The 72,089-nt window shown below is 39.6% G+C and overlaps 2 protein-coding genes across 7 annotated transcripts; both read left to right on the top strand.

Annotated features, from left to right (window-relative positions):
• Positions 1-4,398: 4,398 nt before the first annotated feature.
• On the top strand, positions 4,399-11,605 carry LOC5572486 (PP2C-like domain-containing protein CG9801). The gene is made up of 5 exons (XM_001660385.2): positions 4,399-4,735; positions 4,799-4,905; positions 6,869-7,599; positions 7,660-7,878; positions 10,579-11,605. The coding sequence occupies exons 1-5, from the start codon at positions 4,715-4,717 to the stop codon at positions 11,439-11,441; spliced, it is 1,941 nt and encodes a 646-aa protein (XP_001660435.1). The 5' UTR covers positions 4,399-4,714; the 3' UTR covers positions 11,442-11,605.
• A 21,318-nt stretch (positions 11,606-32,923) lies between these two features.
• On the top strand, positions 32,924-67,459 carry LOC5572487. 6 transcript variants are annotated; one of them, XM_021851242.1, is made up of 6 exons: positions 32,924-33,130; positions 33,736-34,178; positions 47,809-48,012; positions 49,636-49,755; positions 49,813-52,892; positions 66,647-67,459. In XM_021851242.1, the coding sequence occupies exons 2-6, from the start codon at positions 34,026-34,028 to the stop codon at positions 66,723-66,725; spliced, it is 3,636 nt and encodes a 1,211-aa protein (XP_021706934.1). In that variant the 5' UTR covers positions 32,924-33,130; positions 33,736-34,025; the 3' UTR covers positions 66,726-67,459. The 6 variants fall into 6 exon arrangements, with proteins under 6 accessions (XP_021706934.1, XP_021706933.1, XP_021706932.1 ...); XM_021851241.1 differs by having other exon boundaries at positions 32,925-33,130; positions 33,917-34,178; positions 49,615-49,755; XM_021851240.1 differs by having other exon boundaries at positions 32,925-33,130; positions 33,914-34,178; positions 49,615-49,755.
• The last annotated feature ends 4,630 nt before the right edge of the window (positions 67,460-72,089 follow it).

Below are 72,089 nucleotides of genomic sequence, written 5' to 3'. Positions count from 1 at the left end.
GCAAGAGCATCTATGGACTTAAGCAGTCGGCACGCTGTTGGAATCGTGCTCTACATGCAACGTTGCTGAAGCTGAACTTCGAACAGTGTGAATCGGATCCATGCTTGTATGTGCGGCGTGAAGGTGCGAAGACGGTGTATCTTCTCGTATATGTCGACGACATTTTAGTGGCGTATAATTTGGTCGAGAAGTTCGGTTTGAAGGATTGTAATCCAGCAAAATAACCAATGGATCCGAGCTACATCAAGTCGGACAATAATAGCAAGCCGTTCGAAGACACAACAAAGTACCGCAGTTTAGTTGGTGCTCTCCTGTATGTGGCTGTGAACGCTAGACCAGATGTGGCGGTTAGTGTATCCCTACTTGGAAGAAAAGTGAGTGCTCCGACAGAAATGGATTGGGTAGCAGCAAAACGGGTGGTGAGGTACCTGAAAGGCACCCGAGAATACAGAGTAGAATTCGGAGCCGGGAAAGGGTGGTCTCTCGGAGGCTACTCAGATGCAGACTGGGCAGGCGATCAAGTGAGTCGGAAGTCTACAAGTGGATACATTTTCTTCTTCGGAGCAGGACCTGTTGCATGGGTTAGTCACAAACAATCATGCGTCAGCCTATCCTCCATGGAAGCGGAGTATGTGGCGTTAAGTGAGGTGTGCCAGGAACTCCTCTGGCTACGTCGATTGATGGAAGACCTTGGACAAGTTCAGCAGTGTACAACAATCTACGAAGACAACCAAAGCTGTCTCAGTTTCATCAACGCGGAAAGAACAAGTAAGAGATCGAAGCATATTGATACGAAGCGGCATTTCATCAAAGATTTGGTCGATCAACGTGTGGTGTGTCTGAAGTTCTGTCCATCAGAAAGGATGATAGCTGATATACTAACAAAACCGTTGGGTACCATTATGTTTCGGAAGATGTTGGAAAGTACCGGCCTCACCGGTTAGTGATCATTGAGGAGGAGTGTGGGAAACTAACAATGACCACCTCCCATATATATGTACCTTGACTGGGTAATTTATACACCTAATACTGTGAACTTTGTTTAGAGTGTAAGCAAGCTTCCGCGAGAACAGCGGAAGACATTTTGTTATTCTTTCATTCGTTATTGCTCTTCGTTCGATACAGATGTGAATAAAAGCTAAGTTGTGTCGTATTCGGATGTGCGCGTTTCTTTTATTCGAAGTTCCTTTTTCCTCTTTCTCCGCGAGTGATACTTCCTGCTGCCTGGTGATTCTGTCCACAAATACTACGAACAAGCGAGCAATATAACGCCTTGAGAGCATAGATGTCCTTGAAGCAGCTAGCATTTCGTCGAACAAATCCTAAGGCTGCAAACGCCTTCGCAGTTGTAGCATTGACGTGTTCATTAAACCGCAGTTTATTGTCGCACCTCCACCAAACCGGATCGCGCCAGTGAGACTCGCGACGCGCCTCAACTCGCCGCATTTTGAAATCAGTTTTTTAGTACGGCGCTGCATTCTTACGATTTTTATGAACACAGCGCACTATTCACATATTAGCTGCGACGCACGGGGCCCGAGAAAACAATAATTATAAATAAATGTTGGTCTTGATTTCTACCGGATACATAATACTGTCCAGAATAACACCTAAGTCTCGGATTGACTCAACGCGTTCCAATGGTTCTGATCCAATCGAATATCCAAATTCGATGCACGATTGTCGACGGGAAAATACAACGGACTTACACTTTTTGATGTTCAACTCCATGCCGTTTTCCATGCACCACAGCTCGAGTTCCTTTATATCTGCTTGTAGCGCACAGCAGTCCAGATGAGATGCTATAGTTCTGTATATTTTTAAATCGTCAGCGTAGAACAGCTTTCCCGATTTCAGTCGGAAGCACAGGTCGTTTATAAACAATATGAAAATCAGTGGCCCCAGATTGCTTCCCTGAGGAACACCAGAAGCAATAGAGAAAACGCTAGAGCACAGAGAAACAGACGTAACACTTAGAACAAATCGCGACCAAAATCATAGTCGCGAAAACTTGTGCGCCCAATGCTAAAAACACTGTAGTTGGCCGATGGACCAACAGGTGGCGGTAGTTTGTAAACGTCAAACACGAACAAAAACGACGCGAGCGCTGCGGGTGGTCGATTGACCAAATAGAAATAATAAACCATAGAAGAATAATGTCGCTGGTGTTCCCTTTGTTCTCGCTCAGAAACATGTTGGGTACATAAGTGTCAAACTGCATACATTTTCGCGTTGACATTTATAGCCCCGCCTATCTCCGCCAGCAAAAGATGTTCCTACTGCGACGCCAGCGACATTCTTCTTCTATGGTTTATTACTTCTATTATTGACCACCTACCAGATATTCGAATCGATCGTTAAAAAGTTGGTCGATGGACAGCGATGAGAGTGTGACGTCTGTTTGTCTGTGGCTAGAGTGTGTGCACTATTGTGAAAAATCAACCCGGTGCTAGGCAGCCATGTTTTCGTGGTCAGCATCAAACTCAAGAGCAACAACGTACATTGGCCTAATCATATTAGGGAATTTTTCCTCCAATAGTAAAATGTGTTTTTAGCTAATCACATCAACCCAAATTGAATTGCTGTACTGCAATACAATAGTTTGCAACCGTTTGTTTGTTCGAATAACTGTTGTTATGCGAGGAAAGAAATTTTTCGGAGAACAAGATTTCGCCATCATCGATTGTTATTCCGCAAACGGTTATTTGTTTACAAACATTAAGCTGTCAGTGGGAACCACTTCCCAGTGGGAACCAGAGATGTTTGCTCGTTATTTTTCAATGGGGTTGTATGGGCGGTGTCAGGAGGCTGTGAAAAATATATTCAGATGGTAGAAAATTCTGAAGTAACCTGAACAGAGCTTACCAGAGTAAACTGAATATTGCCGAAGTTTGCTAGAAATTCCCGAGTCAATCTAAAAATGTTCAGTAGATATTAAAAATTCTTGAAAAATGAATCAAAACTTCATTTGAAAATCGTGCAGGTATTTCAAAATATACCTAAAATTTTGTTATAATTCCGTAAACATTCAAGTGCTTCTTATTAATACGAATTGTTTTACAAATTCTTTAAGTTATTCCCTATAATTTACAACTAATCATGACACAAAATAAATAAATACAATCAAATTATTCTCCAGAAATAAGGAAACAAAACATAAATTTTCTACGAAGCTCGTTCATGTATGTTCTGCAGAAATGGTTCAGTTCAATGTGCTTGTTTTTCATTTCCAAAATGTAAATCATGAAAAATGGGAGAGGGAGGGATTAGCTTCAGAATTATAGATGTAGACCATTGGTTCAACGAAGTTGTATACTAATTACATACTGAAATTCATCTTGATTTGAAAAAAAAAATCTCAGAGAAACAATGTATTAAGCCATAAACCTGAACTTCTTGCTTCGAACATTGGATTAGTTCTATTAAATTTTAAAAGAATTTCATCGTGCACGTCGATCCGTATTTACGAGGATTCTATTAGGAGCAATTTTCAAAACCGTTGAAATTCAATTTAGGGCAAGTTAGCACGGCTGGGGTTACATGAAATGTAAAATTTCGTAATAATGTAAAATTTTACTACAAACATTGTGCTAATAAATGAAACAAACTTTAAGGAACGAAAAGCAGGTATTTCCGACTTCCGAACACTTATTGTCATCATGCTTAAAACTTAGTATTTTATTTTGCCCCACCCGTTTTAGCTTACTCCGGGGTACCTTATAGCAGTAATATCTCAAACTTAAAAAAAAATGTCGATTAATTCGATTAATCGAAAAATACAAGTCGATTAATCGTTATCGATAATCGGCATTCATGGACAGTAATCGATTACCAACTAATCGATTAATTTTGATTTTGAGACAACCCTAAATGGGATTTTTTGTCTGTTGTTTTCATAGGGAAACGGTTTCCGTATGAAAACAATCCATAAGCGTGCGTGTGCAGGAAAGAGAAAGGTGATTGAACATCAGATTGCCTTATGAATATAATGTATTCATGTAAGTGTGTTGAAAACAGCGTTCTCTCTCGTTTCAGCATCAAAGAATGGACGTTTAAAGGGGAATGGTGATTAAACGTCATAAAGCATATTTCTTATTGGCGAAATATAATCAGGGCTGCCAGATGTACAGATTTCTCTGTATTACACAGATATTTTTATTCTGACACAGATTCAATTTGTATGGAACACAGATTTTCTTTCAACAATTTTTGTATGGACACAGATTTTTTTGTATGGGACACAGATTTTTTAACCTCGTGGATACAGATTTTCTATCAAATCATCTGGCAGCTCTGAATATAATGTTAAAGAAGAACGCAATCATTGAAAATCAAGAAAGGAACTCTTATTGTATGTGTGAAAAAGTAAAACATATTTCTTTCCTTGTTGTTCTCAAACAAAACCCAAGAAAACATCAGCAACTTTGAAGTCTGGAATAGAGCTTTACAAATGAAAACAAAAAATATATGAAACATCAGTATCTTGTTTCCACTCCTGTCTTGTGCTTGTTGTGATCGTCGCCACCATTTTCGTACACTTGTTTCATGCCATCCATGGTGGTTTATGCACTTTCAATCCAGTGTTCAGGTATTGAGTGTCTGGCTTAAAGATGACCTCCGTTAATTATCATTGAAGATACAATTTAAAAAAGTTTGCATTGAATCGCAGAAATTGCAAATCGACGAATCTCTAGTATTCAATCTCATCTCAAAAATGCCTTCACTGAGGCAAAAGGTAAGTAAATAGATCGATAGTTCTGAAAAGGCTGTGAAATTTTCTATGGGATATGTATTACAGGTTACTACATACTTCAGGCAATTTAGTTTCATTGCTGATCGAGAAGAACGAATTACATCCGAGAGCAAAGTGTCGGATGGATCCTTCATAACACGATACCTAGACGGGTGAGTTCATTGTGTCTATAAGAGCATGAAAATCTATATATCTACATAACGTCGAGAATGATTCCTAATTTATTGATGATACAAACTTTTTCAGAGCCAAAGGAAGGCAATGCTTAATTGAAAAAATGAATTAGATAGTATATAATATTACACGGGAAAAAATTCTGTAGTAAAAATTACTATTTTAGCTGACTACGCCCATTCTTGAAACTACCATGGAATTTCAGACCAATTTACTATGTTTACGGTACATCCCACCACATTACTGGTACATTTGAAAGAAATAATTTACAACAATCTGATTTCGACAACAGACATGGTAAAATCAAGCGCATTTATGGTCTGCTGAAAATTGCCGGTGCGAGCGCTTAAGTTAACCCCCTAAAATGGTAGTTTCTACCGCACAATTTTTTTGCGTGTAGTGTTAAAGAATTTTGAGTTTTAGTACTTTACTTAGGGGAGATTTCTTCACCTGTGTTTTAGTTGTAAACCACGTTTACCCATATAGTTAAACTGGATTTAATGCCTAAGCGGTGAAGAAACAGCTTATTATTTGTTCAATTAGAGCTCAAAAGTTAAACATGTCTTCCAAAAACTTCAAGGCTTTTAAAGGTACATTCCATAGATAAACATAGTCCACAAATAATTGTCTTTGAAATATCTCATGAATTGTGCCCGAACAAGTTGAAGGTAATTGTGGAAGGTCTCTTCCTGAAGCAAAATCCAACGACGAATAAAGAGAAATGTATCCAGAGCAAAGACTTGATGTACGAGTCAGGATGCAGGACAGAAGTCAATGCAAGTATCAACGGGCTCCATTCTGGGTCCAACTCTTTGGAATGTAATGTATGATAACGGTGATGGGCGAGAAGTTAAAAGAAGTGGGAATGTTGGATGAGCGGAAGCAAACTGCAGACAGCCCACCACAAACAAAGGTACGTGCACTAAAATTGTGCTACTTTTCCCCGAATGTCGTTTCCCCGAATGTCGGTTCCCCAAACGCCAGTTCCCCGAATGACCCGTTTCCCCGAATGCCATTTCCCCGAATGACCCGTTTCCCCGAAAAGAGTAGCAGTTCAAATAGGTGCTATAATAGCTTTCAGTGGTAGGATGGTGAATTAGAAACAACGATAAGCAATCAAAAGAAGGAGATATTTAGTCGTTTTCGACTAGATACATGTTGCCAAAAATTCTGAGGGTGGTAAAACTAGTAAGAACCGCCAATCAAATAAAGAAGGGTGCATATCAGATGACCAATACGTTCACCCTCCTGAAATGTATGAAGTTATGACAAATATGAGTGCCAAAAACTTTTCGGGGAAGTGGGCTATTCGGGGAAACGGGATATTCGGGGAACTGGTATTCGGGGAACTGGCGTTCGGGGAAACGACATTCGGGGAACTGACATTCGGGGAAAAGTAGCACAACCGTGCACTAAAGTGTCTCGTCATCAATACTGTAGTATGTGGCTCCTGCTGAGGACACGGCGTTGGAAATCAAGCGAAATCGCGAAAAGCGGAACAATACAACAGATATCACTGGACTGACATCTGCATCCAAGTAGTTGGCTTGGAGAGTCCGAGAAACAGTTGATCGGCAAGAGAGGGAGATGTATGTGAGTCACACGCAGCAAGAAGTAGAAGAAGCGGGAACAGTAAAGTCCGACATTCTGGCGCACTATGGATGATTTCGATAAAACAGCCTATAACAATACCGCATTGTTGCGTTGATAACTTTTGTCTTGAAGGTAAAGCTGTTGTATCAAGAGCTTAGGCTTCATCAGTTTTAATCATTTGGCAGATGCTGCCCAAGCACCTATTGAGATTTTGGTTCTGAGGAAACCAACAATGCAAAAGTTTTCCTAAAATTACACATTTCACAAAACGTTAAACGTGAATTTTCTGATGACTCCCGCAACATGAAATATTGTAAATTCAATACTTTGTTTTTCTTTTCTTTTCAGGACGTGGAAGCCCCCAGATTTTATACCTAAGATCAAGTCAGGAAAGGAACCTAATGAGTTACCAGAACATAGCATTGACAAGTATAAAACTGGAACCGATTCCGTAACGGCGGCCTACACGGGTCCTGACAAAGGGTTGACTGGTATTCGTAGAACACGCATTCATCTGAGTGCAGGCCCTGAAATAGATTTCATAGATACTCATTTGGAGCAAGAAATTCAAAGTGACTCCGCATTCGGGAAGAAAACACACAACTCCATCAAATCGAACGTAAAAGCAGACACTAATGCAAATAGGAGAACTGTTACCGCTAATAAAGAAAGTTCGAAGTTATTACAGATGCAGAAATCTGCAACCAAAGACCCACATCCGGAAAGCGTGATCTCACTCGTGGCCGAAACAATAGATAATGTAAATGACAACACAGTTATTAAGAGTACTTTGGACGCTACGGATACGACTGACCCCATAGCGAACATAACGAATTGGAATCTCCCAGATGACGATGCGTATGGAATATCGGTTTCCTTGTATGAGAAGAATTTTATTACTGGCGAAAATATCGGAAATCCTGTGGCAGATTGCTTTGGAATAATTGCAAGAGAAAATACTTGCATAATGGCGCTGGCAGATGGAGTGAACTGGGGCGATGGGGCACAGCTCGCAGCAAGATGTGCTGTTCAAGGTGCAATCGATTACTTGAATTCGGCTATATTTGGAATTCATCAGAGTAAGTTCAACATTGGAATCAATTGTTGAGCCCTTGTAATATTTTAAATCATGCTTTCAGCTTCGTCAACGAAAGAAATTTTTGTAAGTTTGGTGCGAAGTTTTTGGGAAGCACATGCTTACATAATGGAAGCAGGTGGAGCATTGACTACGTTGACTGTTCTGGTAGTTCTACCGCTGTCTGAAGATCCAGGCAAATATGTTGCATGTTCCTGCAATGTCGGCGATTCTCTTGGATACGTTTATTCTAAAGTTCACGGTGTGCGAGAAATCACTGAAGGTAAGAAATTGATTTAATAGATACAGTTTACTCTCTCTTTAATCAATAAGTGACCCACATAAATCTCTTTAATAACCTTTTTTGTTTGAAACGCAGGCCAAGGACGTTGTCTTTCAATCTTTAGTGGAAACTCCATAAAAGCTTAAGTATTACACTGTTACAATCGAAAGAGAGCGAGATAGGAGAGAATCTCTTATTATTTCATAGGTCCTTAAGCTAAGTTCAGCGAGAAGTACTTGCGGAAGCGGATGGTCGAAGGAAAAACTAACGGTTCGTTAAAATATGATGAGAATCATGGGCATATATCATTCAAATAGCCAGAATGGCCGCTATAAAAAGCATAGATAGCGCCACCGTAGTCTTGTGTGTTTGACTGAACAGCAATGCCAGGTGCCTTCAGGATACTGGGTTCGCCGTAGAGTTGAGCGAACTAGTAGTTCATCCTTCGCCGCCACACGCCTTCTCCTAGCACTCGGCGTTCGAAAACCCCAAGAGCTTGCAAGTCGTCCTCGAGCATAGTCCACGTCTTATTCACGTAGAGGACTACCTGTATTATGCGCGTTTTGTACATCGTGCATTTGGTGCGGAGGTGAATCTTTCTTGACCGCAGTTTCTTCTGGAGCCCATTGTAGGCACTTCCACACTTCCACTGATGATGCGCTTCGAATTTCCCGACTAACATTGTTGTCAGCCATCAGCAAGGATCCGAGGTAGACGAACTCGTCCACCATCTCGAAGATATCTTTGTATATCGTGACACTGCTTCCTAGGCGGGTCCTGTCGTGCTTCCGCCTACCAGCATGTACTTTGTTTTCGACGCACCGTTTCAATTTTTCTCCCAATAATATCCATGTCCGCGAAGCAAACAAAATGTTCGGAAACAATTGCAAACAAATTGTCGTGAAAATCGTGCCTCGACTGTTAAGTCCGAGTCTTCGCATGACACCTTCAAGAGTAATATTGAACAACAGGCACGAGAGCCCATCGCCCTGTCGTAGTCCCCGCCTAGACTCGAAGGAACCGAAGTGATCGCCCGAGATCGTCACGCAGTTTTGCACACCGTCCATCGTTACTCTAATCAATCTTGTGAGTTTCCCGGGAAAGCTGTTCTTGTCCATGATCTTCCATATCTCTACATGGTCAATATTGTCGTATGCCGCCTTGAAATGGACGAACAGATGGTGCGTAGGGACCTGGTAATCACGGTATTTCTGGAGAATTTGCCGCACGGAAAAGATCTGGTCCGTTGTCGAACGACCGTCGATGAAACCTGCTTGATAACTTTCCACGAACTCGTATAGGTTAAAGACGACGGAAGAGATAGCACTTTGTAGGCGGCGTTTAGGATAGTGATTGCACGATAATTTTCACATTCGTCGCCCTTTTTGTAGAAAGGCATATAAACCCCTGCTTCCACTCCTCCAGTAGCTGATCCGATTCACAGATTCTGACTATCAGCCGATGCAGACAAGCGGCCAACCTGTCCGGACCCATTTTGATGAGTTTGGCTCCTATACCATCCTTGCCAGCGGCCTTGTTTTTGGGCTATTGAATGGCATCCTTAACTTCCCTCATCGTAAGAGCAGGTAAGTTTCCACTGTTCGCTGTGCAAACGTAGCCATCACCTTCGATGTCCTGATCTTCTGTGCCTGTGTTTTCTGCGCCATTCAGGTGTTCATAGTAGTGCTGCTTCCATCTCTCGATCACCTCGCGTCTGTTAGTGAAGATACTCCCATCCTCATCCCGGCACATTTTAGCTCGCGGCACGAAGCCATTGCGGGATGTGTGGAGCTTCTAATAGAACATCCGCGTTTCTTGAGAATGGTACAGCAACTACATTTCTTGGCATTCCATATCTTCCAGGCGGCGCTTTTTGTCCCGGAATAGGCGGGTTTGTTGTATCCGCTTCAGTCTGTATCGTTCCACGTTTTGACGCTACCATGCTGCAGCATTGCAGCCCGCGCTGCCTTCTTCTCCTGTTAAACCTCCTGGCACTCCCCGCCGAACCAATCGTTTCTTGAGCTTCGTTCCACATATCCGACAATGCTTTCGGCAGCGTCGTTAATGTCTGCTTTGACTGTCTTCCAGCAGTCTTCAAGACGGCCCCTATCGAGCTCGTCCTCATTCGGCAACGTTACCTCAAGATGCTGCGCGTACGCATTGACGACATCCGGTTGTTTCAGCCGCGCTTGATTGTACCGAGGCGGTACCGTACATCGTTGATGACGAATAATTCTGGGCGCAGTTTTACCATCACCATGTAGTAGTCGGAGTCAATGTTGGCGCCACGATAGGCTCTGACGTCGGTTATGTCGGAGAAGTGCCGTCCATTGATCAAAACGTGGGCGTTGTGCGATTCTGTCTGCTGAGGTGATCTCCAGGTGTACCGATACGGCTGTGCTGGAAATAGGTGCTACAAATGGCCATATTCTTGGAGGCGGCAAAATCTATCAGTCGTAGGCCGTTTTCGTTCGTCAGCTGGTAGGCGCTGCACTTTCCAATCGTCGGTCTGAACTCCTCCTTCTGGCTAACATCTATGTATCTGTGATCTATGTTTTCTTTGTTTCTCGGTACAATTCTACTCTTTGTTGTTCAACAACAAATTGTGCTGTACAAATTTAAATAATAAACCAATTGTTACATAAGCTACACCTGTTATTACTTACTTTTATGCTCATGCACACACATCTTCGTTTTCAGGTTCCCATGATGTCAACTCCATGCGTGATATGCGCGATGCTCTGGGAGCCCTTGGGCCGGTTAACGGCGATAGACCGGAAATGACGAACCTCACGCTTGCATCAACAGTCTTGGAAAAAGACGATATTGTGTTCCTCACGTCCGATGGTATTAGTGACAATTTTGATCCCGTGGTGGGCAAATTTGCTGAACCATTGATGCATAAGGTTCAACCAGTGGTTCCTTCTCAAACTAATCAAACTCGCTTAGCCCCCAAAAGACAAAACAAAAGTGCATCCAGTATTATGCCTAAGCAGAAAGAAGTAGATACGAATGCTAAAGTAGGACCATCTTCAAGACCACCGGTGTCACACGCGCCAACGACACATAAAAGACCAGTATCTACAGGTTCTTCTATAGAGGGAGCAAGAAGAACTTACACCAGATCTAAAACATTCATCGAACCTAGATTACGTATAGCTAACCATCCAACCAGAACTCCAGCATTGCCATTAGTGACAGGTGCACAAAGGCATCAGTTAACGTTGTTACGGATGGCTGACTTGCTAACATACGGAATCAATGGAACTCTAAGACCCTGTACAACTGCCAAGCAGCTATGCCAGCTATTGATTGATTTTGCGACCTGCATCACGTCAGCAAAAAGAAAAATGTTAGAGCAACGTGAGCTTTATTACAGAATTGTAACAGACAAGGATGGACGCCGAAAAGAAGTAGAATACACTAAAAACCAACAGAAGATGGCCCGAAAGAGAATGGTGGAAGGAAGCACCTTTTCGTCACTTCCTGGAAAGTTGGATCATGCATCGATTGTTGCGTACACAGTTGGTGTGGGACATGCATATACTGAAACAAACCTCTAGTAAAGAGAGCAGTTAAGTGAAGTTATAATACGGCTCCGTAATGCCTGATGGCAAAAGAGCCTAATAATAAATGCAATTTTGATAGATCTACAATATAAGCAGACTGGTCTCGCTTTTTCACATAAAACTATGAATAAACTTGAATAATAATAACTATAATCATATATTAACAAGTATTTATTTATTAATTCGTTGTGTGTTGTGACAGAAAAAAAAAATCAGCAAAGCTGTTTGGAAAGGCTTTTTGTAAAATCCAAAAAATAACTATCACTTCCCAACTACATTCACTGTACATCACTGGCTGATGGGCACGTCAGGAGTTAATCATCAATATTAACCGACATCAAGGTGGTCCAAAAGTATAGAAAAGACCAATGTCCGAAAATCCAATTTTTAGCCGTTGTTTTAACCATTAACTCAGGTATGTGCCCGGATTATAATAAGTGTGGAAATTCCCAAAGATGGCGTTTTACAATAACCAGGCTGCCTGGTTATCACCAGTGAAAACCTTCTTCTTCTTCTTTCTGGCATTACGTCCCAACTGGGACAAAGCCTGCTTCTCAGATAAGTGTTCTTATGAGCACTTCCACAGTTATTAACTGAGAGCTTTCTTTGCCGATTGACCATTTTTGCATGTGTATATCGTGTGGCAGATACGAAGATACTCTATGCCCTGGGAATCGAGAAAATTTCCTTTGCGAAAAGATCCTCGACCAGCGGGATTCGAACCCACGACCCTCTAAGTAAATAGCTGCGCGTTTACCGCTACGGCTATCTGGGCCCCCAGTGAAAACCTATAACTGCCCATAACCGTATATTTGTAATATTTGACAAAAGTAGGCATTGAGTAAATAGAACACCAAGTGTGCATTTTATGGCCGTATGGGAGAAAACTTAAATTTCTAAAAATTACTGGGAACTCAAAAGTGCATATTTGAAGCTGAAATTTTGTACAACTCACGAATTGACTTTTGAGAGGTGCCGAATTCACTCAGTTTTCATGATCACGTAAATAACACGGCGCCGCTCAAACGTCAATGAGTAAACGCGTGCATTGGTCCATATACTGGGTGAATAGTCAGAAAATATTTCTGATAGAAATTTCACTGCTACTAAATAACGTGGCTCATCTTCTTCTTCTTCTTTCTGGCGTTACGTCCCAACTGGGACAAAGCCTGCTTCTCAGATAAGTGTTCTTATGAGCACTTCCACAGTTATTAACTGAGAGCTTTCTTTGTCGATTGACCATTTTTGCATGTGTATATCGTGTGGCAGATACGAAGATACTCTATGCCCTGGGAATCGAGAAAATTTCCTTTGCGAAAAGATCCTCGACCAGCGGGATTCGAACCCACGACCCTCAGCATGGTCATGCTGAATAGCTGCGCGTTTACCGCTACGGCTATCTGGGCCGCCCAACGCGGCTCATATATAATCTCAATGTGACTGTTAAGCGGTTACAGTTACCAATGTGACAAAACAACTTGGTATTTTTTTCCGAACTTTCTAGAACAATCTCACAGATTTCAGTAAGTTGACCGAAAGTATTTATTACTTGATAACCCTCCCTGCCATTAACTCGAAATTGTCAAAAATGTCGAATGTGACAAATATGCAGTTATGGGCAGTATTCGGTATTGTTCATTTACTTCTCCACCAAACACATGACCGGATTCAAAATTTGAACTAGATCTTTACAAATACAGAAAATGGAAGGTTGTAATATAGGAGAATTGAATTCTAAAACTGCTTATGAACCTTACACTTCCAGTATATGTAAAAATGTTAATCGTGATCTAACGCAAAGCTAAAATGCGAATAGGGCGCTGTTCTTGAATGGTGATTAGTGCATCTCAGTCGATAACTTAGGAAGAAAAATCACCATAATAATTTTTAATTAATTAATAATCTTGGCAATTCAAAGCATAGAGAACCGTAAATATTCATTTGAATTTGCAAAGCTTTTGCAACCTAACCTCATATTTGGTCGCCAATACAATGTTTTTGAGGCGTTTATGTAGAATTTTATCAAAATCTTGCTATCACTGGTTGTGTGCTTCAAATTTTGTGATTTCATTCAACTTCAATGTTCGATAGCATTAAATATTCAACCTTCATGCAGCCGACATACTTTTCACATGCAAATCCACTAAAATGTGCATGACTTTTTTGTTTTTTTCGATGGAATTTATTGAAAATTTCAGAATTTCCCGAAAAAAAAGTTTATGGTCCAGGAAACTTGAGAATATGGTCCAAAAGGTTCCGGAGTTATTCCGGATTGTCTTGGGGTACCAAAATAGGCCACATCATCCAACGGCCAACGGATATCTCAAGACCCAGATGAGCTACAAGATTGGTGTCTTCTGCAAGGTTGTTCTGCAGACCAAGAGCTATCCGGCAGTAACAAACCTAATTGAGAATTTCTCCGCTAGGTGGCGCTTGTTACAAATTTTCGTCGATCTTCTATATCTCAAGATTCTGACGAGCAATGTCTGATGTCTTCGGCAAAGTTGTTAAACAGAGAAAGGGCTATCCAGCAACAATAAAAATTATTGAGAATTTATTCGCTAGGTGGTGCTAATGGCAAATTTTCTTCAATCTTCGATGTCCGTGTGACATGGGAACAATTCCGGAAACCTGGAGGAAATTTCCAGAACCCCACTCAGTGTCGTCGATGCCAAAAGTGGGGTCATGGAACACAACATTGCCGCATCGCTAAAAGCATGATTTGCGGAGGTTCTTCTCACGCTAAGAACGTCTGTCCTGTGAAAGATGATACCACCAAGTTTGTATGCGTGAATTGCGAGGGCAATCATAAGTCAAACTTTTGGGATTTGGTACCTACATACTTTTAGTAATATGTTTCCCTATGATTTTAATTTTCTAACCTATCAATTGAATCTAATGATTGATGCAATATTCAAAACCACCACTAAAGGATACAAATATTGTTTTGAATATTTTAAATGCCCCAATTTTTTCAAATTATCGGACTGGTTTGACATATATCGATAGTCATCTTGATGTTAACATTTCTTAACAAACAAAACATGATATTGACAATGCTCTCGAAACTTCCACAAATTCCATTGTAAAGTAAAATTCGAATCTGTGATTATAGAACGCTTGATCCGTCTTAAAACGTGAGGAGAAGCCAATATCAACACAGTCGCGATCCTACTATAAAAATTATATGGCAGGATCGGCAAAAAAAAATTAAAAAAGGATTTTCTCAACAAAGAATCAAACATTAGGGTGGGGCTTATTTCCAAAAATCTTCCGTAGTCAGGATTTACAAAGTGGAAAATGATCATCGGTCCCAAAATAACATGCTGTGAAAAAATGAGAAATTTTGGAGGTGGCGCAAAGGGCGTAAGTGCAGTACCTCTCATTTTAGTGAACTCTGAAAAATTTTGGTATGCTTCTCAGCTTGTTTTGATGATTTTATGACCCTTAAGGGCAAAAAAACCACCTCAAAATGGCAATATCTCCACTCCTTTAGATGATATTTAACGAAATATATTTAATGCATACGATTTTTGGCCATTTAATAGGTTACGCTGACTGATTACTATGAACCCGAATAAGCATATGAATAGCTGGGGAGGATTTCTATGCAACTAGTATGGAACAAACAGCAAAGAAGAATAAGAGAAAGAACAAAGAATACAGAAGAATGTAAGGTGGGGTGGGTTAAACAGGTGGGAAGGTGTAACATGGTGTAACTCATGATAATATATTAGAATCAACTACGGAACTGTGAAAATATCTCGGTTGGATGTATGAGATATGATTATATGCAATCATCAGATGTCAGATTCTCCAGTCTTGTGCACTTTTTGCACTTCAAAGTTTGGCTTCGTTTTATAATCACCTTAATTTAGGACTTACTAGTCCAATAGAAAATCAAGTTACTCAGGATTTCGAAAACATTCTCAATCAAAAGAATGTTTTCGAAAATTCCTGGGAGATTGATTTAGATAAAGTGAGAACTATTATTAAAAAATAAATCAAAAATATGAAAGCCCCTGGCGATGATGAATTTTTTTAAATTCTCATCATGAAACTTCCAGAAAGTAGCTTATCATTCTTAGTTGATATATTTAACAAATGTTTTCAGTCGGCATATTTTATGGAAAAATGCTAAAGTTGTATCAATTTTAAAACCAGACAAAAATCCTTGCAGTTTGCTTTCCTCCATCAGTAAACTTTTTGAAAAGGTCATTTTGAACAGAATGATGGTCCACATAAATGAAAATTCATTTTTGGCCAATGAACAGTTCGGATTCCGACATGGACGACCCATCAACTTTTACTGTACCAATATGAGCTAGCTATTGTAATGCCAGAAAGAAAGCTCTGCAGGGGATTCACAATAAAATTTCGAAAATGATTCTGAATCTTCCTCCTTGGTATAGAACCAAAGAGTTACATACAATATACAATGTTCAAACGTTGGAACAAATGTCCAATTAAATTAAAATTATTTATTTAGACAAAAATCGTACCAGTCTTTTATTGCCACGATTAATGTGTTATATATTTAGGTTAAGTTAGGTTAAGTAAATTGAAAGCGTTTTGTTCTCTCTCGTATAAACAGGTGAAATCAACGCACCTGTAAAATTTCTGAACTGCTACGGCAAATGAAATGTAATATGTTGTTAACATAATGTTAATAACTACCTAATTTAGTTTTACTAAAATAGGATGATAGTGTTTTCTAACACAGAACACAGATAGATATAAGAAAAAAAATTAATGTTTGGAATGATACTACATAATAAAGAATTTAAAAAATCAGTACATTGGAGATTCTAGATGAACTCTGGACACGATTTCCATGGAAAATTTTCATATCACAAAATTTCACAGACTTATAGAAAAAATTTTGATTGAATTTGGGAGGTTATTTGACGAGGGTAAATATGAACCAATATAAACTAGCTATTGTAATGCCAGAAAGAAAGCTCTGCTGGGGATTCACAATAAAATTTTGAAAATGATTCTGAATCTTCCTCCCTGGTATAGAACCAAAGAGTTATATACAATATACAATGTTGAAACGTTGAAACAAATGTCAAATAAAATAATTAATAATTTTAGACAAACATCGTAGCAATCTTTTATTGCCACGATTAATGCGTTATATATTTAGGTTAAGTTAGGTTAAGTAAATTAGAAGCGTTTTATTCTTTCTCTTATAAACAGGTGAAATCAACGCACCTGTAAAATTTCTGAATTGCTACGGCAAATGAAATGTGATATGTTGTTAACAAAATGTTAATAACTACTTAATTTAGTTTTAATAAAATAGGATGATCGTGTTTTCTAACACAGAACACCTAGATATCAGAAAAAATGTAATGTTTGGAATGATACTACATAATAAAGAATTAAAAAAATCACTGTATTGGATAGGATTCTAGACGAACTCTGGACACGATTTCCATGGAAAACTTTCATATCACAAAATTTTACAGACTTCTAGCCAAAATTTTGATTAAATTTGGGAGGTTATTTGACGAGGTGTGTGGAATTCTAACATTATCTCAGACGAATTTATAAAATGGGTAGATTTCTTTTAAAATCCTGTACAACATTTCCAAGGATTTCACGGTAGACAGGCGAGATTCTTAAGTAGCCTACACATTTTTGTTTTGAAAAAATCCTGAACAGATTAGTCACTTAATCCTGTCAATTATTTTTGCAAAACCATGAGCTAAATTTTAACAGTATCTGGAAATCCCATGCACGGTTTCGAATACTAATAGGTTGGAATATGTTAGAATTCTGAGAAGAATTCACAGAGTTCTTGGCAAGATTTTGCAAAACAATACTATGGTAGATTCTTTAGAACGTCCAGGATAAGATTATAGCATGATTCAGGAAGGAACTTTCACAATATCCAGTAGAATGCTTGCTTAGCAGATAATTCAATTAGTTTTCTGTTTTTTCTTCGCCAAAATGAACTTGTTTGATTTATTGTGCCCTTCACGCCACGGATTATCAAATAAGTCTTAGAGAACAGAAAATGTGTGATAAAAGTGCACGTTTAAGCTAAGTATGCTGTTTCGCTCAAAAAAAAAGTAAAAAAAAACAAATCTTGACCAAATATATTGTCTACCAGAGATGCATTTTGATCATGTTCTGTGAGCGTTCATGTTCAGTTTTTGAACAAACACAAGTGTTAGGTATTAAGCAAATTGAATCACCCTAATTTCGAGCAGATGAAAATCAGTTGACCCTTTCTCTCACATGTAATTTTCTACCCACCTTATCACTCTTATCAGCTAAATATGATCGGCTGAAAAGGCCTAATTGAGTCGTGCATTTTTGGTTCTCTACACACAGTCTCTGAACTGATCCTATACCTATATATACGATAGCCAGAAACCTGTAGAATTAGTCAAATATAAAATCTCAAACCAATCGCATCTACCGTGTTATTCCGTATAAATAAAATAGTGAGCCAATAAATCGCGAAGTTTAGTTCAAACCCCAGTTCGCCGCGTTGAGTGTTTGTCGCAAATCCGAACATAAAAGTTGGTCCTTCGAGCCGGATCACTTGCGCGCGTGAAATTCGTGATATTCGGTCGAAAGACAATTAGTGCATTGGTGAATCTGCACCGACGGTGTGCGAAGACACGTTTACAGTGCACCGTGGATGCACTGAAGATCCCACGCGAACATTGTGAGTGCGTGTCGTCGATTTGTGGTGCCGTCGCATAAGTCCTCCAAGAGGTGAAAATCGTGAAAAAGTGAATCCGCACAGTTCGGAAAAAAATGAGATCAGTGCGGAAAGAAGCTGCAGCAGAGATTTCGTCGCAACCGTTCTGGCCGGTCAAAGGTCGTTGAGCTAGGCCTACCTATTGTCCACTTGGCTTGGGCACGCTTTGGTGGCTTGGCTTGGGTGCGCGCATTTTTGGCTTGGCTTTGGCGCTATTGTTGGACCGTACAAAGGAGGTAGACAATCAGCTATACCTCTGGGCACTGTAAGTACGCATGCATGACAGCAGCATGGCTGCTCAGATTTGATGATCGATGCTAGAATAACAAATTTATGCGGTAATAATTGGATAATTTCGCCGACTGAGTGTGGTTTAGAGTGAGTTGAGTTTGATCCTGACGCAAATCCGTACCGTCTTTTGCTCATCGATAGCGAAGTTGTGGTGGTGCAACGTTCTTGCGAGTGTCTTTTTGCGATTTTTCTGTTCCGTTGGTTGAATTTTGGGGAATTTTCGGTGGATTTCGGACATTTCAAAATGGCACCAAGTTTGCGCTCTTTGTCTCGCCAAGAACGATTTTGCATTGACTCGATGAATAACCTCATTAGCTTGATTAACACATACGATGAGCAAAGGGATAAAAGCTTTTTAGAAGGATGGCTTCAGCGGTTGGAAAAGGTGTTTGCTGAATTCCAATCGATTCGTTTGCAACTGGAATTGCGTGAGGATCAAGAAGAGTTTACGGATGCTGCTGCGGAAAATGTTTCGTTGAATGAAGATGCTAACAGGCAAGCTCGAGATGATTTCGAGCGTACATATGAAGGTGTATGGGTTTATCGTCTCTCAACTGCGTACCCCTGAATCCATTCCATCTTCATCACACCAAAATGTCGTTGTGCACGCTGGCACACCTGCGGACTCCTCGTTCGCCCGGATAAGGTTACCAGAGGTGAAACTACCATCCTTTGACGGAACCTTAACAAACTGGCTCACCTTCCGTGATGCTTTCGTCAGTTTAAGGTGAAGATGAATCGAAGCCAAAGTTCAATTTTTAAGATCACGGATCCGGAGAACCAAACATCCGTTTGAGCTAAAATATTAAACGATTGGTCATTAGCTGGTGGTGACCAATCGATTAAGTTTTCAGCTTAAACGGATATTTGGTTCTCTAAATCCGTGCTCTTGAAAATTTGAACTTTGGCTTCGATTCATCTTCACCTTAATCGATTCGAATCCCCAATTGAAGCCCATGGACAAATTTTCCTACCTCGTCTCATCTCTATCTAAGGATGCAAAACGAGTGATCGAATCGATCGAAATTACTTCAGCCAATTACTCAGTAGCTTGGGAACTACTGGAGAAGAGGTTCGACAACAAAAAACTTGTCGTGAAAACATATATCGAGTCTTTGCTGTCCATCGAACCGATGCGCAAGGAATGCTATGATTCCTTAGCGCGCATTATTGATGATTTTGAGCGCAATCTTAATATGATTCAAAAGATGGACATTGATACCGAAGGGTGGAGCGTTCTTCTCGCTCATATGCTTTGTGCGCGTTTAGACTGCGCCACGCTCAAGCAGTGGGAGCAGCATCACAACTCAACGGCAGTTCCTGAATATGAAAATGTCTTGAAATTCCTGCGCGGGCACTGCTCAATATTGCAATCACTGTCGTCGTCGAAGGCTCGTATTCCAGAGCCACCCAAATCTGAACCAGATCGATCGATGAAATCAAAGTTTAGTCATGCTGTAACCAAAGGCTCCTCGCCAAAAACCTGTTCGTTCTGCAAGCAGTCGTCGCATTCCCCTTTACATTGCGAAACATTTCGCAAGATGCCAACGATTTGAACTAGTAAAGAAAATTTCGCTTTGCTTTAATTGCTTCTCGCCATCCCACCTCGTAAAACAGTGCCCGTCCAGCTGTTGTCGAGTGTGTGGACAGAAACACCATACAATGTTGCACCAAAACACCACACTTCGTTCGTCGGCTGGTGATCCAATCCCGACATCAATGCCATCTCCTCCTCCAACGCCACATCCGATCAATCGAAGTACTGCAGTTCAGCCTCAGCCCTCCTCGCCTCAGCCTCTTCCGCCACGAAATGCAGTCGCTCCATCCACCAGTGGTCTATCTACTAGCCATGCACCAATGGCTCTTCTCGGAAGTGTTCGAACCGTTCCTTTGACTGTCTTGCTACAAACTGCGATGGTGAAGATTGCTGATTGCAACGGATATGCGGTATGGGCTCGTGCTTTGTTGGATCCAGCGTCGCAGATCAACCTGATGACCGTGGAGTTGTCGCAGAAACTGAAGCTTCGTCGTATCAAAACCCACCAGGAAATCGGAGGCGTTGGGAATGCTACTGTCGTTTCGTCTCATGCTATTGATGCAAGAATCGAGTCCCATTGTTCGAGTTTCGTAGCCAGGTATAACACGGGAGTTACCAGCCAAGGAGTTGAACACGCAAACATGGAACATTCCCGCTAACATTGTTCTGGCAGATCCGACCTTCCATCAACCTGGTCCTATCGACATGATACTAGGAATGGAAGTTTACTACGAACTTGTCGAAGAAGGTCTAGTTCGTCTAGGACCCGATCTTCCCGTACTGCAGAAAACCGTGCTCGGATGGGTTGTTTCGGGCAAAGTTGGTTCATCTCCTTCGCCTAAAATCAGCTTTGTCCACGTCTGCAGCATCACTTCCCTTGAAGATCAATTGGCACGCTTTTGGGAGCTTGAATCGTGTCAATCCAAAAGCAAACTTTCCGTCGAAGAAACTTTGTGTGAGGCACATTTTTCTGCTACCGCCGTTCGGGATCAAACAGGACGATTTGTTGTCCAGCTTCCAAAAAGATCAGCTGTTCTCTCAACTCTGGGCGATTCTAGAGAAATTGCCACTCGTCGGTTTCTCGCTTTGGAAAAACGCCTGAACGCTAATCCGCAGCTGAAGCAGGCGTATTCGGACTTCATTGAGGAGTACCATCAACTGGGTCATATGGAAGACATCACTGATTCCGAAGACCTAGGATCCAACGACCTCTCGTATTATCTGCCTCATCACTGCGTCGTTCGACCAGATAGCCTGACTACCAAACTTCGGGTAGTCTTCGATGCCTCGTGCGCTACGAGCACCGGAGTTTCCCTAAACGACGGGCTCATGGTGGGACCCGTCGTCCAAGACGACTTGGTGTCCATCACCTTGCGGTTCCGAATGTCTCGGTATGCGATTGTGTCGGACATAGAGAAAATGTACCGGCAAATCTTGCTCTACTACCCCGACCGCCGTTTCCATAAGATTCTCTGGCGGAATAGTCCGTCCGAACCAATACGCACCTTCCAACTATCGACCGTTACCTACGGGACTTCGTGTGCGCCATATCTTGCGACTAGATGTCTTCTGGAGCTCGCAAAAATAGGAGAAACCACCCACCCACAAGCGACTAGAGTGATTCCCAAGGATTTTTATATGGATGATCTTCTGACCGGCATCAACAAAATAGCTGAAGGCCAGCAACTATGCAGTCAAATGTTGGATCTTCTGCAGTCAGCCGGACTTTGTCTTCGCAAGTGGTCGTCCAACTGTCCAGCACTTCTCGAACACCTTCCATCCGATGTGCGCGACGAAAGAACAGTATTCGATCTGGATTCGTCGGCTTCCATCAAAACACTTGGATTAAAGTGGCAAACGACAACCGACACTTTTCTTTTCGACGTTCCAAAATAGAATGAATCTCCAATCATCACCAAACGAATTGCCCTATCCGATGCCGCAAAGCTCTTCGACCCGCTAGGACTTGTCGGGCCAGTAATAGTAATAGTAAATCTACCTACAGGACGTTTGGCGAAGTCAAATAGGCTGGGATGAACCGCTGGCCGAAGAACTGCAACAACGGTGATCCGAATTTCGAGAAAACCTTCTAGCTCTCAGGAACCTCTCCGTTCCTCGCTGGGCCGTACCTGCCGTCGAACCTACCTCGATTCAAATGCATGGATTCTGCGATGCATCAATGAAGGCCTACAGAGCGTGCCTCTACATCCGCGTTGTAGCCGACGACGGAACGATCAGCATCAATCTACTCACGGCAAAATCATCGTCTGGAACTCTCGGCGGCGCTACTGCTCGCCCATTTGTTCCAGAAAGCACAAGCCGCCATCAACCTCGAAGCTCAATCGTTCTTTTGGTCGGATTCCACCATCGTCTTCCATTGGCTGTCCGCTACTCCATCTCGATGGAAAACCTTTGTAGCCAACCGAGTTTCGGAAGTGCAACACTCAACAGTTGGTGGACATTGGGCTCATGTTCCTGGATGTGAAAATCCAGCGGACATAATTTCCCGGGGAATGGACCCCGAACAACTCCAAGCGACCCATTCGTGGTGGCACGGCCCGGATTGGCTGTCCAAACCGTCACGCTTTTGGCCTGCCTTCGTCCACACATCTAACGCCAACTTTCCTCCCGAGAACCTTGAAGAACGACAAGTTGCTTTTCCGATCCGAACCATTCCACCAAACCCAATATTTGCACTACGGTCGTCGTACGTGGCACTACTGCGAGTAGTGGCGTGGATTCGACGATTCCGCTTCAATTCGAAGCTTGCCAGCCGCACAAAACGCCTCTCTGGATGTTTGACTACCGTCGAACTAAATGACGCCCTCCGGTGTCTCATCGGGATCGCTCAGCGGGAAGCATTTCGGGAAGAATTCACTTCTTTGGCAGCATCAGAACAAGTTAAACCATCGTCGAAGTTAAATACCCTCAGACCATTTGTTGATCAGGGTGTCCTGCGAGTCGGTGGCCGGCTCCGTAATGCATCGGTCCCAGATGACCGGAAACATCCATTCATTCTGCCATCCAAACACCCACTCACCGAATTGATTGCTCGGTATTACCACGAGAAGTTACTCCATGCTGGACCACAGCTGCTCATCGCAAGCCTCCGGGAGAAATTCTGGCCGTTACGTGCCCGAAACTTAGCCCGAAGAATTGTACACTCGTGCATAAACTGCTTCCGTTGTCGTCCACGGACTACGGAACAAATCATGGGCGATATGCCTACCGAACGTGTCTCTACAACGCTACCATTTTTGTACACTGGCGTTGATCTGTGCGGACCTGTCTATTACCGGATCCCCGGTAGAAAATCGAAGCCTGTCAAGGCATACGTAGCACTTTTTGTCTGCTTTTCGGTAAAGGCAGTGCATATCGAACTGGTCGCAGATCTCTCGACAAGTTCCTTCCTCGCCGCTCTCCGGCGCTTTGGGGCTCGACGAGGAAAACCCAAGCTAATCGAATGCGACAATGCCCTGAATTTTCGGGGTGCGGCCCGAGAATTATCTGAGTTGGCTAAACAGTTCCGAAATCAACAAACTCAAGAAAACGTCACCAGCTCCTGTGCCGAAGACGGCATAGAATTCAAATTTATACCCCCTCGCTCCCCAAACTTTGGTGGCTTGTGGGAGGCGGGAATTAAATCGATGAAAACCCATTTGAAAGCCACTCTCAGGAACTCCATCCTATCAGCAGATCAGCTAACTACACTCTTGAGCCAAATCGAGAGTTGTATGAATTCCCGGCCTCTCATACAACTGTCAGCGGACCCAGACGACCTCGATGTCCTAACGCCAGGGCATTTCTTGATCCACCGTCCGCTAACAGCCATTGCGGAACCTTCGTTGGAAGATGTACCTCCAAACCGACTCGACAAGTGGCAGGCAGTTCAAGAGTTTCTTCGCCGGCTCTGGAAGCGCTGGACCTCGGAATACCTTTCCGGGTTGCAGCCAAGGACCAAATGGACCCGCGAGAAGGATAACATCGTCATCGGAACTCTGGTTCTGGTGAAAGACGACGGACTGCCACCTCTAAAATGGCGCTACGGCAGGGTGACTCACATCTTCAGGGGAGATGATGGGAACATCCGCGTCGTCGTAGTAAAAACCAAGGACGGAGAGTACCGGCGCGCGATTTCTAAAATCTGCGTGCTTCCGGTAGACCAGCCATCACGGCAAGTAGACCGCGAGCCCACTGATGACCATTGATGATCTACCATCGCAGTGTTCGCACTGCGCAACGACCGGGGGCCTGCGGGCCTCCGGGCCATGTAAGTCTAATGTATTTAATGAATTTTCAAAAAACTCAAGGAATTTTTGTCTCCCACCATGACCGACCGACGGAGGAGTGCCACAATCCGTGGGCACGAGCGCTACGACCCACAACCACAGCGCTGGCGATTCGATAGACGACGACGATAAGGAAGGAAGAGCTCCGTGATAATCGAGCAAGCCATTCCGGCTCAGGATCGTTGACCCGAAGCCAGCTGATCGAACAAGGTCGATAACACAGGATGTAAACATCAACAGTTCATCGGAGAAGGTCGGTAACCTCTAGATATCAACAGAAAACCGAATAGTCACGTGGTAGAATACGAACGTACCCGATTTGAAATCAAATCCGCTAGTAAATAGAACCGATACCGGTCGCCATAGGGTAGATAAGTTAAAAACTAGGTTTTTAACGGTGGCCGGCATATGTTAGGTATTAAGCAAATTGAATCACCCTAATTTCGAGCAGATGAAAATCAGTTGACCCTTTCTCTCACATGTAATTTTCTACCCACCTTATCACTCTTATCAGCTAAATATGATCGGCTGAAAAGGCCTAATTGAGTCGTGCATTTTCGGTTCTCTACACACAGTCTCTGAACTGATCCTATACCTATATATACGATAGCCAGAAACCTGTAGAATTAGTCAAATATAAAATCTCAAACCAATCGCATCTACCGTGTTATTCCGTATAAATAAAATAGTGAGCCAATAAATCGCGAAGTTTAGTTCAAACCCCAGTTCGCCGCGTTGAGTGTTTGTCGCAAATCCGAACAACAAGTATCACTAGACTGATCACGAATAGTAGAAGCATTAACCTAAGAATGCTAATGTCGCTGCTGTTCGTGTGACCAACATCTAGTTTGCTGCGATGTGACAGCGTGAGTACCGGGCCTCAAAGTGTCAAAGGCCAAAACAAAACATTCTCTATTGCGTGGGATCGATCAATTAACGAAAAATAACAATTAAAGGTAATAATAAGTTGAATCAATTTTGTGACAACAGCGCCACTAGCGTTCTACAACTAATATTTCTATTTCACGAATTCGTGTTCTCCAAAATTTTTGACAAACACGCATTTACGTAATTTGGCCTGTTAGTTTCACGATTGCACTACATAAGCTACCCTGCTTTGGTACTTCGTGGACCCGTTGAATAAGCCGAGGCTGTTCCCTAGCAAGATAATTGTATTCGCTAATCGAGCCAACTGATATCTGATATGAATGATCAATAATCACGCATATACAGTATCGGACATATAAAATGCACCAAAGCCGTTTTCCCATACAAAATGGTCAACTTCAGAAAGCTATATCTCCGCCGTTTCTCAACCGATTTTTCTCATTTTTTTTTTGTGACGAACTACAAATTACCTCAATTTTTGATAACTTTTGTAAAAAATGTGTGAAAACTATTGATTCAAAAGTTACAGATAGGTTGAATTTTGACATAAAAAATGCACCAAGACACAAAGTGATGTAGCATAAAAACTATGCGTCGTAGCATCTTGGTGTCTTCAGCGCATTTGTTCATTGCGTGATAAGGACCAAATGCGCTGAAGACACCGAAAGGATACGACGCATAGTTTGTCTGATACATCACTTTGTGTCTTGGTGCATTTTTTATGTCAAAACTCAACCTATCTGTAACTTTTGAATCAATAGTTTTCACACAACTTTTACAATAGTTGTCAAAAATTGAGGTAATTTTTAGTTCGTCACAGAAAAAATGAGAAAAATCGGTTGAGAAACGGCGGAGATATAGCTTTCTGAAGTTGACCATTTTGTATGGGAAAACGGCTTTGGTGCATTTTATATGTCCGATACTGTAGATAAAAAATCCCTTCGGAACCGTATTTTAGTTTTTTTTTTGCAGAACGCTGCGGAAAACCGGAAGACAGTTATACGATCAGATCCGACGTGGATAAATCGCAGGCAAAATAGCAAATTCAAAAGCTTGTTATCTGAAGACCCGTTTTATATTTTTCGCTTTGAGAGAATGCATTAATGATCAATCAAAAAACCGAGCCAATGTAATCTCCAGAATATGGGTCTAGGATTGATGATAAAAGGAACGTTTTGAGAGCCGGCATTGTTCAGTAACTATTGTATCATGATTTTTCAAGCGTTATTTAGTTATTAGTACGAGCCTGAAATAGAAATGAAATTAATAAATAACTGCTTCTTCTTCTTCTTCTTCTTGGCATTAACGTCCTCACTGGGACAGAACCTGCTTCTCAGCTTAGTGTTTTTATGAGCACTTCCACAGTTATTAATTGAGAGCTTTCTTTGCCAAAGTTGTCATTTTCGCATTCGTATACCGTGTGGCAGGTACGACAATACTCTATGTCCAGGGCAGTCAAGGAAATTTCCATTACGAAAAGGTCTTGGACCTGTTAAAGTTCCTTAAGTTAAATGATAACACCGATAACTTGGTTTGGATACTGATACTGTATTGAAGTTTATTCATCCGAAGTCGTTAAAAGGTAACATAATATATTAGCGATATATACAGAAATTATATGATATTATTATATAATTCAATCTGGCCACACTGCTAGCCGCATTGGCAAAGCTCAAATTCAAATCATTAGATTAGGCCTTTACAAATGTTCTACGAGAGCTTTTTACCACAATTGATATCTGTGGGAACGGGTGAAAAGAGAATTGATAAACAACCGTGATAACCTCACGAGAGTTGTTATTGTTTACTATTGGATCTTCAACACTTCCCCTCAATTCGAACGTTCAACCGTTCAAACAAATATCTATGTTGACTTTTCGGCAATCCTTTAGTGAATGCATCTGCAGGTTGCTCCTTGGATGCCAGGAACTTCAGCTTCAGTTCGCGCTTCTTGATTAAATCACGGATGAACATATACTTGATGTCCAAGTGCTTCATCCTTTGGTGGCTCCTAGGTTCCTCCGCATATCTGATGCAAGGAATGTTGTCCTCCATAATAATCAATGGGATGCTATTCACATCTAATTCCTTTAAAAGGTTTGTTAACCACAAACCCTCTTTTACAGCACATGATAATGCTATCAACTCGGCTTCAGAAGACGACAAACTTACCGTTTGTTGCTTCTTTGTTGCCCATGCAACCAAATTTCCATAAACCTGGAAAGCGTATCCAGATATAGATTTGCGATTATCTTCATCATTTGCAAAATCCGCATCGGCATATCCAATCAACACATTGGCGTTGTTTTGATGCTGATACACTATACATGTATCCATTGTCCCACGTAGGTAACGTAGTATGCGTTTTAAACCGCTCCAATGGGCATCAGATGCACGGCTCTGATATTTACTCAATGCGCTTACCGCAGCACAAATATCGGGCCGTGTAGTGATTGCTAGGTATTGCAAGCAACCCAATAGTTCTTTGTATGGGTGTTGTGTTTCGTTTCCTTCATTCTTCGTCCACTTGTTTGCTTCTAGTGGTGTCCCCACAGGTTTGCAATCAAACATTCCAAATCGTCTCAAAATCCGTGCAGTGTAGCCAGATTGAGCGATTTTTAACGTTTGGGTTTTCATATCTCTGGTTATGTCCATTCCGAGGAAATGTTTGACTTCTGATAAATCCTTCATATGGAATAACTTTCGGATTTTATCCAGTCAATTTCATCGAGATTTGCTCCTACAATCAGTAGGTCATCTACGTACAAAATCAAAATAAATCCCTTTTGCTTGTTTTTGTACACACAGGAGTCACATTTCAGCTGGGTAAATCCGAGATTTGTAATCGCCGTGTCAAAACGTTTGTTCCAACTTCTGCTAGCCTGCTTTAAGCCATACAGACTTTTCTGCAGAAGAACAGTTTGACCTTTTCCAACTTCGTCCTTCGGTAGTTGCATGTAGATAACCTCATCTAACTTTCCGTTAAGAAATGCCGTCTTAACATCCATTTGATGGATTAACAACTTCATCTCATTAGCCATGGATAAAATTGTTCTAACGCTATCCATTCTCGCAACAGAAGAAAAGGTTTCGCTATAGTCGAATCCAGGACGCTGTGAACAGCCCTTGGCCACTAACCGTGCCTTATAGCGTCCATCTTTGACGTTGAACACCCATTTCGACTGAATTGATTTCTTCGGTACATCTCCGTCCACGATACTCCAGCTTTGGTTTTCCTTCAGTGAGCCCATTTCGCTGTCTAGTGCAGTTTCCCACTGCTCTCAATCATCGCGCTGCTTCAGTTCCTCAATAGTTTGAGGAATCGGATTTATTTCAGAAAACGATGAAGCGATTTTTGCCATTTTGTAATCAGTATACCTAGCCGGTACCTTTCTCTCTCGCTCACTTCGCCGCACTTGCTGCATTTCCGGTTCATCCTCCGAATTTTGTTCTTCAAAAGTGCTTTCATAGTCACTTTCTAATGATATTTCTGTAAGCGTATTCTCTTCACTGACATTGGACTGTTCATGAATCGTCTCTTCCATGGCCGCATTCTTCTCAACTGATTCGTCCTCTTTGCAGCGTGATACAGCAATTAGCTGAAGTGTTTCAAGATCTTCTGGGGAAATTTGATCATCTCCATTAGACAAACGATCAGACTGATCCTTGTAAAGCCGCTCTTCATCGAATATCACATTCCTTGAGGACTCAATTGATCGGGTTTCTTTGTTCTAAAGTCTGTACCCGTTATTTGCGTAACCCACAAATACAAGGCGTTTGGTTTTCGAATCTAACTTTTGCCGTTTTTCCTTCGGAATTTGAGCATAGGCTGTACAGCCAAAGATTCTCAAATTATCCAAATTAGGCCGTTTGTTGAAGAACATTTCAAATGGAGTTTTGTTTTCTACAAGTCCATTGGTGGGACATCTATTCGTGATGTAAACAGCACAATGCAATGCTTCTCCCCACATTTCCTTTGGCATTCCACTTCCGTGTAACATTGCACGAACCTTCTTCATCAAAGTTCGGTTGATCCTTTCGCTAACTCCATTTTGTTGTGGTGTGTATGGTACTGTGAAAATCATTTGAATTCCGTTTTCTTTACAGAAGTCTTTGAATTCATTTCCAATGTATTCACCACCATTATCGCGCCGTAGTTTGGATATACTTCGCCCAAAGTGTCCTTCAACCAAAGCTTTGAATTCTTGAAATTTCTCGATAACTTCTCTTTTTCGTGCCATCAAATAAGCAAGAGTAAAGTGCGTATAATCATCGGTAAATGTAACAAAATACCGGTAGCCATTATACGTTTTTACTTCCATGGGACCGCAAACATCGGAATGTATAATTTCAAGCGGCTGGTGCTCAAATCGTTTGCTGCTTTGCTTCCCCGCTAAACAGCTTTCGCAAACATTTTGAGTATCTTCTCCAGACAAACTATGGTTGATACCCTCAACCATGTCGTTCTTAAGCAGCCTTTCTATCCCCGAAAAGCTCAAGTGACCCAATCGCTCATGAAGCTTCTCCATACTTACTTGCTTCGTCCCAATCAACGCTGATGGGTCAACAATCGAATCGTGGGAGAAATCCATGCAGTAAAGTCCATCTACTACCGTCCCCCTAGCGATAACCTCACCAAAGTTCAGGAATAAGACACTGTCGTTTACAAAAACGACTTTCTTCCCCATTTCATTTGCCTTTCTTACCGAAAGGAGATTCGAATCCAGACCAGGAATAAATAAGACGTTATACAATGTAAGGCGGCGTCCATTTATTACGTAATGCTAAAATTGGAAATTTTTGACCCCCTCCCCCCCCCTCCGTAACGCTTTTTGTATGAATTTTTTAAATTTTTGTATGAGCCGTAACGTTTTAGCCTACCCCCCCCCCCCTCCCCCTAGAGCGTTACGTAATTTGTGGATGCCGCCTAATCGGTTTCATTTTATTCACCCCAATTATGGAAGTCAATCTCATTTTTCCAGACTTTGTGGCCCAAAGCACCTGGCCGGATTTTGCTGTACTAATTGCAGCGGGCTTGTCCAGCTCCTTCACATTCTCCAGCAGCCGTTCGTCGTTGACCATGTGCTCGGTGGCCCCGGAGTCCACGACGAATCGCACATTCGCTGCTCTCTTCGCTCTCGCTCTCTCGATCCTTCTGCCGGCCATCAGGGCGTGGCCGCCGGTCCTCTTCTTGGTTGGCTTCTTCTTCTTCGGGCAACGGTTCTTATAATGGCCGACTCCACCGCACCCGAAACATTTGATTTCGTTCTTCCCCGACTAGAGGCTTGTAACAAAAATATAATAAAATTTTATCAGAATATGATATGCATATCATATTATGATATAATTTTGTTAGGCTCCGTTATCTATAGAACATAATAAAACAGAAATATAACATAATGTGTTTTATTTCCCTTTTAGATATTTTTTTGTTCATTTTTAACAACTTTATAACAAAATAAATAGATAGTTATGCATTTCAATAATATACAATATTACGTATATCGAACAGTATTATAATTTTGATACTTTGAATCAAACATTATAACTTGGTTTGATATGTTTTTGATAGAATTAAAACACATTTTGTTATGTTTATGTTACTATTCATACACTTTTTGTTATAATTTTAGTTATTTTAACATCATCCTGCATCAAGTTTGTAACAACCTATGTTCGAAAAAAACTCATAACATAATAACATATGCTGATATAATTTTGTTATGTACCCTTAGTCGGGTCTTCTCCGTTTTCAGCGCAATACTGCTTGATGCCCCCGATGGTCCTGGTACCGCTCCACTGGCAAGCTCTGTGTCCAGCAACATCCGCTTGATGTCATAAATGGGTTTACGACAGAGTTCCTCATTCGACAATACCGTCAGAGCGCCCTTGACGTTGTCGAATTTGTCCGGCAATGCAATCAACAGAGCGTGGACTTTTTCGCTGCTGGTTAAGTTCGCATTCATACGATCAAGCTCCCGCATGATGAGGTCGTATTCGTCAAACAGTCTCTCCAGGCTCTCGAAGTTCCTGTTTCTGAGCATGAACAGCCGTTGACGCATACTCATCAATGCCGCAGTTCCGGATTTCTGATAAGTACGTACCAGAATATCCATTGCCTCTTTTGCGTAGGTAACCCCTACGATCTTGTTCAGTACGTCGTTGCTGACGACCAAAACGATCTCATCGATGGCATCAACATCATCTTCCACGCGCTTGCGGTATTTCTCCAACCGAGCATTCTCCTGCTCCGGTGTCTCGCCTGGTGCAGCGGTGGCAAACGTTTCCTCGTCGGGCGTCCGCTTCAGGCAGTGGATGAGCTTCATCTTAGCCAAATGATGCACGATTCTCCACTTCCACGCCGCGAACTGGCTCTCCGTTCCGTCAAAGACGTGGGAACGATCTCCACGGACGAATACCAGCGTTGCGTAGGATCTCTCGGCAGTAACCCTGCCGGTACGATCACTTGACTGACCGTCAAGGATGTTACCTGCTCCGCTCCCGCTTCCGCTGCCATTTCCACTACCGCTTACAGAACTTCCTTGACCAGGCATCTTTAAAACCAGATCTGTCACAGCTAGCCGCTGGGCCCATAACCTGTTAAAGTTCCTTAAATTAAATGATAACACCGATAACTTGGTTTGGATACTGATACTGTATTGAAGTTTATTCACCCGAAGTCGTTAAAATAATATATTAGCGATATATACAGAAATGATATGATATTATTATATAATTCAATCTGGCCACACTGCTAGCCGCATTGGCAAAGCTCAAATTCAAATCATTAGATTAGGCCTTTACAAATGTTCTACGAGAGCTTTTTACCACAGTTGATATCTGTGGGAACGGGTGAAAAGAGAATTGATAAACAACCGTGATAACCTCACGAGAGTTGTTATTGTTTACTATTGGATCTTCAACAGGACCGACCGGGATTCGAACCTAGACACCTTCAGCATGGCTTTGCTTTGTAGCCACGGACTCTAACCACTCGGCTAAGGAAGGCCTGTATATAGCTATTCACTAAAAAACTACCTTTTTACCTTAAAACGAATAAAACTGCGATGAATTGGAATGATTCTGCAATTGCATCCTATTTGTATCTACCATATTTCGAGAAGAACAACGAATGACGATAACGGTTGCGATAAACAGAGTGCTGTGATCAAACATAGCAAATTGTTTGAACTTGAACACGGCTCACGTGAGCACAAGCTTTGAACAGAACATGAACAGAACGCGTTCAAATGCATCTCTGTTTTCTACAGGGAGTTCAATTTAACATTTCTTAAAACAACTGCGTCCTAGGATTGAAAGAGGAGTCTTCTTTATTTCAAAGAAATTCTACGCATCGAAATAGACAATTACTTTTCTTCTTACGCCGCACGAAATTTTTTTTTTCGATTTGGCTCGCATTTGAAAAAAGGTTGTTCCGGACTTGCCGTGTAGACGAAACCAATCGCACCCAAATTTATACTAGTTTGTTGGGGCTGAAAACACAATGGTCTGATCTTTGACGACTTGCCGTGTAGACGAAACCAATCGCACCCAAATTTTTACTAGTTTGTTGGGGCTGAAAACACAATGGTCTGATCTTTGACGACGGTTACATCTTTGATGATGGAGCAAAGTGTTTCACTTTCACATGGCCACCCTATACTTCAATAGTATGGCAAATTTTTAACGGTTTGTAGACAGATTTTTGAATTGTTTATGGGAGCAGTTATCAGTAGTACTAAAAAAAGCTCATGCGCACAAACTTGTATCGCTCGTATTAGCCGACCACAGGTCCATTCCTTTTGGTTATATCCTATATGCAGGACATGCGCTTATCGTCACTTGAAGAATAAAATCTTTTTCCTCGTCCGTTCGTGCGAAATAAAATGTGTCTGTCGAGTGAAGAAAATTAATTTTTTTTATTGAAAAAGTGCACTAATCCCGTACGCAGAATAAGGTGTTTATCAAACATTTAAGAACGGAACTTGTGCTGATGTTATTAGTTACTGAAATGGCTTTGATATGCATGTTTTACGAAAAGTTTGCAACTGTTTGGGCTACTGCGATTGGTTTTCATGAAGTTCGAAATTATGGAATGGGTTAATGTGTCGAAATATGTGCAAGTGATTTTACTAGCGTGAATAATGCACATGAAAATTGTGTTGCAATGGATGAAAACTATTCAACAACTCGAAAACAGTTGCAAATTAATTCCTTCCTCTGTGCTCTCCATCTTGAATCACACTTTTCAATATTTCGTAACAATTCGAGATTCTATTTTTCCTATGTATCGATTTACGTTTATTAATTAGCTGAACGAGTCAAGATGTTCACCTTCTTCTCAATCTGATGGTATAGATATTTGCGTTAGAAATCGGGAGGCTATTTTAACATGTGCTGGGAGATATGTACATATCGATTTTCTTTTTGTTGCATGTGAAAAGACCATGGATTACATCGTAATCTATGTACACTAGATTAATGGTGGTATGTTAGAAAGTGCTTGTTGAAAAGTAACACTGTATTATCAAACAAAAAGTGCGATTTTCCCACATATTTTAGGAAAATGTTGATTCAGGATGAGCATGAAACAGGTCATCAAGGTATGACCTATTAAACCTGTACAATTGTTGTCATACAGTGGTGGAAGATGATACATAAGCAGCATTCAGACATTGTTCTCCCACATAATATCGAGCTGCAAACGCCTCTTCCGTTGACCCCCTAAAAATTATCGTAGTAGGCCCTGAAAATAGGTTGCGCCCGACTGTAATACGATAGGGGCATATCGTTGTTATATAAATACATATAGTGTGCAAAATTGCTGCGAGAAAACAATCGAACTAACTACTATGGATAACGTTAATGGAGACGAAAAGCATCAGAACCCAACGATACTTCCTCCAGATCATGTGTCACCCTCACATCCGACCAGAAAGCAAAAGCGGCTTGGTCCCGCACCGATTGCATCAATTGAGGATACAACCAATGAAGATAAGAATAGAGTGCGTATTAATGTTTTGCTTGTTTTATGGAATATAGAAAATAAAGTTCCGCTTTTAGTCTACACATACAATCCTTAGAGGAAAACAGTTTCATGGATGAAATTGTTGCAACACAGCGCATTAAAATCAAAAAAACATTGCTTATATACTTGTGTTTAACGTTTTGTCCAATCATAAGTGTGAGTTAAATATGATTTTGTAGATTAGAGTTGAAAATATGTAGCCAAATTGTTTCTTTATTTAAACGAGGTTAATTTAAATCTCAGAAATTAGTCTATAATTTTGCACATAACTTTCCAAAGCGTGTGTTACAAAAGTAATCAAAATAACCGTAGAAACACGTTTCGGCCCGATTCAATGAAAACTTGACGATATTGTGTACGCCACAATGCATGGTAAGCTGCTCTAGCTCAACACCCGCTAAACCGTTGTATGGAAGTCGAAATAAAGTTAATAAATGTTTCTTGCAGTAGCCCAAAATGTTATGGCACATGTGGTACAAGATCAAAATCTAGAATGCTGTACAACAGTACTGCGATCTATCAAACTAGGGTACCAAGTGTAGTACCAAGGGATCAAATGTAGTATTAGAAGTGGTACCAAATCGGAGCTCGACTACTATGTCTTTATTTCGTTTTTATTTGTGTTCATATCTAATCGGGATGACCTAGCTCGCAGTGTTCCACTTACCAACCAACCAGATCTGCGCTGCAGCGGAAACATGTGTTTCACGCGAGCATTCTTCCGACAATTTTGTCGAAACTAACATGCTTTTTGGTCTAGGTCTAGGATGATGTATAGCTGTTGATTTGTGCGTTGTGATTTGTCGATTTTTTGTGCGCCATCGAGAGGCAGTACGAAATAGATTTTTGTAGGCGCAAGTCAATACTCTCTTTTTGAAAATAATACGCTAAATCAGGCTCTTCTGAACCAACACATGATAGGGAGCCGGATCCTATTCTTGGCACATTTGGTTAACTTCGGCAGTGAGGTTTTGTGAAAGCTACTAAGCTCATATTTGGCCACAATATGCGTCGTATTGAAGTGCTTCTTATTGCAAAGTTTTAGACGATTCGGCTGAGAAAAAACCCCCATGCCAAACTGAATCATGGAAGTGCCCAAGTAGCTCTGCACCCTATGTGTTATTTTCACACATTCTGGAAAATCGAATTTGTGCTTATTTTTGCTTCATTTTCACAAACTTCACGACGCACAGAAATGCTTGGTGTTGAGGAGCTTCCGTAAGTGTAATATCTTATTTTGCAAAAATAAGAAGAAGAAATCATCCCATGACAAGATTTTTCAGCATGAGTAAAATTACACATTTGATGTGTTGGTCCAGAAGAGCTCGATTTTGTGCGAATCGTACTCAATGTGTGTATCTTCGGTTAAGCATCTACTTACAGTCTGGTATCTTATAAGACGCTGTCACCCACTTTCCTCCCACGGCAATTTTTCATTAGATATTAATGAGATGAAGCTGATTTTTTGTTTGTGACAATACGTTGCATATTTGGGCAAAATATGAGCTTTGTAGCCCCACTGCCGAAATGAATCAAAAGTGCCAAGAATAGGATTCGGTTTCTTATGAGTTTATTACTTTCCGAATTTCATCTGAATTGATTGGAGGACAGCAGAGAAATTAAAGTGGATGGCAGCGTCTAATAGGAGACCTGACTGTATAGGACAAACAAAAATACAGCGACAACAGATTGGTCTGACGATCAAAGCAAACAATGAAAGCGTAGTTGGCTGGTTGAATGGGATGCTTTTCCAGACTGTAAAGCCGATCGAAACGGCCTACGATTAAGACTGTAACATTTTTTTTTTATAAATTATTTTAAAATTTTGTATGGCCCTATTTCCCTCTACTGGGGGTCGGGGTCTTTAGTCTGGTCAATGACCACGGTTCATAAAAAAAAACAGACAAAAGACCACGTGGTTTATGGACGACCCCTAATTGTGCACTACTGCCCATAACTGCATATTTGTAACATTTGACTATTTGACAAAATTAGGCATTGAGTAAGTGTTCATGGCAGTAGGTATGTGAAGAAACTAAAATTTCTAAAAATTACCATGAATTCAAAAGTGCTTATTAAAGGATGAAATTTTGTACAGCTCACATTGCAAATTAGCTTAGCTTAGACTGACTACACATATCAATGGTTGCTATTCCGTGATTGACTAAAGTCAGTGAAGATGCACAAAGAATCAACTAGACGTTCGGCTGGGATTGGCCATAATCTTCTTCAGTGTGCATAATTCAGTGCCTCTATTTATACATGGTCAATAACGGCGCCGGCCACGTCCTTGCAGTCAGATGGGATTGAGAGAAAGAATGTTAGTGTGTAACCTTTGCTATTTGGAGACCGTATATAATATATTCAATTGACATGGAAAATTTCCAAATAGGAGTAAATAATGTCGTTACTTGAAGTGACGAACCATTCAAAGTTTGTTGAACAAATAGCTAAAAGCAACATTCCTACAGCTGTTAGGACGAAAGCATGTGTAACAATATTTTACTCAAATTGAAAAAATAAATCGATTGGCTGGACCATCACATAATACTCTTATGCCGACACTTACAGTGGCGAACCATTCAAAGTGTTTTGAATAAAATGAACGTTTTGCAATTCTATACTTCTAGCACAGACAAACAGACCGAACCATTCAAAGCTTTTTTTTTAAAAAAATAAAGGTAAAAGGCAAGGGATTTTATATAAAAAAATGAATTAGAGTTTATGCCGACACTTACAGTGACGAACCATTCATAGTTTGTTGAATAATCATATTTATGTCCAACCGTTGTAACGATTAAATGTGCGGTCATATATATTTTATAAATTAAAAAAAGCATGAAACGAGCTCATTCTTGATTGAGCAGCCACAATTATCAGCTTTATTTAAAGCATACATCAGGGTGTCTACTCATTTGCAGAAATGGAATTCTCTGATATTTCCAGGTTTTACCAGGGTTTAAAAAATAATTCCAGGTTAAAGAAATTCTCTAAAATACATAAATGATCGACGAATAGTTAATTTTAGATGACTAAAAATTTGTCCATAGAAGTCAGATATAAAAACTAGTCTATTCAATCTTAGGGAAAAATAGCCTTTTTTAGGAAAATCAGGGCTAGTAGTGACTGATCGTCTTGAAAATGAAAACTTTAGAGACCTCTTGCTTGAATAAAAAATATAAATCAAAACGAGTCCTTATATGAATTACGAAAACAAAAAAAAAACTTAACAGGAACCACCACATGAGTTAGTTAGCTAGTCGCTACGTTGAACAGACATTTTTATGAGATTATTTCTAAAACTTGTTTTGGAATTCCTCCAAGCATTACTGCTCGTTTTACTGTAGATTTCATTCAAATATTACTCCGAAGATATCTTCAGGAGTTTGTTCTGAGATTTTCACGAATCCTTTCAACAATTGTTACTAATTATAAAATTAATTTTATTTTAATCCGTATAGGCCTGAGTGGAAGCTAAAATTCTAAAATCCTCGCCGCTCAGCGAATTTTTGTCAGTAGACCGGCACACATATCTTGTTTCTAAAAGTGGCCAGAGGAACTCGGAAATATTCCTTTGGCCGTTGTTTTTCCGGTGCAAAACGGGTTAAAAACCTTAAAAAATTACCTCCAAAGATCGTTTCAGACATTTTTCAATGAAGTTTAAAATTCTCTAAAAAATATTCCATTGATTTTCCTAGGACTTCCTCCAACAATCCAGTTTGGAACACAATCATTTTTTATTGCAGAAATTCCTATTTTTTCGCTTTTTGAAAAATTACTCAAAGAATTCTTTAAACAATTTTCCAGTCATTCATTCAGTGTCTCCAGGAAAATGTCAAAGAAATTTTTCAGATTTTTTTGGAGAAGAATTTTGAGAAAAAAAAATCCTACAGTAACCTCAGACTTGTATGAGTTCTAACTATACTTTGATGAATTTCTACAAAGGTCTCTGAAAGAACTCCTATTTTGTTGATAAAATTCATCCTAGAATTTTCTTGATAAATTTCTAAGATAACTGAAAAAAATACAATATCTGACTACAATACGTTTTGAAGAAGTTCTTTGATGAAATTCGGACAGAATCTCTGAACAAACTATCTATGAACGATTGGAGCGATAACTGTAATAATTGCTAAAGTATTAACTGGTTTGGAGCCTTGAATAAGTTTTTGAAGAATACATGGAGATTTGGAAATGTTATTTGATTTTTTTTTTAAAGGAATGTTTGAGGCGCAACAATAATATGTTGATGAAATGCTGCGGAAATGCCGTGAGAAAGTTGTGGAGGAACTTAATGAGGAATCGCAGGTCAAATTTATCGAGAAATACTTCAAAAATTATGATTATGGATTTCATAGAACAATGCCTGAAGGATTTTTTGGTAATTCCTGAGAGAAATCCTGGATGAAGTGTGAAAAAGAATCCTAACGAAAATGCCTAGAATAAATGAAAAAAAAAAATCGGCGTAGAAATTATTGTAGGGTTACTTGGAAAAATGTCGAAACGATATTTATAAAAAAACTCTGTAATAAACATGTGTGGAAGAGCTCCTGTAGGATCTGTGGTTAATCTTCAAGAAGTAGCAATTGGAAAAATCGGTAAAAGAATCAGTGCAAAAACATTTGGAGGAAATCCTGGGACAATTGCAAGGTTTTTTTTTCTTTTCAGAGTAATCTCTGTGAAAATTACTGCAGGTTTTTTTTTAAATTCGGAAATAAACCTTCGTGGAAGCGTTAGAGTTTTCTAAGATTTTCTGGACCAAATTCTTGGAGAAATTCTTGGAAGCTGGCAGCATTCCTGGAAATATTCCAGAAGAAATCACTAGAAAGATAACTAGAATTGCTGAAGCATTCCTCGGGATCGTAGAAAATTATTATTAATAACTAGTGGAACAGTAATAGTATCTGAAGTCTAGAAGTCCTCTTGAGTCTAGAATTTTGCACCAGGATTCACTGCAAGCAAATTAAGGCAGATTAAAATGTGTGCTCTCTTCGTACAATGTTTGAAAAGTTTCACATAGACGAAGGATGTAAAATTGTATAATTTTTCATGTTGAAATTACTATTTTGAATGTATTTTGTCAAAATAATGTAAAGTTTAATATTAGAAAAATATGTGTTCTGTATCTCGATACCTCCCTAACTTCGATATCGAGTTAGGGAGAGTTGACTGTATGTCTCATGGCTACTACATTACGAGGCTCATGTATAATCTCAATGTAACTGTTATGTAGTTACAATTTGTCACATTGGTGACAAAACAACTTGGTATTTTTTTTTCGAATTTTCTAGAACAATGTTTTCAGTAAGTTGATCGAAAGTGTTTATCATTTGATGACTCTTCATGGTATTATCGCGATATTGTCAAAAATGTCGTATGTGACAAATACGCAGTTATGGACAGACCAGTGGTCATCAAAAAACGGCCAACGAAAGAGTCTTGCGCGGCCCGCGAAAGGATTTTCAATGCTCCGATCATGTGGCCCGTATGTTTTGGGTTGTTGATAACAGGGTTTATATTTCTTTGTTTTTGCCGATCATTACAATCTTTGTCAATTTACATGTTGGTCAATCGAATAGCTATCAGTAATCATCAAGAAATCTTAATAATAATAAACATCTTAAAATATATTTGAGACCCTTAGATCCTTGGATCCTTCAAATCTAGTAGTTATTTTGAATCAAAAAGGAGAGCTACAGTACTTCAAAAAATTTCCTTAAATAACTAAGAACTGCGATAACTCAAATATCTGTTTATTCATTGAAGTTTTATCGAAGCATTATTTTAAAAGTTTAGAGGGCCTGACAAGTTTAGTAATAAAGTCAACATACGTCAGAATTTGTTCCAAGGGGTATAATTTTTTTTATGTTTTGACTTGGTTGATAATAGCAAATCAGAAGAACAGTGGTGTGGTTGCACTATCATGGGTCACCTACTATTATGGGTCATTTGCATTTCATTTATAATAGTGTGAGCAAAGCAGTGTACAATGAATCTTTAAAATTAATAAAATTTCCGATATTTGACTTCATGGATGATTTTGATTATTTTCACTTGGAAAGTGTCTTCAAAACTTCCTTCCGGTGTTTAAAAAAACTCATTCCTGTGGGAAATTGTTAAAATGAAATCTCATATATTTCGCGATCCACGTGATTTTTTTAAAGCACGTGATTTTTTTAAAGGTCGCTCTCCTGATCAGTTAAGCTGAGGACCACCATATTTGTTAAGGGACAAATGCGCATATGACATAACTACTTAGGGGTCGTCCATAAACCACGTGGTCATTAATGGGAGGATGAGAGGGGTTGGTCTGACCAAAGGCCACATTCCATAGAAATTTTAAAATTTTGAGTATAGAAAGAGGGGGGAACCATGACTACAACTCCATATAAAATTTTCTGATATGAGCCATTCTTCTTCAGCTATTGCTGATCCAAATAAGATTGCATTATCGGGTAATCCGTTATGCGGATAAACATATTGAGCTTCTCGAGAATTTTTAGCATTTAGATCACTTTCTCTATACTTCGTGTGTTACGCGCCACGGTCTGGTACTAGTTGCGCAACTTGTTGGACAGTCTGCGGATTTAAGTAAAGATTCGCAATATGCCTCCAGTAGAGAAGTTAGGCAATTGTAGTTTACGCAATAAAGTGAAAAATGAAGATTTTTACAGCACGAGTAGTACGTTTATCCAACGAGGCTTGCGGAGTTGGATAATTACGATGAGTGCTGTAAAAATCGAGTTCTGCACCGAGTTGCGTACAAAATTTTTTGCAATTTCATGAAAGGTTACTTGAGAAATCATTTTTAAACTATTTTTCATTAATCTGTACATGGTCGTTCGTAGCCATGTTTGAAAAATTCTGGTCATAGTAGGTTGTTCTGAGCATTTGTCACAATTTTACAAATTTATTTATTTTTATTTCATCGGATAGTATCATTATTCGAATTCAATGAGTGATTCCGATTCTGATGTTCTGTTCTGATTGGTATTGTGTCGGCAGCGAAAGTGGCCCTGGCTGGTCTCCTACCGGAGAACTCTAATCTAAAAGTTTCGAAAAAAAAAAATACTTGAAGAAATTCAAACAAAACCATAATTGTAATAATTGCTGGTTTGGAACGTCGAACGAAGTTGTGAAAAAAACCATAAAGACTTAAATTTTTTATTTGAAAAATTATTAGAGAAATTTTTGAACTGCTGGAGAAATGCAAAGTTATTTGTGAAGTAATTCAATGTGAAATACCAGATCGAATTTATTGAGGAATTCTTTGAAAAGTTCATAATAGATTTCATCGAATAATACCTGAATGCCTGAGCAATTCTTGAGAGTAATCGTAGATACCGTTTTGATTCATATTACGGACACTTAAGGCCTCAGTGAAGTGTAACTTATTAGAAAACATATAAAATGAATCATTCTGTATGATTCCTCCGCGTTATCGAGTCTCCAAAACAATTAACTTTCGAATGGTAGATGAAGATTTCGATTCCGCAACATGAATAATTTTAAATACCGTCGATGGGGGTGACAATGGGTCTAGGGGGTGAGATTGGGTCAAAACGGAAAAATATGTTTTGTGAAATATTTCAGCTAATAACGCTGATATTATTAAAATTAATCATTCATATGATAGGGGACATATTATTACACATAATTCATAACAATATACATTTTTAGAAATAGTAGTTTTTGTTTACTATATCAATAAACTTGCATGTTGAAACTAGATAAAATTTACAACATTAAATTTCTCCTGTACAAAGTATCACGCATGTACTCTAGCCTCTATTGTTGTATTAGTAGAATGTTGAAAGTCTTTTCATTACACATCACAGGTATTTTCCAGAATCTGTTTGATTTTCCCACAAAAAAATCATTTTTTTCGGCACGATGTCTAAAACATTGAAAATGGGGGTGAGATTGGGTCAAGCAAGAACGATAGTAAATGAAATTCCAAGTCCACTTTTTTGACATTTTACGGTGCCGGGTGCTGTCTTTTTTCATTAAGATGTGTTTATTCTTTCTATATACAGCATCTCTGAAACATCAAACAAGTCTACTTGAGTATTCCGTGCATTGAATAACAATATAACGCATTTTGACAACTTCTCAAACCAGCAACTGTGTTTCGTGCGCAGCAACATCGTAAATTTTTATTAAAGGGTGTTTTTTTTTTCTAAATTTGATTATTTATCAGTGTTTTCATATAATAGAAACATCTCACGGAAGTACAAATGAGTTGGATCGCTAAAATACTGGGATTATGACGTCAACTTCTGCCTGAAATTTATTGATCGTTGAATGTCACACCGAAATTTAACTATTTGCGAAGGTTTAAAATAATCACTGTTTCAGTACACCTTTGAGGAAACTGAATAGGCTTTATAGCAATGGGAATGAGACTTTGAAGACAATTTGAGGGAAAAACCAAGAAAATTTATGTAAACTTGACGATAAATGTTGGGTTTACATATTTTTTCTCATAGCTCTTCAATTTTCTGTATAATCTTTCTTTCAAGTTGGTTTATCATACTTGTGAAACATCTTAGATATCTGTTTGTCTTGTTTGCATCGTTTTTTATCAATATTTTTCAATTATGAATGGTTTTGAAATCATATTCTCAAAAACAAGTTATTTTAATTACAGTGACCCAATGTCACCCCCTCTATGGGGTGAGATTGGGTCATTTTTGATTCACTTGTGGTGCCGCTGTGAATAAATATTTGTCTTTAATTTTTTGAACAGTTGTTAATGTACCATCAAAGTACATACACACCAAATTTGAAGTTTATTGGAGTTAAATTGCGATAGTTATTCAAAAAATAAATCGCACATATCCCTTTTTGACCCATTGTCACCCCCAACGACGGTAAATAGAAATGTGTGGACTTTTTATGATTCTTATTCCGGACGCTTTCTTACTTTTGCCTCATATTCCGGACACTTTGATTTGAATTCCGGGCAGCTCATTAAAATCATAGCATAGCATAGACTGACTGTACATGTCAATGGTTGCTACTCCGTGATTGATCGGACCTGGTAAGAATTGAACTGGGATCCAAATGAATAAGGGATGGGAGTTTCCGCTTACTCTCGAAGTGCAATTTTAGCAGATCTAATATTATTGATCAATAACGGCGCCGACCAAGTCCTTACAGTCAGTTGGGATGGGGAAGGAATGTTAGGGTGTAATGATTGTTGCTTCTAGAGACCGAGAATACCTCTGCATCTCCACAATCACCACGGGAAGGGTGTTTATTAGTGAGGGAGGAAAAGATCTGGGAGTCACCTCTGGTCGGTGATGCGATCCATGGACAAGGGGGAAATATACGACTTACATATTAAGCTAGTTTTGTGTTTTTGTCTCGAGAAGTTTTTGTTTTGGTAGAAGCTTTAAAAAATACGTCAACATCTATAATGTCGAACAATTTAAAAGACTTTTTTATTAATGACGAAAACTGAAAATTACATGTACATATTTTAAATTATATGAAACAGGAATAATGCCGACACTTGTAGTGACGAACCATACATAGTTACCATACATTTTGTCTCGATATGGTAGAAGTTTTAAAAAATACGTCAACATTCACAATGTCGAATAATTCAAAAGATAATTTTCAATAATGTCAAAAAGAGAAAAATATATGTACCGTCGATGGGGGTGACAATGGGTCTAGGGGGTGAGATTGGGTCAAAACGGAAAAATATGTTTTATGAAATATTTCAGCTAATAACGCTGATATTACTCAAATTAATAATTCACATGTTAGGGAACATATTATTACATATAGTTCATCACAGTATACATTTTTAGAAATAGTAGTTTTTGCTTACTATTTCAATAAACTTGTATATTGAAACTAGATAAAATTTACAACATTAAGTTTCTCCTGTGCAAAGTACCACGCATGTACTTTAACCTATATCGTTTTATTAGTAGAAGGTAGGAAGTCTTTTCATTGTACTTCACACGTATTTTCCGGAATCTATTTGATTTTTCCACAAAAATTTCATTTTTTTCGGTACGGTGTCTAAAACATTAGAAATGGGGGTGAGATTGAGTCAAGCAAGAACGATAGTAAATGAAATTGCAAGCCCACTTTTTCGCCATTTTACGGTGCCGGGTGTTCACTTTTTTCATTAAGATGTGTTTATTCTTTTTAAATACAGCATCTCTGTAACATTAAACAAGTCTACTTGAGGATTCCGTGCATTGACTAACAATGCAACGCATTTTGACAACTTCCCAAACCAGCAACTGTGTTTCGTGCGCAGCAACATCGTACAATTTTATCAAATGGATTGTTTTTTTTTTTAATTCAATTATTTATCAGTGTTTTCATATTATAGAAACTTCTCACAGAAGTACAAATGAGTTGGATCGCTGAAATACCGGGATTATGACGTCAACATTTGCCTAAAACGTATCGATCGTTGAATGACGCACCGAAATTTCAATATTTGCGAAGATTTAATATGATCGCTGTTCCAGTTCACCTTTGAGGAAACTCAATATGCTTTATGGTAATGGGGATGATACTTTGAAGACAATTTTAGAGAAAAAAGAAGAAAATTATTGTAAACTTGACGATAAATTCTGGGTTTACATTTTTTTCTTATAGCTCTTCAATTTTTTGGTATAATAGTTCTTTTAAGTGGGTTTATCATACTTGTGAAATATCTTAGATATCGTTTCGTCTTGTTTGCATCGTATTCCATCAATATTTTTCAGCTGTGAATGGTTTTGCAATCATATTCTGAAAAACAAGTTTTTTCAATTACAGTGACCCAATGTCACCCCCTCTATGGGGTGAGATTGGGTCATTTATCATTCACTTGAGGTGCCGCTGTGAATAAATATGTTTCTTTAATTTTTGGGACAGTTGTTAATGTAACATCAAAGTACATACACACCAAATTTGATGTTTATTGGAGTTAAATTGCGATAGTTATTCCATAAATAAATCGTACATATCCCTTTTTGACCCATTGTCACCCCCAACGACGGTATATTGAAATTGTATAGGAAAAAGGCATAATGCCGACACTTATAGTGACGAACCATACAAAGTTTGTTTTAATATTACATAAAAAAGTTACGCTTTCAAGAAAAAATGTGTTATCATAAGCATGAAACGAACTCACCAGTTGGTAATCCATCCTCGACTGAACACAAAACTGACACTGACAGCAAAACTTCTTGGTGTCCCGAAAACAAACCGTCTTGCTTGGGCCTTCCCAAATACCTACCCAGCAAGACGCTCCAAAACAGGAAAAAAATAAATATCGGCGACGAATCCACGCGCGAAACCATGAGCAAAATCTATCGGACGACACAAAACCGGACTGTCCTGCTTGGGGCCCATTTACAAATTTCATAACGCTGAAGGGGGTGGGTGGGTGTTCTCAAGACGTTACAATTCATATAAAATTCGAAAAATATCCATACAAAAAGCGTAACGAGAGGATGGGTGGGTGTCGAAAATGACCATTTTTGGCGTTATGAAATTTGTGAATGAACCCTTGGGCTTCACGAAGCACAGCAAGACGCTGCAAAACAGGAAAAAATAATTCTCCGGCGACGAAAACACGCGCGAAACCGTGAGCAAAATCTATCGGACGACGCAAAACCGAACCGTCCTGCTTGGACTTCACGAAGCAAGACCTGAATTCCGTGCAGCTCATTAAAATCGTAATTAGAAAAGTCAGATCATTAATCGAAATCGTCAATCCATCAAAGAGGCGTCTCAGGCAGTTGAGCAATTTAAATTTGCATAGCTATCTATAGATAATGCTTATAAAAACGACTCTCGAAAATGAGAACTTTTGAACGACAAAAATTGAAACATTTCGTGTGAAATGTTTCCCATACAAAGTACACTCAGAAACACGGGAAGTCACAAAATGACTAAATTTTAGTAATTAATGACTATTTTCTATCTGCCTCTCTTTTATCCTGCAAGGAATTTTATACCTATTTGTCAATTCACCTGGGTTGAAGCATCGCTTTTTTAATATAATCACTATGAAAATGCCTCGAATAAAGGAAAAAGTTTAACTATATGGGTAAACGTGGTTTATGGCTTAAGCAAGGTGAAGGAATCGGCCCTTGAAGAACGGAAGCAGAGCTTACTCATACGAATGTTTACTGTTCAACTCCGTTATTCGAGCAACACGCTAACGTCCTTGTTTTTGGGTAACGTCCCCTATAGGAACGTCTATAGGGGACGTTACCCAAAAACAAGGACGTTTCAAGTAATACTGTTTCATATGATATGTCCTCTTCAACATCTAATCCTAATTTCTTTAGCCGTTTCCCTACAGTACCCCTAACTTTTATTCGTTGCTTTCTTCTCCATCCTCCCTCTTACTTCGAGCAAAATAGACCGATATGTCGTTAAACAAATTGAATATAATTATCACGATCAGTACCATAAGAACTCAACGCTGAAAGGCGTGCTCAGTTCCACTTGGGGCGTGATGGCAGGAAAAAAAACTATATACTATACTATATTAGAGTGGTTCAAAAAATCGTTTTTGCTCCACACCGCTCATTCGATTATAGATCAAATTCTGAGTGTCCTCCCAAAATTTGAGCTCATTCGGATGAAAACTGAGACTGCACAAGCCCTTTGAAGTTTATATGGGAATTACTATGAGAAAAGCAACCAATTCATTCAATCGGTCATAGTGTTTCCCCATGTACTCTTGGGGATTTGAGCTACGTTGATACTGTAAGATACATTCATCAGCTACAACTTTGCCGAAGACCGTTTTTAAATCTGACGCCTCAGTAACTAATTATTGATTTATATCCAGTCACAAATTCTTCAGCAGTGCTCATTTAACTTCTGAACAGGCAACATTGCTGCACCTGGCGCGAAAGATAGCACGCACAAATCATGGCTACTATGTTTTACTGCATATATCCAGTGATGCCTGCAGAACAGCCCAATAATTATAGCCAAAGTTTAAAAACTCATTCAAAAATCAATAACTAATTACCGGGGCGTCCGATTTAAAAACGGTTTTCGGCAAAGTTGTAGCTGATGAATGTATCTCACAGTATCAACATAGTTTCAGTCCCCAAGAGCACGTGGGCAAATACTATGAACAATTGAATGAATTGCTTGCTTTTCCCATAATAATTCACATATAAACTTTAAAGGACTTGTGCAGTCTCAGTTTTCATCCAAATGAGCTCAAATTTTGGGAGGACACTCAGAATTTAATCTAGAATCGAATGAGTGGTGTGGAGCAAAAACGATTTTTTGAACCACTCTAATACTATATATCAGCTTTTAAATACTACATATCAACTAAGATAAACTTTCATTTTTAACTTAGAGGTCACTGCGAATGGCAAGATATGATTGATCCTACTTGATTTATTTTCAGTTGTTTTTTGCACTTTGTATTTATGTACAGTCAATTTGTCCTTGTAATACTTCTACCTTCTAGCCCGAATAATGTAATATGTTCTCCTCTCTTAAGCTTATATTCTTATCGTGGCATAGCATTATTGTGTGAAAAATTATCATACAATCTTTTTACGGATTCTATGAACTTATGATGAATTGCTTTTGGGATATCCCTATAGATGGACGCTGCAGGCCAAAGCCACAAATCTCGTTGGTACAGCGCCAAGGAATGCGATTCGCCAAAGAGACAGTCGCCTCCGAGTGCAGTCGGCAGCACAAGTGCACTAGCCCCTTCAACGCCCAGAATTGACATTAGCAGAGCATCGTCTCATTCATCGCATCACGACAGCAGAGATAGCAGCCCAGAAAATGTGTTCGATCAGGTTCGTCATTGTTTTCCGAAACATAGAATATACATAACATTCACATAACGACCATAACCATAACCAGCATGCTAGGAATCTTTATTAACGCTAGGTATACCTACAATGATTCCGCTAGGAATCCCTAGAATGCTGCTAGTATTCTTCAATATTTCTCCATAATTCTCCCTTTTTATGCAAAGAATCTTCAGCCGAGCGGATCTTGCTGAAACACTATGATCCTGCTAGGAAGCCTTAGGTTTCTACTAGAAATCCTAAGCACCCCACTGAAAGCTTAGTAGTATTTAGATGGAAACTCTCAGGATCCAGCAGATCATCGATGTGCCCTATATCTACTGCAGCGATTGACAGTAGACTGGGTACTTGGGCTCGATACATCTGACATGTCAATCGTCACCAGTCACCATAGAAGATGTTGCCTCCATACATGTCGATAGCCTGGAATCCATCAAAGCTGCCATAAGATGTCGCTAGGATTCCGCAAAACACTTTCTGAGAATCCCAAGGATCTCGCAAGAATTCCTCAAAAATCGCATTGAGATTTTCTATGTTTCCGCTAGAAATCCTCACGAACTTGCTGGACATCTCTAGGATTCCACTAGCAATCTCCCGTTAAGATTTCAAAAGAGCCCACTAAGACTCCTCAGATTTTATTTCAATTCCGTTCAGAATTATCCTCAAGATTTCGCTGAACATTCTCAGTATTTTTTTTAATTCTCAGGATGCCCTAGGTCCGCCAGATTTTTCACTGTAGAATTTTGCTTACAAGCATTTTTAAGATTTCGTTTAAAACTGAACGATTCAAGGATGTTGCAAAAAGTCCAAAGGTTGCCGTTAGGATTCCGCTCCAAACATTTCGACTAGAAACACCTTTGAAAAATTTTCAGAATTTCCGAGTAATTACGAGTATACGCCTTAGATATTACTTAGAAAACTCAAGTTTGCATTGAAGATTCTTGGAATCCTTAAACGAATCTTTAGTTTCACATTCTGAACCCTTCAGATTCCACTCGTATTCTCAAGATCTTGCGAAGAATCCCTGTGGTGCCGCTAGGAAGTTAGGATTCACTGTAAATTCTAATGATTGCGCTAGATGCCTACTAGCATTTTCGTTGAAAACTCTCAGGCTTCCGCAAAAAAAAAACTCAGGATGCTTCTAAAAAGCTAAGATCTCTCTAGAATCTCATTGGCCAACTGGGAATTTATTGAATCTGGTTGAGATCCCCTAGAAATCCTCAGGTCCCGCTGGAATTCCGTTGAAGTTTTTACTAGAAATTCTATAGATCCTTCAAGGCATCCAGAATCTTGCTGGGAGTCCCAACGACATCACTAGGAATCCCGCTGAAAATGCACTGAACCCTAACCACTGCTCAGGATACCACAAAGAATCCCCATGAACCCCAGAATCCTCAGGGTGCCGCTAGAAATGTCTCTCACCGAGATCACGGTAAAATTTTCAAAGAAATCCAATCCAAAAAGTTCTCGTAAGGCATTCTCTCGTTTGTCACAGTGGTTTAGCATGAGATTTTGAAATCGTTCAGTGAACGAGGATAGACCGGACTTCACAACAAATTAGGTGTAAATCATATCGTTTCTTAATAGGTTGGCACTGGCACATTGCAGGAATCCGGTGTCCTTGGATACAGAGAAGAGGGAACAATGGACTTGCGAAGTTCTACCGAAGAATTGCAATTCATGGAACCAGAGAAGGGAAGAACAGAAAGGGAGAAACCACAAGCACCGGTAACAAAACATTTCAAGAAACTTTGCCTAAAATTATTAATATTATTTTACTTTCAGCGATACTCCCCTGTAATGTTCAAATTTGATGAACCACAATCAATTTCAGTTCATCATCAGCGTAAAGATTCCGCCAGTTCGGAAGTTGCCGCTTTTTTGTGTATTTCTGGTCGTACTAGCCGTATATCTAGCGTTGGAAGTCAAGGATCAGCTAACAGTAAACTATCTGCTGTATCCGGAGTATCTGGAATATCTCGTTCTCCTTCTCCTCATCGTATGCTACTGGAAACGTCATTTTGCGGTCCTAAGCCCTTGCAGGGTATCACTGATGGAAGCATTCCTAGTAGTATTGAGCCATCAACTGCCAAAATGCTGGAACAAGTTATCCTATCTAGGAAAAAGGATCCTACGGAAGCGGTCATAGCGGAAGGAGTCAACATGGATACTACATTCAGCGCGGTAAAAAGCAATAATGTACCAGAAACTGAATTGGTTCGACGGAAATCAGACAGCAATGCTAACATAAATCGTAAAGAGGAACTGATTCAACCACCGCAAACCAGTAGAAGTATTTCAAATAAGCGATACATTCCTCCAACTGATTTAAATAAACCGATAGTAGGTGTTATGCCAAGTGGAACTGAATACATAAGAATAAAACTAAAGCCAGACCACTGCTATAGCGATAATGGAATAGCTGATAATGAAAGAGTACTGGAAGATGATCAGAAGAAACCCCGCTCGTTAAATCTTGAAACTTCGCGAGACAAGAGAGACGGATCGTCTCGTCCTGGAACTAGTGTTAGCCCAAAACCAACTCGTCATGCCAAATTAACACGTGAGAACGGCAGCCGATCGCCATCTCCCGCAAACACCACATTCTCAAGAAAAAGTTCCTTCTGCTCTATATTCAAGCTTAAAGATTCCGCGAGCCCAGATTCTCCCGGTGGCAGTCATATACGAAAAAAGAGCGGATCGAACATTTCCCATGAGTTTAGGGAGCGATCGCGTAGTAAAAGTAGAGAGAGGGATACGGCTTCTTTGAACACAACTCCAAGCAAGCAAAAGTCTGTGCTAGCCATCTTCAAACCCAAGAAAAATGGTACAAAATCAAAATCCCCTTCACCTATTGATGCTAACCCCCATGGTACTTTATCAAACGTAGCAAATGTTGAATTTAAGTTCAAACATGAATCCCCATCTGCTGTAAATCCTCGCCCCCATTTGAGATACTATGATACACCGTTAGACGGTAAAAGTATTCATATTCCCCTGCACACCCCGCCAGAAGAAAAGCAATTGAAATTATTATTATCCGCCAATCCAGCACCGCCTTTGAAGCCAGAACCGGAGATAGTTCCTGATAAAGTGTCTCCTTCGACCCAATCTGTGAAGCTAAGCAATAATTGTATCGTTACTATTCACAATAGACCTAAGCCAATGCCACCCTTGAAGTGCTACCGAATTGAAAACCCTGATGGTACCATAACAATACCTTTGAAATCTCCAACAGAGGAAAAGGAACGTGATAGTTTATGGAGCATGGAAGTGCAACGCAACAGTTCGCAAGATAGCCAAGACACAGTTATTTCAGCCGCTGCACATCAACCTAGCAATACGTTACCAACCAATACAGCAAATGCCTTACCTTCAGCCAGTCAATCGAACCAGAATGGTGTTGTCCCTAGCCCTAAGTCCAACGAAAATGATGCTGCTGTTTCGGTAGTAACTGAAGTAAACGTTGAACACCAGGAAATGAAACAAGCTGTAGCGATCGCCAATATGACCGCCAAAGAGAGGAAACAACTTTTGTTCTCAATGAAAGTAGGTTCCGGCAGTCAGGAGCAAACTTTCACAACTCAGTTCAGCATTTCAAAAACAGAAAGCCAGTGTAGTCAGCTATCGGAAGCAGTACAAACTGGTTCATTGAATGGAGATCCAAAAACTGAGCAGTCAGCAACTGAAACACCACCTGTTGTATATCGTAACAAACAAATAGATAATGTTAAGAGACGAAGTCCAAAAGAGAGGTTTAGCAGATCAGATAGCACATCCGGCGATTCCATAGATTTTCATCGTCATTCACGTTACATTGAAAATCCGGAAGAAATTCTTAGCATGCAACAAAAATCCGAAATGACTAAACGCAAGCACGAGCTCAACCCCACAGTCAGCGAAGAATCTTCTGTTTCTCAAGACACTAGTCGGGATGATAGCACAGTCAAGATGTCTTCAAAAAACAGAAATGCTCTCAATGTACCAGATAGAAAGTCCACTGCTTCCAACGACGATCAAGGTGTATCATCGGAGAGTGAAAAAGATTCCGAAATTGATTCCACTAACACAAGTAAGCACATGCATCCGAACTTGCTGGCCATTGAGGACCACGAAAGTGCGGGTTTAGTCTTGCAAGAATCTTTCGATGATGAACTGCCGTACATACCGACAACGCTACCAGAAGAACGATCCGTTGGCGTCAAACTGGTACCGATGAAAGAACGGGCACAGATGGAAATGAAGACATGCCCGCTCGAAAGGCCTAGATCTACAACACCAATTCACCCTGCCTCACTGGAAAATTATTGCGGTATCACGCAAACAACTGACGATTCCGATGGGCATCTAGTCCGTGGTGAAAAACTTAGAATAAGCCTACCCAAAAAACATGACATAGTGATGGATAAAGCCTCCAAATCCAGGTCGCCTCGAAAAGCATCAATTTCGTCGGGCAAAAATTGGTTCGAATTTGCTGAACAGGGAATAAGCAGTACCAGTCAGGCACAACTGTCAAGCAATGGGGAAGATAGAGCATTCTCCAATCAATCATCTAATGTGGAAGAAGAGCCTCCTCCTCTACCTCCACGCAAAGGCTCGACACAGCAATGGATTGATTTTGAAAGTATTCCTGAGAAAAGAAAACCACCGAAGCGCATAACCACACTACCACAAGCCGAATCAGTGGATGATAAAGGTCCGATGGCCGGGGTAGTGTACAACTATGTCAAACCGGAAGAATGCCAATGCGAGTGCCATGAAAATGAGCGGGAAGGCGGCGGAAAGCAGCAGTCGACGCACGATCATGGAATCGAAGACGAGCAACCGCTTCTACAGCAAGATTTGTCGGAAGAATCTACCATAAGGTAACTATTTTTCTGCATTATTTTCAAAAGATTCTACCATGTTTTAGAGGAAAGTAGTTAATGTCGGTTGATAGAGATCTTTACTCTTTATTTGATTTAAATGATCATGTGTTTGTACTGGGGAGGGATACTGCAAACAGACCCCAGAGAAGGTAACTCAGGGAGTGTGGGGGTGCCTCATTACCGACAACCCACTAAAACCACTGAGTTACTGAGTTCCAGCACTCCACATCCACACACATTCTCTGGATTTTATTGTCCGGAGATGAGTCGCCTCCGCATGTAGCGAACATGCGATTTTTCACAACAATAAAACGCGAGCTATCGAACATGACATGCTTCGCTGTTTCCGCCACACCAGCACAATTGGGCCATGCAGGAGATTCTGCGTGCCCAGAGGTACACAGGTACTGCCTATAGCAACCATGTCGTCTTCTTTAGAAACCGTTTAGAATGCGCTTGCTAATCATAAGCACATAATCCTATACGTGATTTCCAACCGCTTTAGGTTCCAGCTCGTTCTACGCGCTTGTGACCAGATTGGTCCTTCATACTCAGTATGGATAGTAGAGTGGTTCAAAAAATCGTTTTTGCTCCACACCACTTATTCGATTATAGATAAAATTCTGAGTGTTCTCCCAAAATATGAGCTCATTTGGATGAAAACTGAGACTGCACAAGCCCTTTCAAGTTTATGTGGGAATTACTATGAGAAAAGCAACTAATTCATTCCATCGGTCATAGTGTTTGCCCACGTGCTCTTGGGGATTAGAGCTACGTTGATACTGTGAGATACATCCATCAGCTACAACTTTGAAGAAGACCGTTTTCAAATCGGACGCTTCAGTAATTGATTTATATCCAGTCACAAATTCTTCAGCAGTGCTCATTTAAGGCCCAAGTAAAAATGGTGCAAAAGTCAAAAATGAAAAAGCAGTTTTCTCTTTTAAAATAAACAAATCGAAGAAAATAGAAACACACAGCTCTTTTATTTGCCAAATAAAAAGTCTGTGTGTTTTTATTTTCATCAATTTGTTGTTTTAAAAGGAGAAAACTGCTTTTTCAGTTCTGACTTTTGTGCCATTTTTTCTTGCACCTTAACTTCTGAACAGGCAACATTGCTGCACCTGGCGCGAAAGATAGTACGCGCAAATCATGGCTACTATGTTTTACTGCATATATCCAGTAATGCCTGCAGAACAGCTCAATAATTTTAGCCAAAGTTTTACAACTCATTCAAAAATCAATAACTAATTACAGGGGCGTCCGATTTAAAAACGGTTTTCGGCAAAGTTGTAGCTGATGGATGTATCTCACAGTATCAACGTAGCTCTAATCCCCAAGAGCACATGGGTAAACACTATGACCGATTGAATGAATTGGTTGCTTTTCCCCTAGTAATTCCCATATAAATTTGAAAGGGCTTGTGCAGTCTCAGTTTTTAATCCAAATGAGCTCAAATTTTGGGAGGACACTCAGAATTTGATCTAGAATCGAATGAGCGGTGTGGAGCAAACACGATTTTTTGAACCACTCTAATGGATAGCGGCACGCTTGCCAGAAACATGCGTTTGCTGGCAATTACAGCAAAGCTGTTAGACATCACCCTCACGTCTAACTTAATGCTACCATGGTCCAAAAATTATGTATACTGCTTCGCGACTAAAAATGGGTGAACCAACGTGCGAAGTTCGAATTTTGACCAACTTCGCCGCGTCGCGAGTCGCTTCGCTAGAGTGCGCATGTATGCCCTCCGCCATGTGCATTATGCGCACTATTGAGAATCGAGTTGCGACGCGGCGAAGTTGGTCAAAAATCAAACTTCGCACGTTCGTTAACCCATTTTTCAACGCGAAGCAGTATATATTTATGGTAAAATTATGTTTACAGATTACCTTACGGTATGTGAACTCACAGGATTCATTCAGTATACTGACGCATCACCAACGATCTATAGTATAACAGACGTCAGGAAGACAAATCAGTCGAGTAACAACGGAGAACTCACCCCGGATCCAAATGTTGCCCATCGAACCAGTGTTTCCACTTGTAGGACTCTTTCGGTCACCTACCGGACCATTTCCGCCCATGCACCGGACCTCTGCCGTCTGTCTGGGCCGTGTGTCCACTAGTGTGGGACAAAATTTAGATTCTCGCTCCAGTCCACTTTTTGGATTGCTTTTAGGTCCCATAGCAGCTGTGCAAAATTTCAGCTCGATCGGAGAAACTATATTTTAGCGCCAGCCGTTCAAAGTTTGTATGGGATTTACTATGGGAAAACTTACTTTGCAAAGAAAAATCTCCAGAGGTCGCCCATTGACCTCTATAAAAATTCTGAACACAGACCTCGATAGGTATTTTTACGATGAAGAATATTGCCGAAGACCGCGAGGCAATCCGACACTTGTGAAAAATGAAAACCTATTTGCAAGGCGACGTTGATTAACACGTTAAGGAATAACAATAATAACAAAATCTGGCAAAATTTCCGAATAGTCTATGCTTAATAACTTTTTTCACAAGCATCGGATTGCTTTGCGGTCTTCGGATATGTTGTTCATCGTGAAAATACCTATCGAGCTCTGTGTTTCGAATTTTTATAGAGGTCAATGGGCGACCTCTGGCGATTTTTCTTTGCAAAAGTAAGTTTTCCCATAGTAAATCTCATACAAACTTTGAACGGCTGGCGCTAAAATATAGTTTCTCCGATCGAGCTGAAATTTTGCACAGTTGTTATGGGACCTAAAAGCAATCCAAAAAGTGGACTGGAGCGAGAATCTAAATTTTTCATATAACCGTGTCCCAGGCTAGTGTCCACTTGCAATGCTGAAGAGTCGAGTAACGAGCTGATGCGTTCATTCCCTAAACCCCTGCGCTTTTCGACGGACCCATCTTCTTCTTCTTGGCATTAACGTCCCCACTGGGACAGAGCCTGCTTCTCAGCTTAGTGTTCTTATGAGCACTTCCACGGTTATTAACTGAGAGCTTTCTATGCCAAAGTTGCCATTTTCGCATTCGTATATTGTATGGCAGGTAAGATGATACTCTATGCACAGGGAAGTCAAGGAAATTTCGACGGACCCATGCTTCCATCTAATAGTTGTGCTGTAATTTTCAGCAATCGTAAGCTCTTAGCAGGCGTTTGCAGCGCTATCCATAATTAGGTATTGACTGGTCCGCTGGATATGGTAAACCGCGCGGCTATTGAGAAATTTCCAAAAACGTACATTTGCCGTAAGTTTCGCGCGGCGAATGCTTCAGAAAAGGAGCAACTACGTTTGATGAACGTCGCAATGTTATCTCCCATAAGAATGAAGTAGAAAGATAGCAAAACCGCGTTTGTGTTTTTCCTCTGAGGAATGGCGCTAATATTGAGGACCGAATTCTGCGTGAACATATAAAAATGAATCGGTGCTGTGAAAAGTCATTAATATCACGTGACAATTGAATATTGAAAATACCTTCCATCCCCGTGGACAAAGAGAACTACTGGTTTTATATGCGTTTTGCGCATGATACTTCTGGTATGCGGGTGAATCGTATTTAATTAAAACTTCTTCTGGAGGCCGCAATAGACCCGACTTCCACAAACATTGCGCCTCCGTATTTCACGAATAGGGTAAAAGCACCGGTTTTGGCCAGCCTAAGAGAAAAAGTCAATAAAAATTTAATAGGAAGCCGTATTTATACTACAAATATGTCAAATGCAAGCTTTCAATCCATATTATCTGTGTAAAATATCAAAACTGAGCTAAAACCATTTATTCGCTTTGAAAATCCCGTTGGTCAATATAGGCCAACGGAACCAGTTTCAGCCAGAGATTTAACTTCGGTCAAATTAGGAGTGCCCTGGCTAAATTAGGTGTATGGGAGTTAAAATCATAAGGAAAATTAATTCTTTTTCTTATGTTTTGAATCAATTTGGACGAGTACATAAATGTAGCTCTATCATGTGAATGTGATCTACTGAACACAAAAGGTTTCATGCTGATTGGCTATGTAAAACGGTGTATAATCCACTATGGCTACAACTGGCGTATGGCCAAAACCGGTGCTTCTACCCTAATTATTGACAATCGTCAGCAATGTAAACGAACTCATCGACCACTTCCAACGTATTTCATTCAAATAATATTCAAGAATATTCTATAAATTCCAGAGGATTGGAACATGTTTAAACCTTAATGAAACTTTCGCAATTTGCTTTTTACAGTTGAAAAAGCATGAAGATATGCTGAAAACTTAGCTCAAAACAATTTTTACGAAAATGCAGATGGAACTGACTTGCGGTTTACGGCTGCACATCCTTTAATTAAGAGAATATTGTGCTGAAACAACTGATTCGGTTAATAAGGGGGTTTTCATACTAAATAGCTATATTACTATAAAGGTGTCCGGCCATTAGGCCGAACGCCATTTGGTCGAATGCCATCTGGCCGAATGACAATATCAACCCGTTAACTCAGGATGACACATCGCGTCAAGACTCTAAGATGATGGTAGATTCGTCTCTGGTTTACCAATGGTGCGCTGGGGTTTCAAGTGTTTTTTAATGATTCCATCAGAATTTTTCCTTCTTTTAACCCGAATAGGCCTGAGTGAAAGCAAAAACTCTAAAACCCTCACCGATCAGAGAATTCTTAATGGATTCAAATGTTTTTTGTCAGTATACTGGCACACATATCTAGTTTCTAGAAGTGGACAGAGGAACGCGGAAATATTCATGTGGTCGGAGTTATTCTGGTCACTGGACCAGGTCGGGTGAGAAGGGTACTGTGCGTTTGTGCCCCTGAAGGTAGGCAAATTTCAAGTCACAAATAATTTCCAGAATCGGTTATAATGTGGCCACTACATGACGGAATTTTAAGAAAATTGCATCAGTGTAAACCTTTTGACAAACGATTGAATTGGATAACTATGAGTTTTGCATTTGATTAGTCCTACAAATGACCATTTTTGGGTCCCGAGATGCCTCAAACTTACGATAAAGTAGCCAATTTGTATCTGAACATCTGTGCCGAGCTTATAAGCTTATATAATGTTGAATATCCGATGTTAATGATTTGTGCAAATTCCCTGCCCTTAGGTGATGGGATTGACGGTGATTTATCAAGCGATTACATATTGTTGATATTGTGAAAAATTACTCTAATGCTAATATATTGATCGCGAAAATAATCGTAATTATAACTTATAAAATGTAAGCTAGTCGAATAGTTTTGAGTTAAATAATGACATGTGTTTCAATACTTAAATATATTTTACACTTGATTTATCACACCTTCAGCATGAGTTTAGTTACTGTCGCATGATCTAACACCAGATAACTACGCGTAATGCTGGAGGGACCGGCAGGGCCTACTACCAGTCTCTACTAACACTCAAATCACTAACAAGACTGGGAAACCAACGATCACCTTCATCAGTAGCACTATTTCTAATAGTAGTATTAGTTCAATATACATAAATCTTTTTCAGTAGACCACGAGGCGCAAGAGTGGGTGCAGGTGGTCTCTGCGTCTCACAGGTCATTGAAAATAGACTTTTATGTTAGGTTTACTAACAATGTAGTAATTATTACCTTAGTAATACCGTAAGGTACCGTAATTCAGCACATCGCCTAAATCCGCGTATTTGATTCGATATTTGTCGAAATTTAAGAAAATTTTTGAAATTTGCCCATACTGCTATTTGTATATGATGCTAATGCATTAAAATTCCAATTCAAATTTTCATTAGAGTAAAGTGGGGCAAAAGTTCGAGTGGGGTAAGAGTTTCTTTTTAAGATTTCTAGCTCAATTCAAAACAAATCTTATAAATGTCATGGTGGTTCGAATGCTATTCAAGTAAGAGACTTTCACTCAAAATATCATAAAAATCGATTGAGATTTGGAAAAGTTATGGCTATTTGTTGTTTTTCGACGTGAATATTGTAATTTTTGGTCAAACTTTCGTTGCATGGAACCAATTGAAGATAAAATCTTTTTCAATATTTTATGTAAGGGCGTTTCTAGGCTTATCATAAGGTTGCTTTGAGGTGTATTAGTTTTTGCATAAATGCTTGAAAACAATTTTTAGCCCATAGTGGGGCAAAAGTTCGAATCAGCGGGGCAAAAGTTCGACCCATGTATAAAATCACGGAAAATTTGCAAATTGCCTAAAAACCACATGTTATCTTCAAATTTGGTTAAATTTGTCTGATCGTGTGAAAACTGTCACTAAAATTTTACATTTCCGCTTAGTTTTGCGAAAAACTGCTATTTTTGGGTATATAACAATTAACCCAGTTTTGGGCAATTTTTTGATGAAAATTTAGTGTGTATTTTTCGTCAAACTTAAGTTAACGGCTGGTGTAAAGTATGCCTGTCATAAAAAGAACGATATTTTGTGTTTTAGCCAGCGAACTTTTGCCCCACACTAGATTCGAACTCTTGCCCCACCGGTGGGGCAAAAGTTCGAATAAGACAATCAATTTTGAAACTGTTATAACTAAAAATGGGTAAATATTTTGACATAAGTTTGTTCTGCAAAATTATAGCCAATATGTTGAAGGTTCACTGTATGGTATTTGTTTTGTTTTAACTGCTATTGTTTTCCTGGAAACTTTGATTATACCACTAAGGTCGAACTTTTGCCCCACCTTACTCTAATAATAATAATAATACGAAGTTTGAGAAATATTCCAAAATGTGAATTACGACATTCTACGGTATTGCGTTATCTAGTAAGGTAGGTTGTAGCGGTATTAGAGATAGTTTAGAAGTGTTATTGATATACAGTGCTGTTCTGAATAATAGCAGCGCATGTCGATTTTCATACAAAATGCTCAACTTTGACATGCTGTAGTTCCCTGTTCCCTTTCAAGCAATCGAGCTGAAATTTTCTCCACAGAACTACAAATATGATCGATTTTGTAACTAAAAAATTTCAGTTTTTTCTGAGTCCCTGCCGAAAAGTGAGACACTAGGTGAAATTTTTCGAAAAAATAGCAGTTTTTCATTTTAAAATTTTTCTTCTACAAATATTTTAAACATTTTCAGTTTAGGTGTAGGTTTAATAAGTAGGAGGAGATTGTTCCAATGGTAAGTGATATACAATTTAAAACTATAATGTCAAGCCGAAATTCAAACTTTTAAAACTGCTATTTTTTCGAACAATTTCACCTAGTATCTCACTTTCCGACAGGGGCTTAGAAAATTTTGAAATTTTGTGTTTACAAAATTGGGCATATTTGTAGTTCTGTGGAGAAAATTTCAACTCCATTGCTTGAAAGGGAACAAAACTACAGCATGTCAAAGTTGAGCATTTTGTATGAAAATCGACATGCGCTGCTATTATTCAGAACAGCACTGTATGTATAATATTTAGAAAACTGATGACGCTGTTGTTACTGAAATGTTTAATTTTTTACTGTCTTTTATAATATGATATAATATTGTTGAACAAAATGCTATAATTTATAACTTATTTAATTCTCTAAACATTTTTGCACTACTTTGCATTTATCACACCAACACTGGCGACATTAGCGTTCTTTTGGTAGTATTTCTGTTATGTAGTAGTAACCTCTATCGTTTTTATTCTAAGGATCATAACATAATTATCGTGAGCGTAGTAGTGGAAATAACATAGAAGTAGCTTTTGGATTTGTAGTTAAGGTATTATGGTATTAGTTGAAATGTGACACTTTGTTAGTGTCTATGAATATACCGCTTTGATGATATCACATATATTATCTAATTCTCTATTTCTCGGTACACCGGCCACGGGAACGTCCCTCGGAATCAACGGACCAGCGATGGACCGCATCTCAAGCTAAGTAGAAAAATTATACTGCATACTATTTTTGTTTAAACTGAAACAACAACTTAACTTTTCGATCCCTGCATATTCACCCGCCTGATAATACAGCCTTTCCAATCTGGAAACTAACTTGAGACATTATTCAATTGAATTCTCATTTTGAGAAGACTTCAGAATAATAGCAACGAACATAAAACACATAGCTGACCATACCGAACACATTTACAGTACATTTCGATTTGATACTTCTTCTCATAATTATCTATAACTTGGAATCGGTACTACAAGTTATCAACATAGATAGTCATCTCTCCTAGAAATTGTAATGGTTAGCATTCCAGCGCGACCTTTGGAACATAAGACTTTTTAACTTGACTCATATGTTCGGATAGATCAGAACAATAGATTGGAATAGATTGGAACACATCATTGACATTGTTTCAGACTAGTAGCATAAACGACTAAAATACAAGAGAATACATGACATACAAGACCTGAAAAATGACGAGACTCTTCAGATAGTTCTTGTTCGCGTATAGATGGAAGCACATTTCATGTTTTTCACTTCTATAACGTTCATTCGGGAAAACAGATCTTCCATCAAATCGCTATCATTTTTAAATTCGACCGCAATCTATATAATTAACATTCTCTGTATATCATTGTCAAAAGATGCTTGGAGATGACATTTGGGCTGCAATTTGTCAACATAGACTACAACATGGGCCTATTCACATGACGTTCCAAAACAGCTGATCGGGAAGCTCTTTGACAGTTCTTCTATGAAAATGACAGCCTCGTGTATGCACCGGTCCTCCACCGATGTAAACAAATGCATAGACGGACCTGTCACATGAAAAGGCCTATTGCTCTGTATGTTATTTCCAAGAAGTGCATTCATTTACAACATATATTTTCATGTCGCTTCTCCATGCGTAAACAAGAATCCGAATTGCTCAGGACTAAAGGCTGACTATACAAACACGACAACGGGATTGAAACTGAAGCAAAAACAATTTAATAAAACTACTTCTGCACAATATTCAAACAAAATAGTGCACTCAAAATAATCCAAACGTCATTGTTACGTGAAAACATACGTGGTTTTTTTCCATCGCACTTTTCACGTAGTACTTACGTTAATCATTGGTACCACTGAATGAACGCATGAACAAATAGAAGTCGTCACTTCCATCGAAGTTCCATGTAGTTGCTACCGTAATCCGGGGTAACATTGATCATTTTTTTGAATATTTCTTAAATATTTCGTTTGAAAATGCAAATGTTACAAATTTTATATTTTTAAAACAAGTACTGCTACCCATAGCTCGTGACTATATACTGCATTTTGTTTTTTGAAAGATTTAAGTATGTTTAAAAATGTCGTTGCTTACTTAAATCATGGCCCCCGAAGCCGAATATGAAGGCCAAACGCTTACAAGTTATTTACTTTTTAAGTTATTTTAAAATTAAAAACACCTCGAACCACGGAATACGCCTAAAAGTAGGCAATTTCCTAAAGGAATCCTATATTCTTACCAGTAATTCATTAATGTTGCCTAATTGAGCATACTTATGAAAGTTTTGACAATGGAATCGTTTTCGGCGATGCCATTTTTAGTAAGAACCACATTTTTATTGCTCATATCGTTTGCAGAACTTATGTGAGACGTGAATGTTCGGTAGCGTCATCCTTACCCATTGAAATAATTGTTTCGAAAAGTTGACAAATTCACGCATAAAGTAAACGCAATTTGCACAAAAATCTTCACTTTCATTAGCTTATCAATATAAGAAAGAGAAGCACCATTCATGAATTGAAAATGTTCCTTCAATAAATGGTGATACGAACTTTTTACGAGATGGGTCATTCCGATCAATGTTACCCCGCTGATCAATGATACCCCGGATTACGGTACGTGAATTTTCACGTAGCTTTTACTGAGTGTTTCAATAGATCCTAGATATATTTTTTATTAAATTTTATCGGAATATTTACATAAAACCCAATTTTGTTTTCCATAGGCTCCTGCAATTTAATAATTTTTCACTTAAAAAAATACACAAACTGAAGTAATAAAACTATTTATTGTGTTTAATCGAGCAACAACAGCCAGTAACAATGTCTCTAATATCCACTGAGTGACACGACGGTATACATGGTGATACGATCATATGAGAAAAAACGGAAGTTTCTCTCAAGTTTGCTAAGGGCCGTTCCATTAAAGAGTGTCCCGCTCTTGTAGTTTCGTCGGATTTGGTGTTCAACGTTTCGTTAGCTATAATAAATATGATATAAGCTATGAAAAATTGATATTCTCCGGTTACTAACACGTATTTACCTTGAAATCAATCTTAAATGAAGTCCAGCAGCTCATGGGAAAACTAGCGGCCACCATCTTTAAATTTGCGCACAACAGAGAATGAACACGATATGCAAGTGATCAAAATGAATTCAAGTGCCTACGTGTTTTCCACGTAAGTGCGATTGGTAGCCACAGTAACAATCACCGGTACTCCATTTGGTGATTATCCATGCTCTAGTAATTACCCAAGTAACAAAGCTAGTTATATAAGAGTTAAAAATTCCAGTTTTTAACACATTCTGTTGTATTTTTCTAGTGATATTTACTTTATATCTAACACTTGTATAGCTAAAACAGCGCAAAAAATGGCGGCTTATATAACATCTCATAGGTCTGACAACCACTTATAATGACGTACTATTGACGATTTATAAACATACTCTCAACATAATAAAGATGGGAATATAAGCTATAATGAACAGTTGTTATAATTAGGTTATTTTTCAGCATTAAAGACTCACAATTCAAGTGTATATGACGACATACTTCATGTGCTGTAATTGAGCTATTTTAAAGTACAAACCACATATATATGGCACAAGATGACTAGATTATAATACAGGCAAACGCTCTGGTTATTGTGACGTTATTTGAAAGCTATATAACTTGCAAAACACAATCATATTACATATTATCTGCTTGAAATGTCCAATCTGCAAAACGAAGTAACTTAGGCGGCATCCACAAATTACGTAACGCTCGAAGGGGGGGGAGGGGGTAGGCTCGAGCGTTACGACTCATACAAAATTTAAAAAAATTCCATACAAAAAGCGTTACGGAGGGGGGGGGAGGGGATCGAAAATTTCTAATTTTAGCGTTACGTAATAAATGGATGCCGCCTTACAGAAAAAAAAACACATATTTGCCTCCAAAAATACATGGCTACCATAACCTGGCAAATGTTTCCAAACTAAAAAATCTAAGATTGTTTTTCATCACGGAGATGAATAAAATTAAAAAGGATGGTGTTGAACGATATTTGAGAAGTTTATTATGCGGATCAAAATTAATGGTGAAACTTTCAATTTCACTTTTCAATAATTCATGGGCCATTATAATAATTTCTAAATGTATAACGAAGCCACCCAAAATTGTGCAGTTTTGTATAATTTTCTTCAATTCTCACGAAAAAATAAGATGGCAGATTTTTAATATGTCTTACAGCGCCGTCCAAAAATATTGGAACGGTTCAATTGTTTTATTAAATTTTTCATACTCAATTGTTTTATATCGCTGTGAATGACGCAACTTATCAAATTGATTCTGATTTCTAATCAATTTATTTAATTTAATATTATCGATATGCAAATTAAATAGATTCGAAGTAAGGTGATTCAAGTTTTCAACCGGTACTGTAAGCCTGATTATTTATTTAGCAAAATGTGAAATGTTTGTGTATGTTGATTCAGATATGAGTTGAAATTACGTTGTAATAACATCTCCAGAGCATCTTAACTAGAGGATTTAGATTGACTTAAAATAACGTTCATAATACGTCATAAGAACATATTATCTAAAAAACCATTTGATTGTTTTCTCAATAATGTTTATAACATCCAAATAACTTAAATATAGCTTCTTGCTTAGTGGATAGATTTTAATCTGTCAAACGTCAAACATTACTCTACAAATGTCAACAATGTGAAAATTGCAGTAATGTTGACAGACCTCACGCAGTAGCTATTTGTTATTTTCGACGATATTCATCAATTTGAGAGCCTATTCGACTACAATAATTTTGGCCCGCACAGAAGAAACCTGCTTTATTTGAACACTAGTGGAATATACATCATTTGGATCATGTGTTTTCTGCTACCAGAACAAATTTGAAATTATGGTGCCGATATACATAAAACACTCTGGACAACCACGGTGTTAAAACCGTGCGTTTATTTTCCAATCTGAATATATCAAAATTCGTTATGTGCATGTGTAAAACACCGAATTCTAGTTGAAGAAGCAAACGCAGTTGGCAGAAGTTTTGTTCACCTAAAAAAATATTTATTTTGTCAATTCGCAGTACACTCTGAAACCACTGAAACCACCCTTTCAGAAGTTTATAGTATCAAACCGATTGTTTTTTTTTGTGATAATGAAAAGCAACCGAACTTAGAAAACCACCCGCTAACGATTTCATTACGTTCAATTTTTCTCCACAAGGTTTGATTATGGCATTTTTGTCCCAACTTCAATGGTCGATGTTAGAATGACACACAACATGTATCGACGATGATGGGTATATTGATGTTTGAATCTTGTAAAAAATTCGTTTAAAATGCATAATTACAACATACATTTTATTATGTACGTTTGTAGAGCATCCAATCAACCAAGTCAGGTTGTCGTTTTTGCATTTAATGTTTTGGGATGACTTGTTTTCCGATAGCTATTTTATAACATTTATATAACACAAGATGTTATGGTATTCACCATTATAACTCTTATATGACACTATCTGCTATCTGCTATCTGGAAAAATGTTTTCGGTGTTACTTGGGTATTACCTTAGTCAAGTGAAAAGCCTGCAAAATGAATTTGGAATGAGCTACGTGATTTTTCACGTAGCAATGACGTTTGGATTATTTTGAGTGTGTTAAAGCGGGCAACATAGCCTATTCCGTCTAAATATTGGCAAAAGTAGAGGTAAAAATTTGCACTACGGGGTCCAGCACAGACAACGAAGCTGTCATGCAGCTCCAGCTGAGTACACCATAAAAAAAAAAAAAAAAAAATATATATATATATATATATATATATATATATATATATATATATATATATATATATATATATATATATATATATATATATATATATATATATATATATATATATATATATATATATATATATATATATATATATATATATATATATATATATATATATATATATCCGATGTTAATGATTAGTGCAAATTAAAATGACTTCCATTGCAAATAAATAAAAGTAACTTGGCATGTCCCAAAAAATAGCCCTTTTTACCCGACTTGACCCAGTGACCCACCACAATAACTCCGGCCACAGGAATATTTCCGAGTTTCTCTGGCCACTTAATAGTTGGCAATAATTTATGTAGCTTATATTTTAATTGGGAATTTTCTCTTTTTTAAATCATTGGCAGTTCTTTTTAATAATATTTATTTGCATTAGACTTCCTAAAATTTTCATAATAGATTTTCTTATTTTGATCATAGGCTGTTCGTTCAAGAGAAGCCATTAAACGTTTTAGTTACTGTCAAAAGCTTTCTACAAACGCAATGCGAAAACCTAGCGCTAGCAGAGAAGTGAATAGTTGCTCACATTTCTTCATTCAGCAAACAACTACAAAGCTTATTGTTTGTATATTAATGACGATTTATCCTTCTTTCAGAATAAGCTGAATAAGTTATATGAAATTCATTGCAAGTGCATACTAGCTGTAGTTTACTATTGGTTTTCAATTTCGGCCAAATAACATTCGGCCAAATGACCCTTTCGGCCAAATGGCGTTCGGCCAATCGGCATTCGGCCAAATGGCATTAAGCCAAATGAGCCGGAACCTACTGTAAATACTAATCGAAATGTTTGGTGTCTTTCTTTCAGCGGCAGAGATGATCAGCATCGGCGTGGATCTTTCGATAGGCATATGAGCGAACCTAACACGAATAATAAAAAACTCTAACGACAAATTTAATCTGTTTCGAGCATAGAAAAACATCTTGTACTGTTTAAGATAAGCAAACAAAAAAAAAACGTCGAGATAACTTAATCAACAAGTAACTTTCCTCTTTTCATCATCACATAACAAATCGATCAAAGTTGCATGTAGGCTAAACCAAAAATATTAGCTCAAAATAGTTTGTTAAATATAAACAATGTTAAAGGTATATATTTTTCCTGATAGCTGACGAAAAATGCTGATAAGCTCTAGAATCATATTCAAAATACCATACTAATAAAAAAATTCCATCTATAGATTAAGCAAGATGATGCAACATGCCTATTTGTTTTAACATTGACTGTTGTTTCCTTTAAGTTGTGTTAATATGTTGCAATTTCAATGTTTTACGAAAGAAATATTTGTGAACAATATTCAAGCTAATTTAGTGTACTATAAAAACATTACTGTAAATTATGTTCGATCGTTTGAGTTTGTCATGACACGGAATTGAATAAGTGAAACTGCTCGTATAGTTTAGAAAAACAAATATATAATTGTAGTATTTTGTTTGACATACTTGTGATTTACCAACAATGTGGGTGATAGTAAGAATTGAAATAAAATATTGGATTGTAATTATAGTTGTTAACTATTGCATCTTATGCTGTGTTTTTAACGAAGGATAAATCTACAGACGAAGTTGGGGTTGACGCACTACCGCCTACTCACTAAAACCAATCCATGCTTCGTGTTGCCGTGTACAGAAAACACATACATTACTCTTGGCCTCAAACTTGTTTCTCCCTGGAACCACCTCACAACATTACTTTGGTGAGAGCCCAATTCATATAGCACTTTAACAGAAGTAGCCGCAACAAGCTGCTTGTCAGAGGTAGCCTCTGCAGCCTTCTTAGTTGCACGCCATAAGCGCCGCTATTCTTGCATAATCTGAGTGAAAGCGGTAATTACTGCACTAGAACTCGATATTCCCACGCATAATCTGGATTACATTGTACAGGGAAGCATCCAATCCACATGTAGCAAGCATGCGATCTGTCAATAACGATAAAACGCGTGCACTCGAATAAGACATGCTCCGCTATTGCATCCACAGTAGCAAAATTGGGGGACGCATTAGACTCTACCATGTCCTGAAATAAAATGCATCAGGAGATAGTTTTCCATGGACTATTTTATTCCAATTTGATGGTTCCATCTACATTTATTTAATGGAGTGTTCCCATTTTTGCTGCCTACCTCTGAGCGTTGTCTCTTTACGCGCATTGCGGGCAGGTATGATACTTCTTCGACATCTTCCTTGATTATGAGCCCGAAGGCCGCCATCCCGACTATTATGTACATTGCCGCTTGATCCTATAGGTGCTTTCCAACCGCTGTAAGTTGCTGTTCTTCTTAAGCGCTTCCGACCAGATCGAGACCCCATACCTAAGTATGGATGGCACCACGCCACGTTCATTTATTTAGTTAACATCTACACAGATAACACTGAATCAACAATTTCACGCCACAATACTCGGTTCGTGGCCGCATCTCTCCATCCTCGGTTCTGCCCCACGCTCGCCAAATCGATACGCACTTGATCCGCCCACCTAGCTCGCTGCGCTCCACGCCTTCTTGTACCAACCGGATCCGAAGCGAACACCATCTTTGCAGGGTTGCTGTCCGGCATTCTTGCAACATGCCCTGCCCATCGTATCCTTCCAGCTTTGGCTACCTTCTGGATACTGGGTTCGCCGTAGAGTTGGGCGAGCTCGTGGTTCATCCTTCGCCGCCACACACCGTTCTCCTGCACACCGCCGAAGATCGTCCTAAGCACCCGACGTTCGAAGACTCCAAGTGCTTGCAGGTCCTCCTCGAGCATCGTCCACGTTTCATGCCCGTAGAGGACTACCGGCCTTATGAGCGTTTTGTACATGGTACATTTGGTGCGGGCGTGAATCTTTTTTGACCGCAGCTTCTTCTGGAGGCCATAGTAGGCCCGACTTCCACTGATGATGCGCCTCCGTATTTCACGGCTAACGTTATTGTCAGCCGTCAGCAAGGATCCAAGGTAGACGAACTCGTCGACCACCTCGAACATATCCCCGTCTATCGTAACACTGCTACCTAGGCGAGCCCTGTCGCGCTCGGCCCCACCAGCTAGCATGTACTTTGTCTTGGCCGCATTCACCACCAGTCCAACTTCTGCTGCCTCGCGTTTCAGGCGGGTGTACAGGTCTGCCACCTTTTCAAATGTTCGGCCGACGAAACAAATTGACTGGATCTCGTAAAAATCGTACCCCGGCTGTTAAGCCCGGCTCTCCGCATAACACCTTCTAGCGCAATATTGAACAACAGGCATGAAAGTCCATCACCTTGTCGTAGTCCCCGGTGGGATTCAAACGAACTGGAGTGTTCGCCTGAAACCTTCACACAATTTTGCACACCTTCCATCGTCGCTCTTATCGGTCTCGTGAGCTTCCCGGGAAAGCTGTTCTCGTCCATGATTTTCCATAGCTCTACGCGGTCGATACTGTCGTATGCCGCCTTGAAATCGATGAAAAGGTGATGCGTTGGGACCTGGTATTCACGACATTTTTGGAGGATTTGCCGTACAGTAAAGATCTGGTCCGTTGTCGATCGGCCGTCAACGAAGCCGGCTTGATAACTTCCCACGAACTCGTTTACTACGGGTGACAAACGACGGAAGATGATCTGGGATAATACTTTGTAGGCCGCATTTAGAATGGTGATCGCTCGAAAGTTCTCACAGTCTAACTTGTCGCCTTTCTTGTAGATGGGGCAGATTACCCCTTCCTTCCACTCCTCCGGTAGCTGTTCTGTTTCCCAGATTGTGCCTATCAGCCGGTGCAGACAAATGGCCAGCCTTTCCGGACCCATCTTTATGAGTTCAGCTCCGATACCATCCTTACCAGCAGCTTTATTGTTCTTGAGCTGGTGAATGGCATCCTTAACCTCCCTCAAAGTGGGGGCTGGTTGGTTTCCATCTTCCACAGTACTGACGAAGGCATTTCCTCCGTTGTCCCGTCCTTCATTGCCTGGGCTCTCAGCATCATTCAGGTGCTCGTCGAAGTGCTGCTTCCACCTTTCGATCACCTCACGCTCGTCCGTCAGAATGCTCCCATCCTTATCCCTGCACATCTCGGCTCGCGGCACGAAGCCGTTGCGGGATGCGTTGAGCTTCTGATAGAACCTACGTGTTTCCTGAGACCGGCACAGCTGTTCCATCTCCTCGCACTCCGTCTCCTCCAGGCGGCGTTTTTTCTCCCGAAAGAGGCGGGTCTGCTGTTGCCGTTTCTGTTTATAGCGTTCCACGTTCTGCCGGGTCCCTTGCTGCAGCATGACCGCCCTCGCTGCATTCTTCTCCTTCAAAACCTCCTGGCACTCCTCGTCGAACCAATCGTTCCGTCGACTCCGTCCCACGTACCCGACGTTGCTCTCAGCTGCATCGTTGATGGCTGCTTTTACTGTTCTCCAGCAGTCCTCAAGAGGGGCTTCGTCCAGCTCACCCTCATCCGGTAATGCAGCCTCGAGTTGCTGCGCGTATGCCGCTGCGACATCCGGTTGCTTGAGCCGCTCTAGGTCATACCGGGGCGGCCGTCGGTACCGTACGTTGTTAACCACGCCACGATTGCTGGCAATTAAAGCAGAACATGTTAAATATCATCCTCAAAAGCGCCATGACAGCCATATATGCCTTTTCACTGGTATATCAAAGTGGTTAGAGCTGAGCTTGACATCGATCATTACCCCGAGGTACTTGAAGAATCGCTTGGACTCGATGATGCAATCTCCAATCGAGATAAGCACCCTTTGCTCAGATTTGCGGTTGACCACCACCTCAGTCTAATGGTGGGCTAGCCCCAGTTTTCGAGGCCTCATCCATTACCCGACTACGGAGATAGAATAAGTTGTGATCAGCTCTACTTCCTCCCCATAGACCACTAGGGTTGGATAATCGGCGCGCAGCGGTAATTCCTATCATCCAAATAGTTGTTCATAAGCTTAAACCATTGGACCGGAACACTGAGGCGGACAAGTGCGTGGACTAATGTCCCTCATCTTGCGCTATTGAACGCATTCTTCACACCCAGAGTAACATATCCGCGGTAATGGATGCCAGTCCTTTAATGCTGGATTGCCAACTCAGCTATCTGGACGATTGACTGGATTGCGTCTAGAGCATTAGAGCATGGATGAGCGCATCATAATTGTGCTACGCGATTGACCAAAACAATCGAAGTTGTACAGAGATTTAATTAATGGGGCCTGGGATCAGCTAACCTTTTTTGAAACGAGAGTTCAAAGGTTAATAGTCAATAATGGCACCGGCCTCGTCCATACGTAGAAGGGAATGTTTGTTAGTCAGACAACCATTATTACTAGAGACCAAGTATACCTCTGAATTTCCACAGCTGTCATGGGAAAGATATTGAGTTAGAGGGATAAGATAAGTATCTAGGAGTCACCTATGGTTGATGATGCGATTCGTGATATAATCATGTCCAAATGAATTCTCGCTATTTCCACAGGAGCTAGCGACACAATCGATGGGGCAAACAATACTGATTCGATCACGCCATTTTTTTGTCGCACTACATGAACCGGATACGATTGATCCTTTTTATATTGTCCACTTTCGCAGGACCAAGCGTTACAATCGATAGACCAAACACTACTCGACTGACTAGATTGAGTCCATACTAGATCTACAATTCCAGAATCCGTACTGGCTGCTAGACAGGTCCGAATCTGCCGCAAATAGTCTGTTGAAGATTCTAAATCTAAATATGTTTGTGCAGCAAAATGCATCTAAAGAATTGTTTCTCGAAATTGCAAATTATTTTCATAGAAGCATTTGGTATCGGTTGTGCATAATGATGATGGCTATCCCACTACCGAATCCAAACGTTTGAAAAGTTTTCAAGTATTTCAAAAGTTGTATCACATGGAAAACTGTTATGTGCAAGAAATCCAATTATTTCCTATGGCATTAGAACCCACAACTCCCAGTAATTGGGTTTCAAAACGATAAATGTTACTAGATCACAAGTATGAACAAATAAGAACGTTAAAGTTAAGTTTCATGAGATAATTCATTGGAATATTTTACGGAATATATGTTTAATTAAAAGCTAAACATGTCAGAGAAACAGTTAATTCTTAGACCCGTCGTTATAGACCACCTGGCATCGCATTGAGCAAATGATGAATCGTTGAAGAATATTTTATTTGTTTTTGAGCTTTTATAGGTTTAATAAAATAACGAAATGTAAAATTGCTTTACTAATCGACAGCTCCTGTTTATTATTCATTCGAAATTAGACAATGTACCCTTTGAACACATTAGGGAGGTGCCGTAGC

Source organism: Aedes aegypti, chromosome 3 (genome assembly GCF_002204515.2).
Source record: "Aedes aegypti strain LVP_AGWG chromosome 3, AaegL5.0 Primary Assembly, whole genome shotgun sequence".
In the NCBI taxonomy this organism is placed as follows: Eukaryota; Metazoa; Arthropoda; class Insecta; order Diptera; family Culicidae; genus Aedes; species Aedes aegypti.
Note: the sequence above shows the minus strand (reverse complement) of the source record. Positions and strands in the feature narration are given on the sequence as shown.

What these genes read in the sequence shown, in the direction of transcription:
- LOC5572486 (XM_001660385.2), top strand. Translation starts at nt 4,715, where the DNA reads ATGCCTTCACTGAGGCAAAAG. An exon ending in TATATTTGGAATTCATCAGA is followed by an intron (nt 7,600 to 7,659) that starts GTAAGTTCAACA and finishes TCATGCTTTCAG; the next exon opens with CTTCGTCAACGAAAGAAATT. An exon ending in TGTGCGAGAAATCACTGAAG is followed by an intron (nt 7,879 to 10,578) that starts GTAAGAAATTGA and finishes CTTCGTTTTCAG; the next exon opens with GTTCCCATGATGTCAACTCC.
- LOC5572487 (XM_021851241.1), top strand. Translation starts at nt 34,026, where the DNA reads ATGGATAACGTTAATGGAGACGAAAAGCATCAGAACCCAACGATACTT. An exon ending in GGGAGAAACCACAAGCACCG is followed by an intron (nt 49,756 to 49,812) that starts GTAACAAAACAT and finishes TTTTACTTTCAG; the next exon opens with CGATACTCCCCTGTAATGTT. An exon ending in TCGGAAGAATCTACCATAAG is followed by an intron (nt 52,893 to 66,646) that starts GTAACTATTTTT and finishes TCTTTCTTTCAG; the next exon opens with CGGCAGAGATGATCAGCATC.